Source organism: Acinonyx jubatus, chromosome E2 (assembly GCF_027475565.1).
Source record: "Acinonyx jubatus isolate Ajub_Pintada_27869175 chromosome E2, VMU_Ajub_asm_v1.0, whole genome shotgun sequence".
In the NCBI taxonomy this organism is placed as follows: Eukaryota; Metazoa; Chordata; class Mammalia; order Carnivora; family Felidae; genus Acinonyx; species Acinonyx jubatus.
The window spans coordinates 29,726,138-29,796,632 of NC_069396.1; the positions used below are offsets into that span (position 1 = coordinate 29,726,138).

Below are 70,495 nucleotides of genomic sequence, written 5' to 3' on the forward strand. Positions count from 1 at the left end.
GCTTTTCTGTGCTTCAGGGGTCTAAAGGTCTCTAACGGTGCATTTCTGGGCCCCCGTCTGACTCCAGCCACCTCTGCGGACATCGGTGCCATAGGGGCTTCGGCCAGCCTCTTGAAGATACAAGCACAGAGCCCCCTGCAAGGTCAAGGCTCCGCCAGATTCGTCTGGCTTCTTGTCCTGAGACTCCTCTGATACCCTGGGGCTTCTCAGGGCTCAGCACTCACTGGGCATGTGCACCCCAGAGACACCAGGGGCCATCTTTGACCCACAGGGGTGGAACGTGATGGGAAAAAACTTCTGTTGCCCAGGTAGATAGTACCTATAACTGGCTTCATGATGCACCCCTGCAGGGTGTCGCCACCCCCCCCCCGTTTCACCCACCGACCCCCGCAGCACCCCTGCTCCCTCCTGGGCTCCTGCTCCCCGGGATCTTCCCAAATAAACCACCTGCGCATCAGCCTTTACCTTAGGATCTGTTCCTGGGGGAGTCCGGGCGAAGACAAGGTTTTAATCAGAAATAATCAGAGTTCCCACAGGGCCAGCGGTTTAAACGGGGTTTTTAAGTAGAAAATAGAAATAGCTTGGCAGAGAGGAATGAGACCAGGAACACCGGAAAGACAGGGAGAAAAATTAAGCCAAAAGAGAAAGAGAGGGAGGGGAGACAATAAAAGCCCAATTTGCTGCTTAGCCCACAGCTTAGCTCCCTTTCTGTGTTCCAAATTGCCTTCATTTTTTCAGAATTCCAATCAAGGCTATTCCAGAGGAAGCAATTTCTTCCAGTGCGTGGTCCCCTCACCTCCTGACCCAGGAGAAGCTCTCAAAACTTTGGTTTCACAGAATCCCAGCAGACATTAGCAAATCAACTGGAAAAAGAAAAAAAAAAAATCTCTCCACAAGTCACTGCACAGGGTGCCCCATCTGACTCGAAGGGCTCGCTCACCAGCGGGACCCTAATGAGAACACAGTTGGGACATGGCTGGGAGCTTTGTGACAAAGGAGGAGACAGTCAGGCCTCTGTAGCAGCACACACAAGATTTCTCCTTTTCTCCGACACACTGAAAATAAAATGAGACTTTTCCCTCAGAGTTTGAAATGCATCCATTTGTTAAAGTGTATTTATTTATTTACTTTGAGAGAGACAGAGACAGCGTGAGTGGGGGAGGAGCAGAGGGAGACGGAGAGAGAGAGAGAGAATCCCAAGCAAGGCTCGAACCCACGAAACCGTGAGATCACGACCTGAGCTGAAACCAAAAGTCAGACCCTCAACCGACTGAGCCACCTAGGCGCGCTGAAATGAGTCCATTTTATTTTTTTCTTTTTAAAACATTTTTTTAAACGTTTTATTTATTTTTGAGACAGAGAGAGACAGAGCATGAACGGTGCAGGGGCAGAGAGAGAGGGAGACACAGAAGCGGAAGCAGGCTCCAGGCTCTGAGCCGTCAGCCCAGAGCCCGACGCGGGGCTCAAACTCACGGACCGCGAGATCGTGACCTGAGCTGAAGTCGGACGCTCAACCGACTGAGCCACTCAGGTGCCCCGAAATGAGTCCATTTTAAAGACCTCCTGGTTGACTGGGCCTCTGGCTGGCCCCCTCACACTGCTGGCCCTTCTCGAGGAAGAGCGAGGACAGCTGTTGGCCATGAACCCCTCCCGGTAGGACGTCCACGGCTCAGGGCATCAGCGAGAGATAGAGTCACTAGTGAGGTTAACTACAGCCACCAGGTAAGCAACAAAGGGACTCAAGGGAAACTGAGTCCCATCACCTCTTTCCTGGAGCAGAAGGGGGGGGGGTGCAACTTTTTTTTTCTTTTTTTTTAATTGAAGTAAAATACACACAATGTAAAAATTCCCATCATCACTCTTTAACTGTACAGTTCAGCCCCATTAAGTAGATTCGCATTGCTGGGCAGCCATCACCACCGTCCGTCCCCAGAACTCTTTTCATCTTGAAAAAATAAAAGTCTGTCCCCATTAAACAGTGACTGCCTCCTCCCTCTCCCCTCCTCCAGCAACCTCCATTCTACTTTCTGTCCCCATGAATTTGACTATTCTAAGTACCTCCGAGAAGTAGAGTCATGCGACAGTTGTCTCTTGTGACTGGGTCATTTCCTTAGCATAACGCCCTCACGGTTCATCCGGGTTGTAGCAGGTGTCAGAATTTCCTTCCTTCTTAAGGCTGAATAATATTCCATTCCAAATGTGGCATAGGCCACATTTTGTTTATCCACTCATGGGCATGGGAGTTCCTGCCCCCCTTAGCTATTGTGAAGAACGCTGTTTTGAATGTGAGTCTACAAATATCTCTTCAAGACTCTGCTTTCAATACCTTTGGGCATACCGGGAGGGAACGTTCTTGTCACTACCAATGGCCCCAGAGCAAAACCTAAGGAAGGAGGCAGAAGAGTTGTCACAAAGGTAGATTTCGCTGTCAGAACTGGCTCCAAACCCGGATTCTGCCTTTACCCTCCACATACGACAAAATAACACTTGTTGGGTACCTACCGTAGGAAAATATTCTTCTAAGCTCTTTGTATATGGTATTAGCTGTAATTCTGATAGCAATTCTATAAGGTAGGTATCATTATTAACCCTTTTTCAAGAGCGAGAAGTTGTGTAGAAGTTAAGTCGTTTCCCTGGATCCCCATAAATGGTAGAGGCAAGATCTGAACGCAGACAACCTGGTTCCAGAGCCCCAGAATGGTGACAATAGTGATAATGATGGGAAGGTGGAAAGGGGAAGGAGAAGAGAAATAAGAAGGAGGAAAGAGGGAATGCCTGGGTGGCTCAGTTGGTTAAGCATCTGACTTTTGCTTTTGGCTCAGGTCGTGATCTCACTGTTCATGAGCTCGAGCCCCACGTCGGGCTCTGCGCTAACAGTGTGGAGCCTGCTTGGGATCCTCTCTCTTTCTCTCTCAAAATAAGTGAATAAAATTTTTTAAAAAGGAGGAAAGAAGGAGGGGAAGGAGGGAGGAGGTGTCAAGGAAAACCGAGCCCTCTCCCCTGGAGCAGAAGAGGGTCAGCATTTTTCTTCCTGTCGATGGGGAAAAAAATCTCAGGATGGTGATGGTGATGATTTAGCCCACGCTTATCCGTGCTAACTCCATGTTGGGCACTGGTATAGCATCTAAATGAATTAACTCATTGAATTCTAAACATTCTCTGGGGTAAGTATATCTTACCCTGTTTTGCTCACAAAGACACTGACTTTCTGAACGGTTTCATAACTTGTACAAAGTCACATGGTGAACAAGAAGATCCAGGGGGCGCCTGGGTGGCTCAGTCGGTTGAGCGTCTGACTTCAGCTCAGGTCATGATCTCACACTCCGTGACTTTGAGCCCTGCGTTGGGCTCTGTGCTGCCAGCTCAGAGCCTGGAGCCCGCTTCGGATTCTGTGTCTTCCTCTCTCTCTGCCCCTCCGCTGCTCATGCTCTGTCTCTCTCTCTCAATAATACATAAACATTAAAAAAAAATAAAAAATAATAAAAAAAAGAAGAAGATCCAGGATCCAAACCCAGATCCTTTTGTCAACCAAGTCTTTCTGTTCATTCGATCACTGATGTCTGCGTGAATCCCCTTGAAGAGAATAAGGAAGAGCTTGACGCAAGGAGCTCATGTGTTCTCCAACCCTTCCGGCACGTTCTTTGGCCAGAGCAGAAATTCCAGGGACATCTGGCAAGAGGCAGTGACGTGTGACATGTGGAAAGGAGGAAGAGGAAATGCCATGTAGGCTGGAGATGAGGAACAGATTTGGGGACAGCATTTGGAGAACGACCATCTCCATGGCAGCTGTGGGGGGGTGTGAGGAAGGGAGGAGAGAAAAGCGGATTTTAGGAAGTGGCACTCAGGATCACGAATTGAATCCACATGGAAGTATTTTAAGAGCCACAAGTAAAGATTAGGATCCTTTCAAAACCCTGTGTGGTTTCTGTTGTTGTTGCTTTAATTTCGGACTCTATTCCTCTAAATACAACAGCAAAGTAAGACTGAGCCACATAGGGCCCCAGCTTATATTCGGGTTAAACTGGGTGAATGGTAATATTTTTTAGACCTTGGTAGGTGCCAGGCGCTGGGTTTACTGCCAACCTGAGACAGCGATGTCCCTCCCCGCAGGGCTCTCTCGTCAAATCAGGAAACGGGGCTGGATAGAGATATTTGGCGGGGGGGGGGGGGGGGGTCTGAGATTAATACATTTCTTTCTTTCCTCGGTGGCTCATTCGGTGAAGGATCCAACTCTTGGTTTCAGCTCAGGTCATGGTCTCACAGTTGCGTGAGTTCGAGCCCCACGTCGCGCTCGGCGATGGCAGCGTGGGGTCTGCTTGGGGTCCTCTCTCTCTGTCCCTCTCTCTTTGCCCCTCCCCCTCTCGTGCTGTCTCTGTCTCTCTCAAAATAAATAAATAATAAAAATAAATTTAAAAAAATAAAGTTTCTTTCTATTTCTCCTTTGTAAAAGGAGGGACTATGCAGGTGAGCTGGGGTCCTCCTCTGGTGTGGGTGCCTGTCCTGGCCGCTCCTCTGCCTTCCCCCATGGCTTGTGGCCAGACCCTCTCCTGCTTCTCAAGATCCTTCTCCCCTTCTGCTGTCTTGCTCCAGTCCTGACGGCAAATATGGCACCAGCCCCTTCTCCCTCATGCAGGGTGGCCCCGAACGGAACTTCCCACCCCAGCCCCGGCTTCTGTGGCCTGCCTGAGACCTTTGGGCTCCCAAGTTTCTCCCAAAGAAGACTGGTATTTCTCTCACTGATCCTTGGACCCAGTGTCCCCAAAATGACTGCTGGTTGCCTCTAAATTCCACTCTGTCTGTTCCCCTCTTCCCTTTACCAGTCTTTCAGTCTTTTCATGTTCTTTTTTTTTTTTTTTAATGTTTAGTTTTTTGCAGGGGAGGGGCAGAGAGAAAGAGCGAGATGCAGAATCCGAAGCAGGCTCCAGGTTCTGAGCTGTCAGCACAGAGCCAGATGCGGGGCTCGAACCCACGAACTGTGAGATCATGACCTGAGCTGAAGTCGGACGCTTAACCGACTGAGCCACCCAGGGCCCCCCAACCCTTTCATGTTCTAAACCACTCACTGGCTCACCCTTCATTCAAAAGATCTACATAGTTGTGGTCCAAAAAAAAAAAAAGAGAGAGAGAGAGAGAAAATGAGAAAAAGTCAACGAAAGGCAACATCATCCAATCCCTCTGCTATGGGATTAATCCCACCATCAACTACCATGTTGGTGGGAAAGCCCTGCAAGAGGTTGCCCATTTTACAGGCGAGGAAACCGAGGCCCAGAGAGGCTGAGTGACTTCTCCAATGTCACCCAGGTAGTAAGCGACAGAGTGAGGATCCGGGTCTGTCTGACCCCAAAACCCCTGCTCCAAATCTCCCTACACGCCCCCCCATCTTTTTCCGATGCATCCTGGGCTCCAGCCACTGGGAGCCATGTTCCTTCTCCAGCACCGATGGAGCTAATCTGGGAGGACAGTTTATTAGGACAGCAATTAGACACATGGCCTGTGCCCAGGGGGACAGACACCCACTCTGGGAGGGCAGTTATTAGCGAGGCATGAGATGCCCTCCCTCATGCTCACCCCACAGAGCACATTCCTCTCCCAGGCCTCGTGCCAACGTGAAAGAAAACCCACACCTGATCGTCCAACACGTTCACCTGTCTCAGCCTCAGCCCCCTCCACTCCCTACAGAGAGCAACCGTAGGGGGAAACGTGCAGGCAAGGCCACGGTCAGAGTGGGTTGACCCACTCTGGTGGCGTTCTCCCCATTTCACATCAGAAGCAAATGACTCTGAAGGCACCAGGCGCACGTCCTTCCATGGAAGCAATCTGATGGCCGGAGCGCCATGGTCTTGTTGCTCTGAACACTGCCAGGTAGCCCCCAACCAGCTTTCCAGACTTCTCCCTGGGTGACCCTAACCTTCCCGTGACAATTTACCTCGACGAACTCATTCACAAGAGCCTTGAGGGGAGAGGAGGGCACACACACGCGCACGCCCCACTTCCGTATCTATCGTGTTATTACCGTGATGACTTTTGCTTCATACCCGTTTTCTCCACTCAACTACGAGCTCCATGAAGTATCTGAACTACCCGTAACTTAGCCTCAAGCCTCTAGCGCAGATTCCGCAGAGTAATGTGGGACTGAACACGCAATCAACCTGCCCTGTCTCCAGGCACTCCCTTCCCTTCCTCCAGCTTTCCAGTCCTTTGGTCCCTGGCTCCCCGTATTCGACATTCTGCTCGGCCGCCAGGCAGCACAGATCTCTCAGCCTACTGACCGCAGAACATCTAGCCTGCTTCCTGCCTTTGGGGACCTTACAGTCTGGCTTGAAAAGTAGAACTGAATGAGACCTCAAATATTGTTAACCATCTCACATTTAGTACATATATCTTGGGGGCTTCTCGGTCACAGGAAGCAAAAACCCAATTCGAACCGACTTAAGCAAAGAAGGCCACCGTGTGGATTTCAGGCGTGGTTGGATCCAGGACTTCCAGCCGTGTGTAAGAAACGTCATCAGGCTCATTTTCTCCCTCTCCTTCCCCGGTCCCTCCTGCGTGTCTCCGTTCTGCCTTTCTCTGTGTTCCTTCCATTACCTAATTGAATCTTCCCTTTGTGGTGGCAAGATGACCATCCACATCCCCACGTCTATAACCCATACGTTTGGCTTTCCCTGACAGAAACAGAATCTCTTTTTCTCAATAGTTGCAGGGTGAAAAAGCAACAGCAACAGAATTTAGCATCACGGACGTAACTTGAGTCTTGTATCAATCTTGAACCCATCACTGTGTCTCGTGGCAATAAATACACTTACTAGCAAGGCCAGGCTCACGCTCTTACCCCTGAAGCCAGGACGGGATCTGAGCCACCCCAGAACAAGGCCTGGGGTTGAGAGAGATGTTATTCCTCAAGAGGGTAGGGAGGCTGCCCTCAGAAGTGGGAGGGGATCGTGGACAGGACCGACCGCACGTCTCCACCAGAGCAGGGGTCAGCCACCCAGCTTGGTATACATCCCTCATCTTTATTCGTTTCCTAGGCATTACGGCCTCTGGCGTTTACAGCCATATTGGAAAGGTGGAGACCTGACCATGATTTCACCTGATGGGTGAAAACCCAGACTCCTGACAGGCGGTGATTGGCCTGAGGTCACAGGGTAAGTTGTCAGTATTTCAATATCTGTTTAGAACGGCAAGTTGAGAATCTGAAGTCGAGTTGTGTGGATCTGGGCCTGGCATGGTAGAACCATGTCTTAATTTGAGTTCCCAAAAGCAGACGGCGAGCAAAGGATTCGGGTACAGGAACTCTACGAGGGAGGTGACGCCAGGAAGCTCACTGGGGCGATGGGGAAAATGAAGCAGGAAAGGGAGGAAAGCCATTAAAGAGAGTGTCGATGAACAGGCTCCCACCGGGCCTCAATCCCTTGGGGCCTTCAGAGGAACCAACCACACAGAGGCTGCCTCAGAATCATCCCACGAAGGGACGAGAAGGCTGGTGTATTTATCCACACGCTCCTGGCGCTCGTCGATGAGCTAATTGTAACTATAAACATGAACACGAATGGGAATACAAAAATCTTGGTTAACAGAATCACGACTCATGATATTCGGCCTGTGTGTTACATGCATTCGTTTCTTGGTGCCAGATGCGGTGGCTAGATCATCAGAGCACGACCCGGATGACCCGGGGTCACAGCCCGACAACCTGACCCAGGTCACCAGCAGCCCACTCAGCTCCCCGGAGCTACTCCAGCAGGCCCTACGCTGAAGGGTTAAACTTCCCTCCTGGGGACCTTGAAGTCCAAGGGCTCAGCACTTGGACACCCTCTCTTTTTAAAGTGCTCTTCTCGGGGCGCCTGGGTGGCTTGGTCGGTTAAGCGTCCGACTTCGGCTCAGGTCATGATCTCACGGTCCGTGGGTTCGGGCCCCGCGTCGGGCTCTGTGCCGACAGCTCAGAGCCTGGAGCCCCTTTCAGATTCTGTGTCTCCCTCTCTCTCTGCCCCTCCCCTGTTCATGCTCTGTCTCTCTCTGTCTTAAAAATAAATAAACGTTTAAAAAAAAAAAATTTAAAGTGCTCTTCTTGTGGGTTCCAGCCCCACATCGGCTCTGGGCTGACCGTACGGAGCCTGCTAGAAATTCTCTCTCCCTCTCTCTCTCTGCCCCTCCCCTGCTTGCACACGTGCTCTCGCTCTGTCTCTCAGAGAAATAAACTTAAAAAAATTATTCAGACTTTAAAACAGCCAGAACAGAGCATCAAAACAGGTGCATAGGTCTGCGCTCCCGTGAGGCCTGTCCCACTTGACAGGTATTTCTTTCTAAGCCAGTGACTGATGTCCTCAAACCGGCTCTCCCTGGGCTCTCTCCAAGGCCACCTCCCTCCCCGATGACTTCCTTTCCCACCCTCCTGTTTTGTCCTTCTCGTTCTCTTATCAAGCTCGGAAAATACTTATTTAAATTTGTTCCTGGGGCGCCTGGGTGGCTCCGTCGGTTAAGCCTCTGACTTCGGCTCGGGTCAGGAGCTGGTGGTTTGTGAGTTCAAGTCCCGCGTCGGGCTCTGTGCTGACAGCTCGGAGCCTGGAGCCTGCTTCAGGTTCTGTGTTTCCCTTTCTCTCTCCGCCCCTCCCCTGCTCACGCTCTGTCTCTCTCTCTCTCTCTCTCTCTCTCTCAAGAATAAACATTAAAAATTTGTTTTAATTTGTTTGTGTGTGTCCATGTTTATATCCTCCCAGGAGAATGTAAGCTCGAGAGGGCAGGGGTTGGCCAGCTCGTATGCCACTGTGTCCCCCCCCCCCCCACCCAGTGTCCAGCACGAGGCAGGCCACACATGGAGCACACGCTCAACATTTGCGCCCCCCCCCCCCAGCCCCAGATCACGAATGGTGGGCTCGGAGGGCAAGAAGGGCTCAGGGTCCAGCTCACACCTTCCCTGGGAGCGGCTTCAGCGTCCGCCCACGGCCGCCTTCTTCGCTTTTCAGCGCAACAGCGGCATCGTGAAACCTGCACGGTTTGCCCTTTTCGGCCCACTTTACAGGAAGAGGGCATCCTGCAGAAATTAAGGAAAGCTGGGATGTGCTTCTCGCTAGCTGTGTTACCTCAGGCAAGTTATTTAACCTCTCTGTGCCTCACTTTGCTTCATCCGTACAAGGGGCCAAACCCCGGTCCTGACCTCATAATATCGTTTTGAGGTTTCAGCGGGGGAAGATTTGTAAAGGGCTTAAAACCTCACCTGCCCGTAGTGTCACATGTGTGTCACATTTTATGGAGGGGAATATGATGGCGGAGGTTAATAGTATATCCCTGCATGATAAATGGGAAGAATGCCTTTAAGATCTGTTAAATTCATCATTATACACCTAAGCGCTCCATTATGTGTTCTGAGCACTTTACACGGATTAAGTAATTTATTTTTCCCCACGGCCTTTCACAGATGGGGAAACTGAGGCACCGAGAGGCCAAGAAACTTCCCCAAGATTCCCCGGAGAGCAAAAGGCAGAGCTAGGGATTTGAGCCCATATTTTTTCTTTGTTTGTTTACCAATAATCCATGTAACCTGGTTTGTAATCCACATCCGTGTCTCAGATGCACGTGGGAGACTCACATAAGGGACAATGGGCTGTCACTGGTGGCCAGTGAGCCAATGAAACAGTCCTCCCAACTAGGGGGCAGATTTAATGAGGAAAGACACCAAAGCTCACAGAATCGTGTGCTGGCGAGAAGGAGGTGAGTCCACGGATCTGGGGAGAGGAAAGGAATAGTTACCCAATTAAGATTTTACTTCCAGGAGTAAACTCCCAAATGCAGATGGCACAGGATGGTGCAAACGCTGCAAGAGCCTGGGTTGATTTTTTTTTTTTCCCTTCCTTCTTCCTCAAAGCCGTGAGGAGCCAGAGATCGGGAGGGAGGCGAGAGCCCACACATATCCCAGCATGCCAGCCTGTGCCCTGCCGAGCAACCTGACTTGTCTACTGCTTCTAAACAGCTGGAAAAATGTCAAACTGTCATCAGTGATTAAAGTGGGATTTTCCAAAGGTTTCAAAAATATTTCAGAATTCAAGAGCTTATTCCTCTCGCGGAAGATAAACCCAAGCCCCATTCCCTGAGCGGATGCCTCACGGGAGCCGGTTTCCCGGCTGGTTTTCCTCCCTGGGTTTCCATGGTGGTGGAGGGCAGCCTTCGCCTTTGCTGTGTGGTGCCTTTGCAGCTTCAGGCGGGTCTTCTTGGCTGTTTCCAACCAACCAAGATGCACGGGAGCGCACGCGTTGGCCCAACACTCCCCCAGGATGCGCGTAACTCTGAAATATAATTACGGTGGGTCCATGTGCCCACCTCGCACACCTGCAGGGCTCCTGACGGACGGACGGACTGATACCTCATCCACTTCTGTGTGCAGGACCAGTTATGCAATCTTCAGGGCTCAGTGCAAAATGAGAAGGTGGGTCCCTTGTTTGAAAGTTATCTAAGAATTCCAAGATTGCAATAGCAGAGCATGAAACTAAGTGCAGGACCCTTCTTTTTTTTTTTTCTAATATTTTTTAAATGTTTATTTATTTTTGAGAGAGAGAGAGAGAGACAGACAGAGAGAAATAACAGGGGAGGGGCAGAGAGAGAGGGAGACACAGAATCCGAAGCAGGCTCCAGGCTCCGAGCCATCAGCACAGAGCCCGATGCAAGGACTTGAACTCATGAACTGTGAGATCATGACCTGAGCTGAAGTCAGACACTTAACCGACTGAGCCACCCAGGTACCCCAAGTGCGGGGCACTTCTAAGCACGGGGCATGGTGCACAGGTCACATGCCCATGAAACCAACCCTGTCCACATAGGTACCTCGTCTGTGCTCAGTCAACGCTAACTGAATATATATCTTACCATTGTCATGACCACTCTGAGCCTATTCTTTTGACCCTTGGAGTTTAAACATTTTTTTTTTCCCATTTGCTGAGTGCTCACTGGGTCCAAGGCATCATTCTTAGCATTTTCCGTGTGTCAGTTTGTCTTCGTGAAAATGCCAGGTAGTAGAAACTATTACTGTTCCCAGATGGAGGCAGGGAGAGCTAGGTCAACAGGCCGTAAGAGTGTTTCCATATTCGAACAAACAACAAACCATGCATGTACGGAACAGCTGGATACCTGCCTGCTCTGCTCACCTCCTCAGGATTACAGAGTCCTCCAGCGTGCTCCAAAGAGCGCGCTGCTAATCCCAGTGCCGAAAAGCCGCTTGAAATCTACAGTCAAACATCTGGCGTACCCACAGTGTGCCATGGGCTGGGCAAGTGTCTGAGAGGACGGTAGACAAAGGACTGAATGTGGCGTTCTGGAATATGATCGAGACCAGGCCTGGTGCACAGATGCTCCGTTAATACCTATTAAATTGAGCTAAACTGAAATCAGAAGCCCAAACTCAAAACATTCAAGCCCAGTTAGACCCATTGCTCTAGATGTGTCAGTCCTTATATTACTTATCTATCGCCACGTAAGAATTATTCTAAAACATAGCCGCTTAAAACTGGGATCAGCAAACTTTTCTTTAAAGGGCCAGACAGTAAATATTTTAAAGTTTATTTATTTATTTTGAGAGAGAGAGAGAGAGAGAGAGCACGGGAGGGGCAGAGAGAGAGACAGAGAGACAGAGAGAATCCCAAGCAGGCTCCGCACCACCAGCACAGAGCCTGACACTGGGCTTGAATCCATGAACCATGAGATCATGACCTGAGCCGAATCAAGAGTCAGCCGCTTAACGGACTGAGCCACCCAGGCGCCCCCAGATAGTAAATATTTTAGATTTGTGGGCCATATGGTCTCCACTGCAACTATTCAATGACCCCTGTGGTTGGAGCATGAAAGCAGCCATAGGCAATTCGTACGCTAATGGTCATTTCTCTGTATCAATAAAACTTTATTTGCAAAAACAGATGGCCGGCCCACCTCCCAAGGTCAAACAATAAACACTGATGATTTCACAGTTTTTGTGAGTCAGGAATCTAGATGATGGTGGCCCAGGGTTTCTCACGAGGTTGCGATTGAGTGGTTGGCTAGGACTACAGTCCCCTGAAGACAGAGCCGGGACTCGATAATCTGCTCCCCTGCTCACCCACGTGGTTGCTGGCAGGCCTCCCTTCCTTGCCACGTGGGCCTCCCCATAAGCTCTCTGGGTGACCTCACAACATGGGAGCCAGTCATGGGTGAGAGAGAGACAGAAAGTGCCCAAGACAGAAGCCACAGTCTTTTGGTGACCGAGTCTAACCTCCGAAATGGCATCTCATCACTTGTGCCGTATTTTATTCAGTAAAAGTAAATCGCTAAGTCCAGCCCACGCTCAAGGGGAGGGCTCTCCACAAGGACAGGAGCTGGGGACCACTGGGGGTCACCCTGGAGGCTGGATGACACGGTCATTCATCTGGTCATTCACACAGCAAACATTCTAGACGCACCCGCACCTGCCATACACCATGCACAGGGGAAGCACCGGGAATGCAGTGGCGACAAGGCACGAGCTGCCCCACGCTGCCCCTACCCTCCTGGCCCTGTCAGCACCCGTGTTTCTTAGAACTGGTTGTGTTACAATAAAAGACAAAGAGGGGCACCTGGGTGGCTCAGTCGGTTAAGTGGCCGGCCCTGGATCTCGGCTCAGGTCTTGATCTCAGGGTCACGAGTTCAAGCCCTGCATTGGGTGCCACGCTGGGCATGAAGCCTACTTTAAAAAAACACATAGGGGCGCCTGGGTGGCTCAGTCGGTTGGGCGTCCGACTTCGGCTCAGGTCATGATCTCGAGGTCTGTGAGGTCGAGCCCCGCGTCGGGCTCTGGGCTGACAGCTCAGAGCCTGGAGCCTGTTTCGGATTCTGTGTCTCCCTCTCTCTGACCCTCCGCCGTTCATGCTCTGTCTCTTTGTGTCTCAAAAATAAATAAACGTTAAAAAAATAATAAATAAATAAATAAATACATAAATTAAATAAATAAATAAATAAATAAAATATAACGGGGAAAGAGAAAACTAAGAAAAGACAAAAAAAAAATTGAGGAAGATGCTTCTATAATACAAAAGATTTCCAAGAACTCATAGATGTCTACCTAGCTCAACTAACAGTCCCTATGGGACTAACTAACTAACTCCCCTAACTAACTTCCTGCGGGACCCAGACAGGCAGCATGAAAAAGTGACGGCCGTCCCCCTCAGAGAGCAAATGTGCTCAACAGAGAACTTGGGTCCCCATTGCAAGGGAGGTGCCACCCCCATTCAAGTCCAGCCTGTGGGACGCCGCCAGAATCTGGGTCTGAACTGATTTTCTGAGAAAATCCTAGCGTTGGGATTTTATATGAAGTCTCCTAATAAGTCGCCCTAGTAAATATGGGCAATGGCGAGAGACTGTGTTTCTTTCCCTCCTCCTGTTCTCTGTGTGTCTCAGCCTAGTTCCTCCTGGTATCAGGCCCTGAGGCCAAAGCTTGCATGCAGGTGGCCTATATGGGAAATGATCCCAGGGGGTGGGACCAGGAAGTGAAAGGGGGAGAAAGAAAACCACCGAGAGCAAAGGCGCGCTCTTGGTTGACCGTCCCTACGGGAGCTACACGCTGCTAGGACCTTCCGAGGCACTGAAGGCTTGCGTCTCGGAACCGCCTGCTCCAGAACAGAAGGGGAAGCCTTTATCTGTCTGCTCCCCCGACCGGTCAAGGGCAGCGCCACAGGTGCTAATTCCCCGGCACTTCCAGGCGGCATACAGGTGGGCGCCCACAGGTGCCTCCTGCCGTCCCAGGTCAATACATCAAAGAAGCAAGAGGTCTGGAGTGGGGACTGAACCTGCTTGTCGAAGCCACAATAGGACAGGGTGGAAAGAATTTGACGTGGGCCCAAGAGGTGTCCCGAGGAGCCGCCCTCCCTGCCGGGGGCACATGCAGCCTCTTGCTTTTGAACTCAAGCTCGGCCACGAGACGGCTCGGGCCAACGGAAGGTGAGCCGAAGTAACCCGCCTTCGCTTTCAGGCAGAAGCCTCAAGAGCCAGGCTGTGTGGTTCACTGTGCTCTCCAGATGGAGACCCCTCTGTCACCCCGGGTCCTGGCCTGCAGATGTCATGATCACTTGCATGTAGCCTGGGTGCTTACCAGCCCCCCGGGGACGCGAGGATTGTTTGGACTTTTAAAACTTTGCGAGACGATCAAAGCCTACGGGCGTTATCCTCAGGACACCATGTTGTGACCTCCGCCTTAGAAGAACCAAATTCTAGCGCCATAAGTGGACTAACGTGGGACTTGAGGTTCACTTTGCAAGCTGTGGATTTGGGGAAGGGAGGTCTCTCTCTGCTATATACCATAATATCCTGGCTTGGATACCGTAATACCAAGGGCAGACAAGAAAGCTGATGGAGCTGACCCTGCTCTGCGTCCTTTATGCCGGCACCGTATGCTTTCAGCAGATCTCAGTTTCGACCAGCTGCATTCCAAGTGTTCCATAACCACATGTGGCTAGTGGCTACCATATTGGATAGAGCCGCTTGAAAATACAGTTGCCCTGGACCTTTCTGTCGTAGCCTCGTCTCCGCCACAACATCACCTCCCCACAGATTTGTGATTATGCTTTCCAAAGGACCAGCTCAGGGGCGCCCGGGTGGCTCAGTCGGTTAAGCGTCCGACTTCTGCTCAGGTCACGATCTCGCGGTCCGCGAGTTCGAGCCCCGCGTCGGGCTCTGGGCTGACGGCTCAGAGCCTGGAGCCTGCTTCCGCTTCTGTGTCTCCCTCTCTCTCTGCCCCTGCCCCGTTCATGCTCTGTCTCTCTCTGTCTCAAAAATAAATAAACGTTAAAAAATTAAATAAATAAATAAATAAATAAAGGACCAGCTTTCCTACCCCCATCATAGCACTTCGACTATCCTAGGAATATCACTTACGCTTCTGGGAAAGACTATACTTTCAGGGACCGTTGCTAGAGTTCATTGCATAGGGCTGCTGCACAAAGTTATATGGCTTAGAAACAACAGAAAGGTATTCTCCCATGGTTCTAAAACCTAGATGTCTGAAATGTGGCAGGGCTATTCGCCCTCTCTCTGAAGGCTCTAGGAGAGAATTCCTTCTGGCATCTTTCTAGCATTTGGTGACAGTCAGCACTGTTTGGCATTCCTTGGCTTGCAGATACATCGTTCCAATCTCTGCCTTGGCTGCACGTGGCTTCTCCCTCGGTGTCTATCTCTGTGTCTTTTTCTCTTCTTCTCACAAGGACACTAGTTTTCCTGGAGTAAGAACCCATGCCACTCCAGTGGGAGACAAAACTCCAGGAGGAGTTTCATTTCAACGAATTCTGTTTGCAGTGGCCTTATTTCCAAATAAGGTCCCACTCTGGGGTTCCGGGAAAGAGGCGAATTTGGGGAAGACACTATTCAACCGGGCACACCCGGTATCACTGTGTTGTTTATGGTACTTGATTCTATCTTAACTTGTCCTACTTGCTTTCCTGTTTGCTCTCTGATTGCCCCCCCACTAAAATGGAAGCTCCGTGTGAACAGCTATCTCATCATTCTGCACCTAACACCATTTCTAGCGCACAAAAGGCACTCAAGAAATATTGGCTGCAAAGAGAAATGGAGGGAGGGAGCAAAGAAGAAAGAAACTTTCTGGTTTGACATTTTTAAGATGGTGCCTGGGAATCAAGAAAGGGCTGATGCTAAGGGGGCTTCCTACAAATGGTTGCTTGGGACCAGTCTTTCTATTCTCTTCCCAGAAGCTCTAGAAGAAAGAAGCCCAGCTCGGGCTCCTGGATGGCCTCTCAGAGCTATCCATTCCCATACCTCCGAGGAACCTGCCCTCAGTCTTATCCCACCACAGAAAAGAGGGTGCCTAGCTAGCCAGGAGGGTGGCACAGAAAAAAAGGAAAAAGAAGACACTCACAACTCCTGCCCAGGGCACGCCTTGTGCCACGCTCTTCCCTTTGGAGGAGTGATGTGTACCCGCAAAGGTGTCTCCGCCTTGCAACTGAGAATGCAAAGCAGTAAGGACGCTCAGCTGCCTACTGGCAATTCACAGAAGTGGGCTAGCTGGAGACCGGAGCAAACCGGAATGCTTGGTAAACGGGTAGCAGCCATGAACCCTGGGTGACGGGGCTCACAAAGGAGAGTCTTGTGTTTCCTAGCCTTCGAGTTTTTCAAACGAACTGAGGCCTGGATTTTTTAATAAAATTATCTCACTAGCAAGTGTGGGCAATCAATTCAATTTTTCAAAAGCTCAGCAGAGGCCCACCTCCCCGCCCCTGCCACCACCACCAAAAGGCTGCCTGTGACCAGAGGTAACCCTTGATTCCCACCCTCTGGGCAACGCAGCTCCTCGGAGTGTCTTTAGGAATCGGAAATTTCCAGTGTGGGTGGGAGCAAAATGGAACTCTGGTCTGTAGACTCATACGGGGAAGACTGAACCAAAAAGAGGCAAGGAACAGGTTCAAACACCTACAGTTAGGCCTACACAAAGCAGACACCTTCTCTCCATTCCCAAGTAGGGATAAAGCATCCTTGACCTCAGTCGTAGTTTTGCCCAGGTCCTCTCCAAATATTTACATGAACTGTAAGGATCAAGGTGAAGGGAAAACCCTACAGCCTGGCTGCCCTTTCGCTTCCTTCAAACCGGGGGCTAGTCTTCAAATACCTCCCTCCCAAGCTCCCAGCACCACCTTCCCAAATCATAGTTAAGAATATCAGATGGGGTTCCAGTTGGGACTTGGGCAAGTTCTCTAAGCCTCAGTTTCCCCATCACTAAGATAAGGGCTAGGTCATACCTCAGCCTTGTACAAATTAGAGAAAGGCACTTCTTTTCCAGTGCAGCCCCAAGCCAAGGCACCAGCTTGATGAGCACAGAAAGACTGGAATTCAGGACCCTCTTCGCCCCTCAGCCGGGTGCCTTTGTTCAGTGAGCAACCTGCACGACCATTCAGGGCCACCCTGGATAGTCTCTCCTTTGTAGACTTTACGTGTGATACTGTTTAACACTCATTATTGACACAATTATTGGGTAAATTATAATAAGGCAACACGTTTTTATTCAATCCTAATTTTTTTTTTTTACATACTCTTCAACAGAGAATGATATTAACTAAACCCTACGGCCCTGCGGCCTTTGGGGTCCTCAGTATGATTTCTCTTAGAGGCAGAGAATTAATATTGTTGAGTAATAAGAAGGATCCCCTTTTCAATTCTCCCAACTCTTCTGAAAAAGATCCAGTGTTTAATAATTCCAATACTTGCTAATCAATACACACACACACACACACACGCACGCACCCTCTCGAAGTGATTCCCGAGCAAGCACCGTGGCTCAAATGTTTTAGATCACTTGGTTTCAGTTGTTTTTTTTATCTCTTCCCATTTCCCTTTATGGTGAGTGAGACCCACTTTTCAATTTGCAGTAGCTGTATCAGGTTTTCTTTCCCAAAACATGTATTTAAGTATTTAAAATGAGTCAACTTAAGGAAAAATGTTAAACAATAGCAGAGGTGGTGGCGGAGGGCTTGAAGTTTGGGAAACTCAACACCGCTGACTCCAGACAAGCCCAGATCCTGATGTTTTCTCAGCTTTCCCAGTTTCGAGTTGGGAGGAGGCCGGCGGATGAGGGCAAACTGTCCAACACCCAGAGGTTCCCCGCTCCTCTGCATCTGGAGCTGGGCATCCAGGCCTTTCTGACTGTTCCAGCAGTCGGTTCCCTCTGAGCTCGACTGGGAATTTGCTCCCTGCAAGTCCTGACTTTCATACACCTTCACCTCTTTGAGAGGCAGGCCGGGTCCTGTCTCCTGAGCTCTGGGGACCTTCTCAGAGAGAGACATGCCCCCTCTAGAATGACTGGGTCCTCCAGGTCGGTTCTGTCAGGCTGAGCCCAGGCCGGAGCCCGGCAGGGACAAGCCAGGGGCCTGTGGCAACCTTCCCTGGCCCAGCGAAGCCGCTGCGTCCTTCCAGATTAAGGAGTGAGTGGAGCCGGGGACACAATGAGGCTGTGTTTGATTCCGCGACGTGTCACTCATTTCAAACAATTCATTGCCACTAGACGACGACGTTGTCAGGCGCTAATTTCCTGGTGGCGCTCCATCACAGGCCTCGAAGCACCAGGGGAGGGGGGGGGCAGAGGCCCACGGGTCGGGGGCGCGAGGGGACCTTCGCGAGCGAGGCAGGGGTTCCCGTAACGAGGCTTTAATGAGAGGAGCGCGGCCGGCCTTTGTGGAGAAGCCCGAGGAGGCGGCGGCGGCCGGGCCGAGCTCTCCGAGAGGTCACTTCCTCCCCGGGGCCGAGCACCCGCCATCCCGTTGAGGGCCAGCTGCGGCCACCAGGCCGGGCGCCCGCTGCGGGCTCTCTTGGGCCCGCGCCACACTCGCCGGCCCCGAATTGCGGCCGGAAACGGAGTATTTCCATGCAACAATGCAAACGCGCTCATTACCATCTCCTCAATATGCATGAAGAAAATGCACTAGGCTGGCCGAGCCCCATCACCCGGCTCCGGCCTCGGCATCCAATAAGGCGACATATTCATCTCCCAAGATGGATGAGGAGGGGGCGCCGCAGGGAAGGCAGATCCATGGGGGGGAGGGGACACGACCCGGGGAGGAAGAGGAGAAGACAGAAAATACAAGCGCAGCAGAGCCTGAGACGCAGACCAAGGAATCGGAGAAGGAAATAGATTAGGATGAACGAAAGAAAGAAAGGTAGATGGAGAAATGAGGGTGAGGGCGAGGGGCAGTCACAGAGGCAGACAGGGATAAAAACAGACAAAATAAGGGAAGGGGCAAGGAGCAAAACTGAGAAAAGTAACTGCGAAGTGGTCCAGAGGAGCGGATAAAACAACGAAATGGGGAGCGCGCGGAGGAAAGAATGGAAATGAATGAGTTAGAAATCGAATACCCAGAAAGTGGGACAGACAGACACAGACGGGGAGAGGAAAACAAAGGAGAGGGAGGCAGAGAAACTGCTCAAGTCAGGTGGAAAAAGGATGATCGTGGAGAGGTAAAGAAAAATCAGATCACTTGCGTTGAAGGCCAGGTTTTCGATCCCGGCCATCCTGGGCTCTGCGAGTCGCGGGCAGCTCGGAGACGGGGGGCCCAGGGCCAGGTGGGGGACGCGCGGGGGCGCAGCGGGGTGCCAGGGGCCGCCAGCCGGCCTCGCACCCCTCCTTGGGCTGCCCTGCAGGCTCCGGGGTGCCCAGGCCTGACTTGGGGCCCACTCTGCGCGTCGCGGCCCGCAGCCGCCGCGGCCGGCCGGGCGGCCTCTCCCTCGCCGAGAGCAAAGTTGGCAAAGTTTCTCCCAAAGTTTTCCCGACGCTTCTCGGGACGCAGGGACCGGCTCCGAGGCCCTGGCGGCTGGTGGGGAGCAGCAGCCCGTTCCGGGGCGGCTCTGGAGGCCGCCGGCCCGCGCCTCCTGGGATGCCCGGGGTCCGGATTCTGGCCTGATGCAAATCCCTCCGGGTGAGGACGCCAGGCCACGCACTCCGGGTGTCTGCAGGGCTGCTAATAGCGGAGAGAGAGAATGCGGGGGAAAGAGAGAGAGAAACAGAGAGAGAGAGAGAGAGAGAAGAAAAAAATATTCTCAGCTCAATTTAAGTCTCATGGAAAGGGCTTACAACTGTAATTAAATCATTAAATTCTTGTCTACGCTTCACAGAGCGGAGAGAAATTAACTTCCCACCAACCTCATTTTCTATTTGAACATGAAATAATGATTTTCTGCCCGTCTAATTACAAAGCCAACATCTGATCAAGCCAGCATCCAGAGGGGATTATCACATGCACGAGTATTAGACCTCATTACCAGCTTGAGTGCAAAATTATTACATCTTGTAATTGGATGGTGAGATTTATATACAGATCGGCCCGGTTTCTGTAAGATTGTAATTACAAGCTTCGTTGGTTAGCTACTTATCAGAACTTTGCAGGAAAACAAAACAAATGACTGAGGAAAACGAGCATTTCATTAACCTGTAACCCGAGCGCGGGGGGAGGGAGCGGTGGGAGCGTGCGCCGCGGCGTCTGCAGGAAGCGGAGGGATCGCCGGCCGCGCTGCAGCCCGGGGATTTCGGTGCTGGGAGAGAAGGACTGAAGATGGGCCTCGGCGGGGAGACCTAGGGCGACAGCGGCGCCCCTCGACGGGGACGCGCGCGCACCGTGGGGCTGGGCGAGGAGGGGGCGGGAAGTGGGCCTGGTGGCTAGGTGCTCGCTTTCAGTGCGCGGCGCTGCCCTTGAGCCTGGCGGGCCGCGCGGCCCCTGGGCATACGTCGGGCCGCGCGGCCCCGGGTGCGAGTCCAGCGAACGCTGCTGCGTGCACCAAACGTGTGCTAGGGACACCCTCTCCGTGCACTGCCACACTCTGGGCCGCGTAGAGAGAGCGCCTACAGCAAGACTCCGAAGCGCTTTGTGCGCCGGGAACGTTGGAAGAAGGCGAAAAGACGGAGAAGCTTTTGTGTGCGGCACGTTTGTGCGCGCGTGCCTTTCCCAAATCAGCTTCCCGTGCACCTGCTTTTCCTCCCTGTGCGAGTGTATCACTTTGACCTCATCCCTTGGATTAAAAACCTCTGGAAATGGTTCGGCTGTCCTCGAACCCCAGAGTTCAGTCCGGAGCCGGGTTCCGTTGGCCCCGGCGAGTTGGGGAGCCAGTGCCACGTCGGGGCTCGGCCGCCTACGACGCTGAGTCCCGACGTGAAGCGCAGATCGCCGGGGCCAGGGCGGGGCTGATCTCTGCTGGACACTAGGGTAGCGAAGAGGCCGCTTCCGCCCGGGACCTGGGCGCCTTCTTGAGTACGCGTATGGGTTTGGAGGGCGGTGCCTTCGGGGCTATGAGCGCGCTTAGACCTTCGTGGTTGGGTCACTGAGAACAACCTCGTCCCTTTCCTGGCCTCTTTCCCGCCTGGCTCCACGCTGCCAGGTCAATAGTTGGTTAATGCGGAAGAAGCGTCTCCGGGGCTCATGGTTTTTCTCTTATCCTTCTGGAAGAGCTGAGTTAAATAGCGAGCGTTTCCTCCGGGCATTTACAGCGCAGCCCCAGAGTCCCCCACCTCGGAACCTAGCTCTTGGCTCGCTCCGGTCTGGCGCCACCACTTTGCACAAACTCTAGGGTTCAGGGCCGTCGAGGCTCGAGGTCTGACACCTAGGAAACAGCCCGGGAAATAATGTTACCCTCAATTTTGTCACCCCTGAAATCTTCCGCGAGAAGGTGAGCCCCATGACTCCCTGTGCCATTTGGCTTCGAGGTTTAACTGCAAACGAAATCAGGCTCCGGGGAAACATTTCAAAGCCAGAGCTTCCCCTGATATCTCCCCCTCTGGGGAGACTCCAGCTAAGGCCAACGCCCGGTATCTGGAAGAGAAGCAGGTGGGGAGAGGATGTGGGAAAGAGCTCGACCGGATTTGAGGAATTTGAAAAGGCCACACAAGTCAGTTTCCCCACTTGAACCCCAAACCTGGCCGCCCCCAAACTTTCCCTTGTCTTCCACCCCATTTTTCTCTGGAGCCGCCGCCGGGTGCCAAGCCCCGTGGAAAGAAGGCGGGGGGGGGGGGGTGTAGGAGTGATGGGCGAGGTCAAAACTGGGAGTTCATTCCTCAACTGGAATGCCCAAAGCTGCTTGGACCAAAGATAGCCCGGGCCCCTCACTCTGATGGAATTCGGATTCAATTGCCCTCTCCATCAGCGCGCGGCGGCCAGTTTCCGCCTCGAAGCCCGAACTGGCCACTCCAGGACAGAGTCGCCGCCTCCGTGTTGTCCCCGGAGCGCTACCGCTGCAGGTCTGGCCTGCGCGTCAGTCGCAGCCGCGGCCTAAAGCTTTTAGCCCAGAGCCTCTACGATTCCGGGAATTTCAATCCCGTTGTCGGCTGCACGCCCTAATCCGTGAAGGTGGGCGTTCGGATACTGGGATTTCAGGTTTGATTTAGGAAATCTTCCACTGTGGGACCAAAAGTCTTGCCTCCCATCCCCACCCGAGACGGTGATAGGATCCTTACGGAAAGAAAACGTGTTGGCACGGTGACCGGGGAGCAGGGGAAGGGGTAGTGAAAGGAAGGATGTCTACAGACCGAAAATTCCAATATACAAACTTCTCGGAGCGCTCTGGGAAAGTTCCTGGAGCCTCAGCCACCGGCTCTCTGCTCCTCCACCATCGCACACCCGCTTAGGGCACCGGCAGGCTCCACTTCCCAGTCGTGGCTCCCCAGGATCCCCGGGGCGGGAGGGGGGGGGGCGGGTGTCCACACTTCAGTCCCTGCAAAGGCAGAGCCCGCCATTTCTAATAAGAGATTCGCACCCGGACACAGGAGGCGTTAAAGTGGCCGGGTAGGGGTCTGTTTCGCTCCCCTGGGCAATGAGATGGCCTTTGAAGATTCGACCGGGGCGTACCCCTTCACCCCTCGCGAATTCTTCTAGCTTTTTTCCTACGCCGCGGACAGTGCCTGGGGTCTAGAGGTGCGAGCCGAAAAAGGGTCCGGGCCGAGGAAAGCCCCAGCGCCTGCCCTGGACCAGGATCTGGTCCCGACCCAGGCCCCGCGCTGGGGCGGGGGGAGAGGTACCGAGGGCGGGCGGCGGGGAGGGGCGAGCTGACCCCGTCCTAACCCGCGTCCCCAGCGCCTCCCGCTCCCCCTCCCCGCGCAGGCCGGAGGGGGCGGGCAAGGACTCCCAGCGCCCGGGCTCGCGTCCCCGCCCCGCCCCGCCCCGCCCCGCCCCGCCCAGCGCGCCGTATCCTCCGGGGTGGGCGGCCCCGCCTGGAAGGCGCCCAGGCGATTGGCGACTCGGGAAGGAGACGCGAGGAAAAGTCGAATAAGAGGGCGCTACGTCAGACCCGAGATTTGGGGAAGGGCAAGGGAGGAGGTGAGGGCGGGGACGGACACACAGACTTAGACACAGATCCACGGACTCACACCCCCCGCACAGCACCCTAAGTGTCCCCAACTTTAGGCCGCCTGAGCCCAGGGCGCCGAAGCCAGGGCTGGGGGTGGGGGTGGGGGGGAGTGTCGTGGGAGTAGAGAGAGATAAAAACAGGGGTGAAGAAAGAGTGAAGGGAGCAGAAAAGGGAGAAGAGCAAAAGGAATAGAGAGAACGGGAAAGGAGAGAGAAAAGAGTTTCCGATCGTCCGGGAGAGTGAAGGAGCCCGAAGGAGCGGAAGCGATCCTAGGGGGAAGAGGAGCGCTGAGAGGGAGGGGAGAGGAAGGGCGAGGAGGGGGAGTACAAACTAGAGGAGGGTGAAGGAAGCGAGGCGCGACACTGCTCGGGGAGAGGAGGGCAGTGAGGAGCGAGGCGCGGGCAGAGGCGGCTCGGACTGCCGAGAGGAGGGAGCGCGGCGCAGAGAGGAGGGGCTTGCGGGCCCGTAGAAATGTCAATCAGAGCCCGGAGCCCCGGGAATCTCCGCCAATCTGTTCGGACCTGACCTGGCTCCTCGCCGCCGCCGCCGCCGCCGCCGCCGCCGCGGAGCAGATCAATAGGCGAACGCGGAGCGCTGCGCAGCGCGGGAGGCAGCGCGGCCCCAGCCCGGCCCAGCCCCCGATGCGCGCAGGAGCCCGCGGGCGGCGCTGAGCTGGGCGGCCCAGGGGGCCGGGCCCCCTCTTCGTCCGTGCCCCGCGGGCCACCATGTCCTTCCCCCAGCTCGGATACCAGTACATCCGCCCGCTCTACCCACCCGAGCGCCCGGGGGCCGCCGGCGGCGGCGGCAGCGCTGGAGCCCGGGGCGGCCCAGGAGCCGGAGCCTCGGAGCTGGCCGCCTCGGGGTCCCTGTCCAACGTGCTCTCCTCCGTGTACGGGGCGCCCTATGCCGCGGCGGCAGCGGCTGCCGCCGCCGCCCAAGGCTACGGTGCCTTTCTGCCCTACGCCGCCGAGCTGCCCATCTTCCCGCAGCTGGTAAGCGCCCAGGGAGCCGGAGTGGGGCGGGGGGAGGGTTGGAGCTGGGGCGCGGGACGAGGTGGAGCGCGCGGGAGTAGACTAGCGGGGCCCAGGCCGGGAGGGTGGAGGCGGCGACGGCCAGGGCGGCTAGGGCTCACCCGCGCTCCCTCCGCGCGTGTCCCTTCCTTCTCCATGTGCGTACAGGGCGCGCAGTACGAGCTGAAAGACAGCCCGGGGGTGCAGCATCCGGCCGCGGCCGCCGCGTTTCCGCACCCGCACCCCGCCTTCTACCCGTATGGCCAGTACCAGTTCGGGGACCCGTCCCGTCCCAAGAACGCCACCCGGGAGAGCACCAGCACGCTCAAGGCCTGGCTGAACGAGCACCGCAAGAACCCCTACCCCACCAAGGGCGAGAAGATCATGCTGGCCATCATCACCAAGATGACCCTCACCCAGGTGTCCACCTGGTTCGCCAACGCGCGCCGGCGCCTCAAGAAAGAGAACAAGATGACTTGGGCGCCCCGCAGCCGCACCGACGAGGAGGGCAACGCTTACGGGAGCGAGCGCGAGGAGGAAGACGAGGAGGAGGACGAAGAAGACAGCAAGCGCGAGCTGGAGCTGGAGGAGGAGGAGCTCGTGGGGGAGGAGGAGGACACGGGGGGCGAGGGCCTGGCGGACGACGACGAGGACGAGGAGATCGATTTGGAGAACTTAGACGGTGCGACCGCGGGGCCTGAGCTGGCCTTGTCTGGGGCGGCACACAGGGACGGCGACCTCGGCCTGAGACCCATTTCAGACTCCAAGAATAGCGACTCGGACGACAGCTCGGAGGGCTTGGAGGAGCGTCCACTGCCCGTGTTGAGTCTGGCCCCGGCGCCACCGCCGGTGGCCGCGGTTCTGCCGTCTCCGCCCTCGCCTCCTGCAGGCCTGGACCCCTGCGCTCCCGCACCACCGCCCGCCTCAGCCCTGCAGAAGCCCAAGATCTGGTCCCTGGCCGAGACGGCCACAAGCCCGGACAACCCGCGCCGCTCGCCTCCGGGCGCGGGAGGTTCTCCCCCGGGGGCAGCCGTCGCGCCCCCAGCCCTGCAGCTCTCTCCGGCCGCGGCAGCCGCCGCGGCTCACAGACTCGTCTCGGCGCCGCTGGGCAAGTTCCCCGCTTGGACCAACCGGCCGTTCCCAGGCCCTACGCCGGGCCCACGCCCGCACCCGCTCTCCCTGCTGGGCTCGTCCCCTCCACACCTGCTGGGACTTCCCGGAGCCGCGGGCCACCCGGCCGCCGCCGCTGCCGCCTTCGCTCGGCCGGCGGAGCCCGAGGGCGGAACAGGTGACTACTGAGCGCCGCAGCGGAGGAAGGGGGTGGGTCCTGGGGGTCGCGCCGGGGCGGACGGAGATGGCAGGACCCCGGGGGGCGCGGGGCGCTTTCCACCCCGCGCCCGCCTCCCGCGGCCCTGAGTGCCGGCGTGGAGCTCTCTAAAGGCCCTCCTTTTTCTTCCCCGCTTGCCTTAGATCGCTGTAGTGCCTTGGAAGTGGAGAAAAAGTTACTCAAGACGGCTTTCCAGCCCGTGCCCAGGCGGTAAGAGACCCCGCGGTAGGGGCGGACGGTGGGACAAGCAAGTGGGGGAGGAACGAACGCGGAGCACTGGAGGCTTTTGCCCCCGGGGAATGCAGCCGGGACGTGCTTTAAAAAGGGGACCAGACACACACTCCTCCGTAGCGCCCGCGGGCCCAGAGAGGCCTCGGGCAATCCCAGCCCGGCACCCGGGCCGCGGCCCAGGGTACGGCGCGCGCGGTAGGAACCCGGGCCCCCGCCGGGCCAGCGGCGACTCTGGGAAGCCCACCTGGCGGCCTTCGAGCCGGGACCTCGGGTCCCTACTCCTTCCCAACCTTCTATAGTTAAACCGGAAGCCCAACATCTACAGCTGGACATCATCTGACACTGAGACACCTCCCAGTCCCCCGGCCTCAGTCCCAGGTTGGGTGTCCCAAATCCTAGGCAGCGTCGGTGCCCCGAACTCTCACTTCCTTTGCTACTACTGCTTCTCTCTTCCAGGCCCCAGAACCACCTGGATGCCGCTTTGGTCTTATCGGCTCTCTCCTCCTCCTAGTACTTATTTTTAAAAATTTTCAATCGTTGTAATAATTGTAAAAAAAAAAAAAAACAAAAACACAAAACTCTCTGTATAGTTATGACTTGTAAGCATGTCCGTGTATGAATACCTAAGAAACAAAACTAAGCAAAAAGAAAAAAAGAAAAAAAAAAAGAAATAAACCAAGTTCCCTCAGTCCTCCCCAAGTGGCTTCTGTACCCCACATTAGCTGAGTTTGTGAGGGTTTTTCTGGTTGATGTTGTTCGGTTGATTTTGGGAGGTGGAGTTGCCGTGAGAATAAGAGTGTCTGACTTTTTTTTTTTTTTTGTATATACAGAAAAATGTACATATGTGTGAACCAAATTGTACAAGAAAGTATCTATTTTTGGCTAAATAAATGAGCTGTTGCCACTTTGACTATAACCTGCCTGTTTGCCCGCCCCCCCCCCTCCACGGAGGGATCTATTTGGTTTTTGTTTTGTTTTGTTTTGTTTTATCCGCTGCCCCCCGCTTCCCATGTTTGAAGAGTCGCCGGAATCAGCGGGAAAAGAACGACAGTCAGGACCCAGGACCGTGTGATCACGAGAGTGCAAAAGCCAAGGAGACACAGAGGTGGCGGGGCTGGGGGCACCGCTGGAGGTGAGGCAGTTGGAGAAGTAGGTGGGGTGCCCCAGGGAAAGGGCAGAGGAGACAGCTGGGGGGAAACCGGAGAAGATGCCCTCCGAGGAGCCTGGGGATTTGGGCCCACCCGGTCGGTCCACTGGATCAACCCTGGGGTTTGGGGCCTGCTCGGATGGCATGGCAGAAAGACCCAGAGAAGGGTCTGGATGCAGAAAGGTTAGGTTGGGGGGTTCTCATCAGTCCCACATCCCCATTCTTAGATAGGCACAATTGAGGTTCTCTGAGTCTTATGTCAGGGCATGTGCAAGTTCAGTGCAAGCCCTTTCCAACCTCACTGCACCCCCAGACTCCTCCTTACAGATGCGAGGGTGTGGGGTGGCGGTGAATAGGGGTTGCGTATGGAGGAACAGCGACCCGGGAATGCACAGCATTTCCTCATAGTGACGTGCCCAGCCCGAATTGAGAGTGGGGGGACCTGAGTCCCAGTGGCCTCTGTGCATCTTGGCACCCCAGCGGGTTTTCCCCCCAAGTGCCCTGGAAGGATAGCTTTCTAGGGTGCTGGTGGGGGGTGCGGGGGTGTTGGGGCCTCTGTACCTATCCAGCCAGGATTCGGCTTGGGGCCTGTCAGGGGGTGGGCAGGCCGGGGGTGGGGGGAGGGAGCCGGGAAATTTGGGGCTGGAGCTCCCTCTACAGGACAAAAGGGCCACTCAGCGCCTGCCTCCGCGGCCTCGCCCGCTGGCCGCCCCGTCCTCGCCCTCTTGTTTTCTCTTTCAGTCCGACAGCCTTGCCCAACTTTGATTTGAACAAGTTGTAGGGAGCACTGGACGAGTGCCGCCTTGGGCACGAAGTGGAGGGTACCTTTTTTTTTTTTTTTTTTTTTTTTTTTTTAATTTTCCTCCTCTTTGGTTAGTCAATTTAGTTAGTAAATTTTGTGGTTAGTAAGTTTCGTCCCGTGTGGAGCCTGTGACAGTCTCATGGCTCCCCTGGGAGGTTTGGGCAGGGCTCGAACGCCTGAAGCCACAGAACAAAGCATGGAATTGTATGTATTGTACAGCTCCACGTTCCGCAGGAGCCTGGTCCACATGGGGACTCATCCAGGCTGGGGGGGAGTGGGGACAGCTGCCAGCGGGCACCCCCCCCGGAAACCCCACTGAGGCTGGATAGGCGGGGTATGGTGGGCCCTCCAGGGGCCAGTGGGTCTGTTGGTGGCCAGTGTGTTAGTCCGTGGCCTTTCATAGAGGCCTGGTGAAGCAGAGGCTGACATCTGGGCAAAGACATTCTGAGGCTGGGACTCCCCCTCCGGCCCCTTCCCCAGAGGTGGGAGATGCTTCTCCGGCTCCCTCCTCTCCCAGCTCTTTATTAATGGTGTTTACAGGTCCAGACTCCTTCCCAGGACTTAGATACAGGCTGTGGTTCAGCTCAGGCCCTGGCCCCATGGAACAGGCTTCAACTGCCTGGGTGGGCCTTGAACCTCAGAGGCCAGGGCCTTGGAGGCAGGCAGAGGCCTCCGCTAATCAGCATGAGTGTCTTTAGGGGGACAGCACGCCCGCCCGATAGCCTGTCAGCTATGGCCTCACAAGCTTCTCTGTCGCATAGACCTAGTTCCCCAGTCTACGTCCCATGAATCTCTGAGCAGATAATTAACTTCGCTGTGCTGTATTTCCTCATCTGTGCAATGGGAATAATCATGCCTACCCCACCAGGTGGATGTGCCCACGAGAGACAGAGGCTGTCCAGGCCTGGCATGTGGTAGTGAGGGTAACATAGCTTTGGTATCACTAACGTTCTATTCTAGAATCTCAGTCCCCTCTCTTCGACTCTGGACGGTATTCAGCTCACCCGCTCCCATCAGCCATAACAGTGAGGCGTCTGCCTCCAGGCATCTCAGGACCCAGCTCAACCCAGGGAGAAAGGAAACTCCCCAGGCAGGGGTGATCGGGGAGACGGATGACGGCAGAAGTCCGGCAGCCTTTCCACACGGAACGTCAGCCCAGGGAGGAGAAAATGCATCTGGTCACAAGGAGAGGGGTGTGGAGAGGCCAAGCCGAGCTTGCGGAGGTCGGACCCCCATCCTCGGTGGCTCTGCCGTGAAAACCCCACGGCCTGCTCACCTCTTCAGCCCGGCTCATTCCGGGGATAATGGTCCTTGGATGAGACCAGTCCCGCCCCCCTGAAGGGGCAGTGTGTGGACGTGCTGAGGAGAGCCGGGAAAACCTGGGAGTGGGGAGTGGCCACTCCCGTGTATTTGTAGCCTCTCGGTCGCACGGAACACACAGGCCCTTCAAATGGCCCCAAAGTGACCCCCAAAAGGTAACGCCGTCCAAACAAAGAAACCTAAAAAAGGGGAGAGGAGGCCGCTCCCCTCCACCTTCACCAGGGAGCTGGTTCCGGGTCCTCCTCCCTGAACCGTCCCCTTGTCCCCTCCCTCTCCCCCTTTTCAGGGACCCCAGACACTGCCTCCATCCATCCTTTATTGTGTGGCCCTCAAATTTTAAAAGGGGAAAGGAAGCCGGAAGGGCAGGGCTCCCAGAGAGAGAGAGACACACACACACAGAGAAGGAAGCCAGAGAGAGAAGAGAGCGAGAATACATGGGAATCTTACCCTGGGTCCTGATTAAGCTTCAATTAGAAATAAAATATGTCAATCACTCCGCCTGGAAGGGGTGCCGGCTGTCGTGGCTGGTTATGCAAAGCACGCCAAGGTGTGTGGGGATCATCAATTAGGTCAGAGGAAGGAGTGTATGTCACCACGTCCCTCATTATCTGCATGCAGCCAGAGGTGGGGGTGCATCACCGGGCCAGCGAGCCAGAGGAGAATAAAATTATCTCCCTAAGTGATGGCCCATTCGCGGTTTCCGATTGAATTTATTTTCACCGGAATACAGGGAGGAGGAAGCCGGGTCCAGGCAGAGGGCAATATGGAAAAGTGAGTGCAGCAGAGGCTTCCCAGAGGGGAAAGGGTGCTTCGGCCACTCACCTGTCTGAGGAGAGGGCTGGTGGTCTCCAGGCCACCTGGAGGGTCCCCTGTCTCAGGCCTGAGTTGTGGAAGGTTCAGCAGTAGGGATCAAAGGCTTGGGTAGAAATTGGATGCCAGACGCCTTCCCTGATTTGTTGGGACTTTCCATCAGGAACTCCAGCATGGGGCCTCATTATTTGTATCCTTCGAGAAACGTTCTCTGCGTCCTGTAACTCCCGGTTGCACGTACCCTCTGCCTCTACCAAATGACAAAAGACAATGGCAGGTGTGTACCAATTGTGTCTGTGGCCAGAGATAACTCCGACTCGAGTGGAGGAAAGTGCCATCCCGACTCGGGCCTCCAACTTCACCGTCTGCAACATAGAGGGGATCGGATTAGACGAATTTGTTCCAAGCCAAAGGTCTCTAGTACGAGGCGTAAATGGAGGGGGTCTCCAGCTACCGTCTCCAGATCCTGATTTGCCACTGTCTTCGGATCCGGCCAGCCAACGTGACCACATTGAAAGTCTCCGTGTCTTGCGTGGCCAGCCTAGCTTTAATGCACCTGCTCCCCTCAGAATGGAGGCTCCAGCCCCTCCAAAGACCACCCTGACTGTTTGCATGGGAACCCCCCCCCCGCCCCCGCGGCATCTGTCCCTGATGGCAGAAGGGGTGAGTACCCAGGGCAAGATGGGGAAGAGGTCCTAAGATAGAGCACGGGTTCTCCACTGGGCGGTCCCCACGCTCCCAGGACATAAGGCAACGTGTGGAGACATTTTCCAATTGTCATGCCTGGATACAGGTGCTATTGGCATCTCTTGGGTGGAGACCAGGGATGCCGCTCACACCAAGGATACTGTCCCACAAGGCACAGGCCAGCCCCGCCAACAGAGAGTGAGGGGGCCCAAGATGTCAACAACGCCGCCGTTGAGAAACCTAGAACCCGAGGGAGGGGAGAGGTGTCTGAGGGCAACTACAGCAGGTGTTTTCTCCCAGAAACCACAGCTCTGTGGAGAGACGCGTTAAAGAAGGAGGCTAAGTGGGGCCGCTTGTCTGCTCTGGAAAAACTTTTGGCCCCGGAAGGGGGCAATGGGGATGAGAAAGCATCAACAGGAAACTTTGCCAGCCTGAGAAAAAGAAAAGTGGGTTCCAACTCCCTGAGCCTCTGGAGGTGGGGCCGTCTCAGGACAGAGAGATTGAGAGAGAGAGGGAGAGGGAGAGGGAGAGGGAGACAGAGTCCTCTCCAAAGAGGATGTGTGTCTGGAAAGTTGGGGCCTTTCTCCCTGGATATTTATATCAGGAGCAGGTTACGGGAATGTTCTCACAGATGAAAGCCCAACTCCTGTGGTTTCGCCTCCTAATTATTGCCCCTCCTCTTAACTGCTGCCAGCCTTTCCTGCACTTAAACGCGTCTATTTATTTACTCGCTTATTTTACCCCGGGGTGCCTGTGTGCGTGTGTGTGCCTGTGTGTGCGCCTGTGTGCGTGGGTGTGTGTCCCGTGTCAGGGAGCAGGAAGGAGACAAAGGCAGGGTAAAGTCTTACTCGGGGGGCCGGGGCCCGTCTAGGCCGGGAAGGCTGTGATTTCATGGCTTTTGTGCCCCTGGCGAGCCCCGCAATCTCTCACTGCTCCGGGCCGCTAACAAGTGGGCCCACAGCCCTCCGGGGCCTTTGGAGTTCACTCATCTGAGAGATTGGGCTTTTCTCAGCCGCTCAGATTTATTTTGCTAAAGTTACAGGGCAATTATGGAAATGCGCCCTTTGAAGCTGGGCTGATTTCTCTTTATTTTCTTCTCCCTGACAAAGCACCACTTCCCTGCCTCTTGTGGGCTTTTTTTTTTTTTTTCCTTTTCATGCTCTCCCTCTCTCTCTCTCTTTCCTCTCTCTTTTTTTTTCTGATAATTCTTAGATAGCGGGAGTTTCCAGGGGTAATTTGAAAAACATCTTTTGAACAGTGATAGAAATGTGTGTAGATTAAAATGATGTTTACTATTGATTTTAACGTTATGGGTTGTGTGTGTGCGTGTCTGTGTGTGCGTGTGTGTGTGCGTGTGTGCGTGTATGTGTGTGCGCGTGTGTGTGTGCGCGCGCGCGCGCGCGTGTGTGTGTGTGTGTGTGTGTGTGTTTGTTTTAATGGGATTCTGATGGCCAGGCGGGGAAACATGAATTAATGATAGCAAGAGACAGGTCTCCCATGCCCCGGTTGTGGGCCGGGGACAGTCTCGCCAGCCTGAGGCCCGGAGTGGGGAGGCCCAGGGCAGCCTGGCAGGCCACCTGGTTGGCCAGCAGACTGGCCCAGCCACCTGGGGCTCCCCCCCTCCCCGGGCCCCCGGAATGCATCCCTCCACAAATTTAACAGGATGGACACCCTGATCCCCTTTCCTCACACCTCAGGAGTAAGAGGCCCGGACCCAACAGGGCTGTGTTTTCTGGGCTTTGTACATTATTTATCACTGGAGCGCGGAATCTGGAGGCTCCGTGTGAACCAACCCAACTTATTCCTCTTCTGTCGCCCTGCTTTGCTTGACTTGACGCAAGGGTGTTGAGGAAAAGTGTCTGAGGCCAGATGGTGTCGGCCTCCGTGTTCGTGAGGCCTTCGATGGAGAATGTGGCCTGCTCAGTGTGTGGGAGCCTCGGTTTCTATTTTTTCGAGTGGCTTTGAAATTTTCTTTGTCCATATTTTTCTTTGCTCCTCCCTCCCTCCTCCCGTCTTGTCTTTGGGGGCGAGTGGCTCATTATCTGTATACAAACACCAACGGGAAGTCTCATCACCTTCAAGAGCTGGGCGTCGGCCTCAGCGGCCAGAGTGGGGGCCTTGCCACCTCCTATTTCCTTTACCCTATGTCAAAAAATAATATAAATGGGGCCCCTGGGTGGCTCAGTCAGTTAAGTGTTTGACACGGGCTCCGGTCATGATCTCATAGGTCGTGAGTTCCAGCCCAGGAACTTAAACACGTCAAAAGCACGGAGCCTGCTTGGGATTCTCTCTCTCTCTCTCTCTCTCTCTCTCTCAGAATAAGTAAATAAACTTTAAAAATTAAAAAATAAGTAAAATACAATTAAACAAATGAAATGGAGTCCAGTGCTTACTAATTGATAGGCTTGACCCCTCACTGCCCTAACCACTTTCCATGAATTTTAGTTAATGTTCACAACCCCCCACCTCGGGGGGACCCAGTGAAGAAATTAAGGCTTAAAGAGAAGTTCAGCTTAAGAGACTCTTCTGGTACCAGGCAGAACATTCCATAGGGTATGCTCCTGTCTGAATGTACAAGGGGCTGGTGTGGTTGCCCCAAGGAAAAGACCCGGGCAGCTGGGGGTCAAGGACAGCAGGAATATTTTTCAGTCTCTGTCCCTTTGCTCCCTTTGAACCGTGTGAACGTGTCAGTTCTTCAGAAAGCTTTTTTGGTTTTTAAATAACTGAAATGTGCGAGAGTGAGGGAGTGTGTGAGACACAGACAGACAGACAGACAGAAAACAGCTTCCCTGGATCTTACATCATTCATTCATTCACTGACACCCCCCCCAGATAGTCCTCAAGTACCTGTATGTGGGGGACCGTGCCCCTTCGGGTGGTCCCTGCCATCAAATTGCCTTGGACCCGAGCCTGGCTCCAGTGCTCCCCGGCGGTGACCCCGAGCTTCGGACTGCCCCTCTCTGAGCTTTGCTCCCTCATAAAACAGAAAGAGTAATTATAATTTTACTGCCCTTGCTGGCTGTTGAGAGGATTAAATGAGTTAATCTGCACTTGGGACAATGTGCCATGCATAAGGATTTGCCTCGTGCATGTGAGTTACCTAATAAATTTACAAATATTATTTGTATTCATTATCCCACCAACCTCAGTCAATAGGTATGAAGGTCCTCATTTTCTAGCTAGGTAAACCCCAACTCAGCCGTTCAACAAGGGAGAGCCAGCACTCTGATCAAGATGCTCGTTAGCTCTGGAGTCTGTCCCTCAGCTGTGACACCACTTTGCTCCTGTGCCACGTGCCCCCCTGATTCGCTTGGGCCTGAACCTGTCCTGGGTGGGCCGAGACCCTATGTAGCCCCCGTATGCCCCCCTCTCACGGCGGCCCACCGTTCCTGCCACGGAGCCAGTGAAATGAGAGGGCGTGTGAGTGGCTGTGTCACAGGGAGGACCTTGCAACCTGCTGTCTTTAAGTTAAAAACCCGGGGGGCGCCTGGGTGGCTCAGTCAGTTAAGCGTCCGACTTCAGCTCAGGTCATGACCTCGCGGTTTGCGGGTTCGAGCCCCGCGTCGGGCTCTGCGCCGGCCGCTCGGAGCCCGGAGCCCGCTTCGGATTCTGTGTCTCCCTCTCTCTCTGCCCCTCCCCCGCTCACACTCTGTCTCGGTCTCTGTCAAAAATAAATAAACATGAAAAAAAATTAAAAAGAAATAAATAAAAAGAAACACGCAAGAATTTTAAGTAAGTACAGGACAGGATGAGGATCTCTGTCCACTCGTTCAATTCCTTCTCACCTTCTGTCCTGGTGGAAAGGGGCTTTCTGTAGAGTTCTGAGCCAGCGTTTTCCTGGAAGAGGCCATCCATATTAGCAAAAGAAAGGACAGTCCTCCTTCCAGCACTTTCTACTGAGCACTTTCTACAGTAGCATCCACAGGGGAGCTTGTTAGATGTGCAGACCTTCAGGCCCCTCCCAGAGCCACTGAATCAGAATGTGCATCTTCCGAGGATTCCCTGTGTGATGGGTGTGCATAGTAAGTGTGAGAAGCACCAGTCCATAAGCTCTTTGGTAAAGCATGTGGCCCTTCCAGAATGGAATGTTCTCAAACATTCTCTGGGACTTGGACCTCCGTGGGAGGAGCAGGAGGGAGGATGCGGGAAGGAGACTGGCGGGGGAGGGGGGGGCAAGGAGGAGGATGGGAAGAAATGAGAGAGGTCAAGGCCAGGGGTTGACCTGCAGCTGAAGTTATCAGGAGTGAAGACATATTTTGCCCCTTCTTCTATCTTTAAGCATGGTCCAGGTTGGCTGTGAGTGACACTGGGCTCCTCGCGGCCACAGCCTCTGCCCACAAGCCCTTCCAGATACTTCACAGCATGGGGCTATACGCACCTAGAAAACGTGGGTTTTGTTAATAGCTGGTTTCCTGCAGCGTGCCTCCCCGCTGATCCCCACTAAACTCGGGTGCGTCTCCTGAAGAGAGGGGAGAGTCCACATGAAGGTCTGTGTTCGTCGTCTACTGCCACATAACAAGTCACCCCCAAAACACAGTGGCATGAAACAAGCTTGTTCCGTTGTAAAAACCCGAGGAAGAGCCCTGATTGGCTCAACTCGGTCATGTGTTTGTTGCTGGGCCAATCACAATGGCCAGGGGCGTGGCAGGAACAGGAAGTTGAAAGTGAAGGTGTTCCCTTCATAGAAAGGGCAGACAATCAAGTCACATCTAACATGTCTGCTGTTGAACTCCCAGGTGAGTTTGGTCCCCATGTCGGGTTCTGCACTGACAGTGGGAAGCTGCTTGGGATTCTCTCTCTCTCTCTCTCTCTCTCTCTCAAAAAAAAAAAAATAAAATAAAAGAGAGAGAAAAGAAAGAAACCTGGGGAGTTCCACCATCTTGGGAAGGCAACAAAGGACAGAAGAACGGGGTTGGCCTGGGGGACCTCCTGGGGACCCATGTTTTGCTTAAAGTTGATAGAACTTTAGGGCTTGGCATCCCCCTTTCCCTCCCTTATCCCTCTACCTCTCTTCCCCTCTTATACTTGAACCTGAGCTGGAAGACGCACCTCCGGGCTGGGGATTCTCTTGGCGCTGGGTGCATCCCAGGGCCTCGGATTATTGAGCACTCGGGAAATAGTCACTGACAGCCTTGCTGCTTTGCACTGCTGTGATACCGTTAGGCCTTTCCTCACTTCCCTTCCGGTCGTTAGGGACATCTTGTGCAAATATTTTATAAGATGAGAATCATTAAGCCGTCTACATGCAAATGTGATTTTATAAAAATATTTTAACAATTACAAAATATAACAAGTTTAAACACAGTTAATTATAAAGCACAATCACCACATTTTCGTACCTGTGGTGCCAAAGCAAACACTAAAGTATAATCATTATCAAATATGGTAGGAGGGGGCGCCTGGGTGGCTGAGTCGGTTAAGCGTCGGACTTCAGCTCAGGTCATGATCTCCCAGTTCGTGAGTTCGAGCCCCGCGTCGGGCTCTGTGCTGACAGCTCAGAGCCTGGAGCCTGCTTCGGATTCTGTGTCTCCCTCTCTCTCTGCGCCTCCCCTGCTCACTCTCTGTCACTCTGTCTCTCAAAAATAAACGTTAAAAAAAAAAAAAAAGATGGTAAGAGCTGCCCTTTGTTCAGTTCTGCCACGTGATAGGGACTTGTCCTCAGCTTTTCTATGCAAAGTCAGCAAGAGAATATGGTTTGAAGGCGACAGTCATTCCATTTGTAGTTGTCCTGTGTCCTCTCCCTGCCATACCTGAGCACCCTAGATCTACACCTCCTGAGGGTGCAGTCAGGACTGTTCGTGAGGGAAGACAAGGCTGGGGAGCACTGTCACATGCTCTCGCTGATTTTCCTAATTTCCTTTATTATCCACATACCATCCAGGCCAGGAGGTCTCCACACCGGGGTCTGTCCTCCCGGCAAGGCTCCTGACCTTTTGTGTGCTGGAACACAGCGGAAGAACAAGATGACATGGCCCGGCTGGAAATAGTACTTGGGAAAAGGCCATAGGCTCGACTGCTCGCTCCGCAGCACGCAGAAGGGCCATTGCCAAAAAATCTAATTATCCAGAAATGTGGAACAAAGACACTGCAGGAGAAAGGGGCTGAGCAGAAGGGCGGTGGAAGGCGGGCAGAGACAGAGCCGGTCTGATGGGTGGGCGGCGTCCCTCTCTGTCAGTGGCAACCTGTGACCAAGGAGTAGGAGACACCACAGCTGGGGTAGACTGGTCTGTCAACTAGGAGCTTCTAAGGAAGCCGTCTGACTATATAACCCGTCCAAGAAAGAGGACCCTTCCATCCTGCAAAGTTGTGGATGGTCAATCTCACTCTGCCAAGGGAGAATCACAGAGTCCCTCCTAGAGGAACCCACCCAGATAATCTCCCGGGTCCTCAGATGAGAGACATTTGTGATGGGAGCAAAAGACGGGCTACACGTTTGCCTGTGGAGAAACCACAATGGAATGTTCTTACCTTGCTGCCTCCGAGACCTTTGGCTCACAGGCTTTCAAGCAACTGCTAAGCTGATTCTGGGTCAGGACCTGCTCTTGTTCTGGTCCTCACTGGCGGGATTGTTACAGGACACTGGCATTTCTCTTCACTCCAGCAACATTCCCTGGAGCTACACTACAGGATTATTAACAGCAAGTTATAGGGCCTCCCTGTGTCGATATTAGTATTGCCAGCCCTGAGGACGTGTCATAACACCAACACGTAGGTGTGACATTGAAACTATTTAACACCTGGGACCTCACTGGCATCAGAACTGGCAGGGTCCTGAAGCCTTCTGTTGTGCCAGGCATTGGCAGGTCAGTTTGTGAGTCATGGGAATGTCTGGGAGGTCCCAGAAAAGAGCCGGAGCAAAAGAGGGAAACTCGGGGATCTCAGGGTGGCACTGTTTACCAACTGGCATGGAACTATTTCCATATTTTCAAGACAGAAACAGTTGGATACCCACCTACAAAAGAATAAAGTTGAATCCCTTTCTTATTCCATACACAAAAATTAACTCAAAATGTGTCACAGGGGGTGGCTGGCTGGCTCAGTTGGTGGAGCATGCCACTTTTGACCTTGGGGTTGCAGGTTTGAGCCCCACGTTGGGTGTAGAGATTACTTAAAGATTAAAAAGGCTTTAGAAAATGTATCATAGACTTAACTGTAAAAGCTAAAACTATGAAATTCTTAGAAGAAAGTACAGACATAAATCTTCACGACTTCGGGTATGGTAAAGCCTTCCTAGACGTGACTCCAAAACACAAGTAACAAAAGAAAAAAAATAGATAAATTTGACTCCATCAAAATGTAAAACTGTGCTACAAAGGACCCTGTGAAGAAAGTAGAGAACCAACAGAATGGATGGAATTTAATATTTGCAAATTATATATTTGATAAGGGAATTGTATCTAGAAAATATTTAAAAAACCGATTACAATTCAATAATAAAAGAAAGATAACCCAACTTAAAAATGGGCAAAGTCTCTGAATAGACATTTCTCCAAAGATGATATATAAATGGCTGATAAGCACATGAAAAGATGCTCAACATGATTGATAATCAGAGAAATGGACATCAAATCCACAATGAGATGTCACTTGTGCCCAGGAGGACAGCTGTGATCAAAGAGTCGAAGAATAACAAGTGTTGGTGAGGACATAGAGAAACTGTAACCTTTATACACTGTTGGTGGGAATGTAACAAGGCACAACCCCTTTCAAAAGCAGATTGACAGTTATTCAAAAAGTTAAACATAGTCTTTAAATGACCCCAAATCCCACTCCTAGTTACAGATTCGAGAGAAATGAAAACACATGTCCACACAAAAACTTGTACATGAATCTTCACAAGCAGCATTATTCATAACAGCCAAAAAGTGGAAACAACCCAAATGTCCGTCACTTGATGAATGGGTAAACAGCATGTGGTCTATCCATACAACGGAATCATATTTAGCCATTAAAAGGAATGAAGCACTTATCTGGGCTGCAGTATGGATGAACCTGGAAAATTGTGCTAAGTGATAGAAGGCAGTCGTAAAATATCACATATTGCATGATCCCACTTATGTGAAATATTCAGAATAGGCAAATCTATAGAAATGAACTGATTTCCTAGGATTGTTCCAGCTGGGAAGAAATACAGAGGGACTGCTAATGGGGACAGGGTTCCTTTTTGGAGCGATGAATCGCTTCTGAAATTGATGGTATGATAATTGCCCAACTCTGTGAGTACAACTGAAGACTAGACAGTTTAAATAGGTGAATTACAATTCATGTGAGTTACACCTCAAGAAAGTCATTAGACATGCCCCACTGGCCAACACATAAACATCCTACTTACAGACAGCCCCCGAAATGTTCAGATATGCGTGTGTGCACGTGCACACACACACACACACACACACACACACACGCACACACAAGCAAATACAAGAAGAAGGAGGAAACTGATGTGACATAAAGAGCTGTGAATATATTTTCCTCTAAGGCTGGTAATGGAGAGTGAATTTTTGTTCAAAGTTTTGGCATAAGAAGTCCTGCTGAAAACACATATAATTTTACCTCCCCAAAGTAATAAAAAGCTTTTGTAACTTCAAATATATAATTACGTTCTGGAACCTTTTTTATATGGCAAGCTGCCTGAGTTGTCCCCATATCCTGGGTACAGGGACAGGATTCCATGGGACAGTATTTGAAGGGAGACCCACATGGGGCTTATAAAAGTCTGGTGCTGTCTCCCCCTCAAAAAGCAGACGACTCTCCCCCCACACCAGCAAACTGCTCCTGCCTAACACCAACCGAAGAGAGGCAATGGGAGAAGGTGAGTTCCAGGAATTAGAGTGCAGGGATGTGGTTCTGTGTGCAGGGAAGATGGGGGCTTCTGTGACACACACCAGGACCAGGGCAGGGGAGCCCGGGTTGTACACTGTGGGGAAGCTGGGAAAAGCTGCTTGCCAAGCGGATGAAACCCGTGTCTCTATCAGGAGGGCCCCTCAAGCCATCAAATACACTCACGTGTTAAACGCAACTCCAGGCAACATGTATCCCAGTTGGGGAAAGCCATGTGGCCTTCTCAGTGGCTCGTCCTTTATACCGCTGCACGACATCACGACCACGCACTCTGCTATGGTGACGAGTACTATTTAGCATTTGTTGAGCGCCATGATAAGTATCTACATGCTTATCTCCTTCGATCCTCAAAGCCACTCACTAGGGTCAAAGCTCTCATCATGCCCTCTCTGCAGGCGGAGGACTGAGGTGTAAGGGGCAGAGTGAAGTTCTGAACCCAGTTCTCTGCCTAACGCCCCTGCCAAACTGCTCATCAGTTATGCGTCAAGGGCAGGCGCTCTGACATTCACAAACTCATAATTAGGGGAAGGATGGCAGAGGAGAGAAGAAGCTCATTCTTGTCTTTCCTTGGCCATTGTGAATTACTGTTGCATTCAGAATCCATTGTTGACTTACTGTGGAAACTCTCGAGAAGCAACCTCTCGGCGTACAAGAAGGGTACAAGAGAACTAGCCCAATCCAAGATACAAGGAGAGGGTAGATGGGGGGGAGGGTGTTATATTACACTGAAAAAGTCTCCCTGCACGTGTTTAGGGAAGACAGGAGGAGCAGTGGGTAAGTGAGGAAGACAGCAGAACAGAGGCGCCCTCCAAGGCTGGGCCAGCCCCCTGCCCTTGACCCCACCAGGGCCCAGGTAGACGCCTCCTATCTACTGCTTCAGCATTCTCTCACACAGGGCACGCCCTCCTTCTCTTTTCCTTCTCCCTGTACCCACATCCGAGACCTGTACCACAGATGAATGAAAAGGGGTTTCAGAAACCCATTTGCCCAGCGTCGACCTGAACCACACTAAGAGGTAAGAAGGCTACAGGGCAAGAGAGAACACCAACCGCGGTCAGGCAGACCGGGTTCCCGCCTCACAAGCAACTCTAACAAGCCGTCCACTTTGGTTTCTTACTTTTAACGTTTTTGTTTCGACATACTTCTAAATTTACAGAAAAACTGCAACATTTGTGTAATGGATTCCCATAAACCCTTCACCCAGATGCCCCAGATGTAAACATTTTACCATATTTCTCTCTCTTTCTCATCTTAATATAGACATGCAAGGATAAGATAAATATTTGTATAAATATAAGAGTATATATTTATATAGAGATATTTATAGTATATATTTATAACTATATAGATATATATCTATATGCAAGTAACATAGGTAAATATAAATATCTACATATAAAAATACTTATGTATTCTACAGTACATATATATATATAAGCATATGTATACCTTATATGTGTATTTATTCAAGTACATATGTATTTACTCTCTCTCTCTCTCTATATATATATACTATATATATATACACACACACTATATATATATATATATATATATATATATATATATATATATATAAATTGATATCTTCAATTCCGATCCAGCACTGAAGAGTTCATTAGATACTTCTGCTCTCCATACATGTAACCCCCTTCTCTGTTAGCAAGCGACCTGGCTTCCACTGTGCACAATTTATTTCCTTATTTGCTCAATTCCAGAATACCCAATAAGTATTTTCAGAATGGCTAACCGATACAACTGCAAAAGAGAAGCCAACTTTCAAGAGTTAAAGACTCGCATTGAGCCTTTTGTCTCTCACCCAAATGCCGTGTCCCCAAATCACAGGGGTCAGCCCCTTCCTCTCAGGGTGGTTGCATGTTTCATTTGAAATATAGTTCAGGTCATTTGTTTCCACTTGTATCTCATTTTAAGATTTTCCCCCAACCGTGATGATTTTACCCCTCTTTTTTCTTTTTTTTGAGTTCATGAGATACTATCATGATTCCCCAAGTCAGAACGATACCAAAAAATATATTAGAGAGGCTTTGCTTTCTCCCATTCTGTTTTCAACCCCATTCCCACGCACTTCTTTCTACCCAATCTCATTTTTTCTTTTATCCTTCTAGCAGTTGGTTTTTCCTCTGCACAAATATTTTCTTTCCCCCCTCTCCTTCCCTACACAAAAGGTAGCATCCTGCTTGAGCAATACCCCCAGATAGAACTCCATTGGGTGGATAGCACCAATCTCCTGTATGCGTATATTTAGATTGTTTCCGATATTTTTTTATTTTTTTATTTTTGGAGAGAGAGAGAGAGAAAAAAAAGAACATGAATAGGGGAGGGGCAGAGAGAGAGAGGGAGACAGAGAATCCCAAGCAGGTGCCATGCTCAGTGTGGAGCTGGATGTGGGGGACAAACTGTGAGATCAGAACCTAAGCCGAAATCGAGAGTCGGATGCTCAGCCGACTGAGTCACCCAGGCGCCCCTAGATTGTTTCCAGTATTTTGCGGTTACAAACAATGCAGCAACAAATAACCCTGTGCACCCCTATTTTCACATTATTAGAATGCCATCCACTTTTAAGTGTTATGTATCAGTAAGGATTAGATCCAGCTGCATATACCAGAAAACCCCAAATAACAGAAATATATAATGGGTTATTCCTATATACATGAAAGAAATCCAGAGGGAAACAGTCCAGGGTTGGTATAGTGGCTTCGTGGTCGTTGGGGACCCAGGCTCCTTCTGTCATTGTTTTCTTCCACTCCTAGCATACTGTTTCCATCACCACAGTTACCTCGTGATCTAAAGTGGGTCTCATCTCCTGCCATCACATCTTTGCCCCAGGAAGAAGGAAGGAAAGGGGAAAAAAAGGGCATTCCTCAGGGATCATCCTTTTATGAAGACATTCTGGAAGAATCTCTTAACAACTTCTATCTGCATCTCATTGGCCAGCATTTAGTCGCATACCCACAAGGGACACTGAGGAAAAGAGTCTTACAGCTGGCCACACTACTGTCCTCAGTGATTAGGGTTCTTTTGCTGAGGAAACAGGGGAGAATGGTGATTGGCTGGGCGACTAGCCATCTCTCCCCTGTGTTACTACAATTAACTTTCCAGCCCTTCCACTCTACTATACAACCTGTAAATCTTTTGTTAATAAGAGTGAACAGAAAAAGTCACCTCTCTCCCTAGAGTACTTCGGGACAATTTCAGGAGCGTTTTCATAGCACTGAGCCAGTGCAAGGCCCTCCCCTCTTGCGGACCACAAGTACCCTAGAGAAAGCAGCCACTGGGGACCACCTGTTATCTGAGCCACTAGGAGGGTCAGATATTTGCAGGGGAAGAGGAAATACAGTGATCCTTCATCAAGCATAGGAGATAAGCCCAGAAGCCAGATGTCACTGTCTTTCACCAGAGGGGAACGGAACAATGTACTCAATGTTACCCAGAGAACCAAATGCATCAAGAGACATTTGAAAAGTCCCCCCAGTTTATCCCAGGGGGAGGGGGACTGTCATAGGCTAGCTTGGAACGTGTGGGAAGAACAAAGTGATAGATGAGAGACCCAGCAAGGTGCTGACTATCGCTAATAGCTTCTATCCTATCGTGTCGTAGGTGGGCTCTCGGTCAGTCCCCCACCAGATGCTAATGTCTGGTCACCAAACCCTCTTCCCCTGGGATGGAACATTAGAGCATCAGAAAACACCTTCCTGGGGGAGGCCAGAGTCCCTCATCTCCCTGGGGACACGGTTCAGGGACTCTCCACCTTCCTCATGGTCGAGCCTCGTTACCCCCTGCGAGGTAAGGCCCGAGCAAGATGGCCTCAGGGGCCAACAGAGGCCAATCCACCCCAAGATGCGGGACATTTTTAGGCTTCCTGTTTCCCGCTTCAACACGCTGGTTCTAAAGGAATTGCATCCCCAAGGCGCTGTTCATTAGGAAATCACTTCGCTCATATTCAGGACTCCAGGGATGTCAACCTGGAATTTAGTATTGGCTCCGTGTCCCCTGGACACAGAGCCCTGGACACATCTCGGCCCTTGGAAACATCCCTCCCTTCCCCCTCAGGGTGTTTTGAGAAAGCCAACAAAAGCTCCCAATGATTAAGTATCAGAAAGGGCTCATGCCCAGAAAACAAACATGCTTTTGTGAAAAAAAAAAAAAAAAAGCACATAAATTCTTACTCGTTAGACTCTTGGATAAGCCACACACACACACACACACACACACACACACACACACACAAGCTACCATGGACGGAGCGCCTACACTCCTATACTTTATGTGCATGACCTCGTCTCGTTCTTACAACCACCGCGTGGGTGTGGGAAGCAGCTCACATCACCTTCATTTTCCCAAAGACCAAACAGATTCAGAGAGGTGACGGTGTTTGTCCGAGGTCACAGAGCCGGTAAATGGCAGAGCTGGGATCCAGAGCTAGTGCTCCATCACTCCAAGCCTAGACTCTCAAAAAAGGTCCTTCGGCGAAGGGCCTTTCAGAGGTTCAGAAGTGGGGCCCAGAAGGGAGGGTGCGGGGCGGGCATCGTCTGGTGTGGGTGTCCCCAGCAGCCTTCACTGTCCCGTGCAATGGCAGCCACGGCTTGAAACCCAGACTCCTCCCTTCGCTTCTCGGCCGCAGTAAAAACCGAAGTTTATTTTCATTCCCTCCCCATGTTAAAGGAAAGCAGGGCTTGGGCTCCACATTCCATTCTAAATAAGGGATTGGAGGACTGTTCAAGCTAATTAAGATGATTGGGCAGTTTTGAAAGCAGTACTTCGCACACACATGCACACACACGCACACCCACATGGACACACACACTTGCACACCCCCTCTAGGCAGACCCGGCGGATCGTCCCCAGCCATGCGCTCTGACGCCAACCTGGGGCCACAGAAGCATCTGGCCGCACGCCGCTCCTCCACAGGGTTTGGGGACGGTCAGCGCGTGTTATTTCAGGGGCTGCTCGTGCAGAGGTGGCCCCCGGGGCCCTTCTTCTCCTTCCTATTATGGATTGCCTTTTTGGATTTCCACTGTCCCCTCGTCCTTTCCATGCTCCAGACTGGAAGGCAATTATAACTCATAAGAAACTAGGGTTCTGGCTGCCGTGATGGAATTAGGTGGGGTAGGGGGGACACGTGGGTGGGGGAGACCGCTAATAATGGCACTGATAAAGCTGTAATGGCCCACTCTGGTCTGAATCCCCTTGGGGACTGGCTAACTGAGGCAGGTGGTCCTCTAAGACCTTCCCTCTCAACGTGTGGTCTGTGGACCCCCGTTATCGGCATCACCTGGGAGCTCGTTGGACATGCACACTCCGCATTAACACGGTAAAGGTAGAGAAACTCTGCTCTAAGATACTGAGAACCTGGAGGCTCCGTCACCACCACCCCAGCTCCAGACACCTCAGCCTTCAGGGCTGAGTACCTGGCCAAACAAATAAATATCTAATATCTCTGCAGGAAGATGACTTTGAGAAATATTACTTTCCAAGTTCCTCACCAGAGTACAACCAACATTTCAGCACATTAGAGGCACTGATAAGTCCTGCACAAGGACACATTTACTTTTCCTGTTTAACTGAGTGCCTCCTAAATGTATTTGACCACAAAATATTTTTTTTCAAAGAACACCCAGTGGTGGAATATATTTTGGGAAATAATACCCTTAGAATAAATTTTTTTTTTTCATAGAACACCCAGTGGTGGAATGTATTTTGGGAAATAAGACCCAAAGAGTCAAGCACAATCCCTTATATTATCTTTAGGAAAAGGCAGCTGTGGTGTCCTTGTGACATTACATCTTAACAACCAGTTCTGAGGCCTCAGGATGTCCAAATCAGGAACAAGGGTGACAAGAAGGCTTACATCAATTACTTTTAACTAGGGCCACACCCAAATCTCTCCAGGATTCCAACCTGGATTCCCATGGTCCCTCAAACTCAACATGCCCAACCCAACTGCATTCCAGAACACTTATCTGTAACACCACCAATCTCCTTCCAGGCTCCAGAACTGTCTTCACTCCACCCACCCCTTCCTACCCTTTACTTCTCCCCCACCCCCACTGCCTTGGCCCCTCCACCTAATCAATTGCCAAGTTCACTATACTTTATCTCAGTTACGTCTTTAATCTCTTCACACCCTGCCCCTTCCCATTATGACTAAACAGGGCCTCTTGTCCCTCAGGCACCTCCCTGCCCTGATTCCTCCCTAATGCATCCTGCCCACTGTGACTAGAGGGACGTCTCCACACACAGATGTGCTTCCGTCCTTCGCCTGCTCAAACAATACATCCCCAGCGCCATCACCGTGGCCGACGTTGACCAAGCGCTTGCTTTGTTTTGACGCTGGCCGCCATCTTGAAGATCGGGAAATGGAAGCAGGGAGAAGAGAAGTAACCTGCCTAAAGCCTCTCACGGAGTCGATAGTGGCAAGAGGATTTGAGGTTTGGACAATATGGCACCAGAAGTTTAGTGCTCCCCCCTTGCATGGCGCCACCTCCCTTCACAGACTGCCCAGAGGGCTACCTTGGCCTTCCAGTAGCCCTGTTGGTACCTCCTGCCTCATCCGTGCGGAGCCAGCCACTGTGGTGGAGTGTGGGGACATTCTTCACCATCAGTGTCATCATGAAATCTTTGCTCAACACCTTTCTTCCACTCCCAGCCACACCCCCATCTTCCTTGATTAGCAGAGTCCTCCCTCACCCCTAAGAGATGGCCAATTTTTCGAGGCTGAAGGCCAGGCTTGGCACATCTGTGTCTACCTTCACTGGGCCTGACGCAGGGCTGGTGCTCCTCTGTCCCCTATAGTCCATTCTCCACTCTGGATCCTCTGGCTCCCTCCCTCTCTGCCCCTCCCCTGCTCTTTCTCTCTCTCTCTCCCTCAAAAATAAATAAACATTTTAAAAAGTGAGGGTTGATGGGGGGTGGGAGGGAGGGGAGGGTGGGTGATGGGTATTGAAGAGGGCATCTTTTGGGATGAGCACTGGGTGTTGTATGGAAACCAATTTGGCAATAAATTTCATATATTAAAAAAATAAGTGTAACAACAACAACTAAAAAACAAAAACACTTGAGATTAAAAGACTTTAAATTGTAAAAAAAAAAACCATTTAAAAAAGAGTAAATAAATAAATAAATATGTAAATAAATAAAAGATCTGGAGAGAGCCGTAAAACTTTTCATTATGGAAGTTTTCTAACACACACGACAAGGAAAATAAGATTTTAATTCAGCAAGTATTCACTGAGCACCTACAAGATCCGGACCCTGAAGAGAGACACGTACAGAGTAGAAAGACAAGGTGTTCTTTTATTTAATCCTCATACTATCCTGTGAGGTAACGACTATGATTATTCCCTTCTTTACAGTGAGGTAGACTCAGAGAGGCAGAGACACTTTGTCAAGGTCACATAGCGAGTTAATGACAGAATAGACACTCTACGGTGAGTCCGTTGCTTCACTGGATTTTTTGTAACGTGTCGTTTTTAACGACAAGAGTAATACAAATGTGTTTTTACAAAATCCGAACAGTACTAAAGAGCCTGAGGGCAAAATGCCTCCGTCCCAATTCTGAAATCACTGACACTGTATGTTTCTAGGTATTTTCATGCACTTATAAATGTACGTATATATAAACACGTATATGTGGATAAATACTATATACACTTGTACATCCACCACCTACTCCCACACACATAAGCAGGTGTACCTACACAGGACTGTTCTGTGCACCTGCTTCTGAATATTTGCTCTATGCACTCAGCAGACTCTCACGGGTATTATTCTAGGCTGGCCCGTGAGCTTTGCACCGGGGCCAGGACCAGTGAGAGAAGAGAGGCGCTGTGCACCTTCGTGATGTCATGAGCACCTCCTGAAATTTGGTACCCGAGGCAGCTCCGTGGTCCCACCCCAGTCCCGGCCCTGCTTGCATACATCTTATTTAATCCTCAGAGGGAGTCTGTGTTGCAGGAGAGGATAGTTGACCCTTACACAATGCCACGCTTAGGGGCGCCAACCCCCACTCTATGATCGACAATTCAAGTATGACTTTAACTACTCACAGCCTCCTGTTGACCGGAGCCTTACCGATAACTGTGGACCACGCATGTTCTGTATATTTTATGTAGTCTCTACTGTCTTCTTACAATAAAGGCAGCTAGAGAAACGGAAATGTTGTTAAGAAAATCATAGGGAAGAGAAAATACACTGAGAGCCCTGTACTGTACGTATCAGAAGAAACCCTCGTGTGAGTGCACCTGCACAGCTCAATCAAACCCAAGTCGTTGGAGGGTCAACTGTGTTATGATGACGGTGATGATGGTCTCCTTTCACGAATGGGAAAACGGAGGGGCAGGGAGGTAAAGTGATTGGCCCCAGTTGAGTCGAGACGGAACCCCGGGGGTCGTGCCCAGGGGAAGGAACAGGAAGTCCCAGGGCCCGGAGGTGGGCAAGGGCGGGGGCTGTTCCAGGGCAGCGTGGTCACGTTTGACTAGACGGTCAAGCGCCCAGAAGGGAATTGGGGGGGGGGAGGCCCCGGAGGAAAAGCATGCCAACCCAGGGGTCCCCCGCGGCGGGGTGGGAGGGCCTCCCCTTGTGGTGTTTGCTCACACCTGTGGGCCTCGCACCCCAGCAGGCCCTGTGCCTTTTCTCCCTGGAGAAACAGCGAGAGAAGCAGACAAGCCCCCTCGGGCCGCTCCCATCTTTCTCTGCTTTATTTTGGCACAGAAGCACTCAGCTCTAAAGCGTGACCCCGAAAGTTCTAGTGAGTCGTGAGGCACAGGCAGGGACCCAGGGGTGCACACGGGAGGTGGGATTGCAGGGGCTGGCCTCTGGGTGCCGAGGGAGGTCAAGGCAAGGAGACGGGGTGTGGCCCCCATCTTCCGTGATAGAAGCTGGTCCCTCACCTCACCTCCCTCACCCTCCACCTGAGAACATCTTCACTTCCGCCGTCCTGCAAAGCGTGGGAACTTGAGACCAGAATGGCCAGGTTTTAGGAAAACAGGCTCTTTCTCAATTATTTGCGTCCAGACTGCCCTCTCTGCGGATCGTCTGTGGAAAATCGTTAATCCCTTAATGGGCTCCAGAGCCGCCCAGCTTGTTTCGCGGCTCCCATGGTGCACTTGGGGTGGCCTCCCAGAGCGTCTGTCCGGCCTCTCCTTCGAGATCTCAACCCAGAACAGTGTGTCAGGGCCAGAGAAGAAGCCACCGGATCCACAGCTCAGCCCCACACAAGCAGCCTTCCCCCACCCCCCTCCGACCCTCACCTCTGCTCACAGATGTGCGTCACGGCCTTCCTCACTGCCTGGCCTCTAGGAGGTGCTCGGTAAGCTACTAGAAGAGAAGACTTTTTCTAATGGGGCCTCTGCCGAGTCCCCCAGCACCTGACCTCTCCCTCGGTCAGCTGACAAAGACCTCTCGGGTCAGGCCTCTCATGGGCGTACACGGCCCCTGAGTTTTTCCAGAAACTCCCCCAACGGCTGCTGCTTCTTTATTGTCGAAAAACACGTATAACATAAAAGTTACCATTTCACCCAGTTTAAAGCGCACACTTCAGTGCCTCTAGAATATCCGTGGTGTCAGAGTCGTCATCGCCACCTGGGTTCCGGAATATCTTTGTCACCGCCCTCCCCCCCCCCCAAAAAAAAACCCTACAGCCTTTAAGCTCTCTCCCTAACCCCCGGCCTAGGCAACCACAAATCCACCTTCTGTCTGTATGGGTTTGCCTAATCTGGACATTTTATGTAAACGGAATCCAACAACATACGGCTTTTTTGCGTCTGGCTTCTTTCCCTGAGCATACTGCTTCTAAGGTTCCTCCTTGTCGCCCCGTGTTTCAGCTCGTTGTTCCTTTTTTGTAGCCAAATAATATTCCACCCTATGGACGCGTCACACGTAGCGAATCCATCCATCCCTTGGGGGACATTCGAGTTGTTTCTACCTTGTGGCTACTGGGAACACTCGCTGCTGTGAGTCCGCGTGCGCGAGTTTCTGCTTGAACACTTCTGGTTCCATCGGGCGTCTTTACCCAAGAGCGGGACTGCGGGGGTCCTACGGTGTTCTCCGTCTGATTTATTGGGGAGCCGTCAGACTCCATCACCGCTTTCCCCCGCCCCCAACACACGCACAGTTATCATGAGACATTCAGAAAATGCCTGCGCAGGAACGAAAAGGTGAAAACCACCCACCCGGGGTCCTGGCACTCAAAGCTAAGCACGCTTTTCTGAACGTTTCCCACCAGGATCCTCTAGCCTGGCTTCGTAGATACATGTTAGTGTACTTCCCATCGAAAAGTTCTTTGCAAAGATAGGCACGCCGCTTCATGCTACCTTCCTGGTGACAGGCCTATCTAAAAGTGCAAGGCCGGCACTCCCTTCTTCCCTTCCTTTATTTGGCTCTCTGGCGCTGAATATCCCGTGGCGTGTATCGTAAACCCTGTGAACGCTGGCGTCGCCGTTTTGTTCGCCGCCCTGCACACAGTAGGGATGCGGTAAGTGTGTGTCGAATAAACTCAGATTTGCGAATCAACGAAAATGCGCCAGCCCGTGTTAAGACTGGAGCTGCGTTTTAAATGGGCTTCCGAAAGTGCCGCCGAAAGGGTTGTGCACGACTCCCGTTGGTGACAGGCCATCCTGGAAATCTACAGCTGTCCCGCTTCTTATGAAAAAACAAGGACATCATGCCTTAACCCGGCCATGGAAGTTGCCCCCGGGAAGTCCATCAGCTGGCACCAAGTCCTTGCCCACCCTTGACCATGCTGCGTTCGAGTTTGCAAAGAGGCCCCTCTCATTTCCATCCCAGACTCCTGGAGGGGCCTGCAAACGACCGTCCTGAAAAGTCTCCTAACAGCCCAGAGCCCATTTGGTCCTAATTTCAGGACGGGTTTCTTCCGAACTCCAACCGAAGTCAAGGGTCCCCAAGGGAGACCATGTCTCTGCCTCCACCTTCCTGTCCAGGTCAGAGCAATTCCGCGGGCCACCTTGTCACGAGCCCGCTGTGCTGCCGATATTAGTTACAGATGATGGCAATTAGAGGCCGAATCTCCCTGGCTCCTGGTAGAATATTGAGACAGGGCTACAGCTATTTTAAGATTTTAAGCAGATTTATACTTAGTGCTTCAAAGAAGGCCAGCCAGCAAGGAAAATATGGTAACTGTTGCTTTAAATTATAGCTATCATTACTTCAAAAGGAGATTCAATCAGAAACCACTGAAGACTAAAACTATTTACATCTCCTGACACTTAAAAGCAAGCGAGCAGTTTTAGCCTGTCAGCCTTGGACATGTTGGCTACAAAGAGAAAGGTACCTCACTGGCCTGCGAAGGAAAACATTTTCAAGGGGGCAGGAACTAAGAAGGGATCCTGGGGGTCCTCAGGCTTGGAGCCTGCCTCCCATGTCTCTCCCACGGTCTAGGAGAGCGACAGGGTCTGGGGCACGCAGCTCTCCGTCCAAGTCTGCAGGCAGACGTCTCCAAACTCCTGCAAAACCCGGCTCTCCCCAAGGCAGGAGGGCTGCCCTTTTCTGTCTGGCCTCTGGCCTTCGGTCCCTGCCCAAGGGAAATCCTGTCTCATCCCATTAATGCAAGTCCCGGGACAGGACCGTCCCCTGCTTCTTCCGGGCTAAGCTGCCTGGACTGGACAGGAGGGCTGGGTTATGTATCAGTCAGAATCAGAGCCATGGACAGTGCTCAGAAGCATGGGCACTGGAAACAGACTTCTCTGGGGTAGACTCTGTGCTGTTTAATTGACTAGCTGTGTGACCTCGGACAAGCTACTTAACCTCTCTGAGACTCAGCTTCTTCGCCTGTAAAATTGGGGTATTTCATAGGATTGCCCAAATGCTTAAGGGAGATGGGGTGCATGAGGCATTTTATTAGGATAGCGCTAGATGTATTTATCAACACCCCCTACAATTTCAGCATCGTGACACAGTAAGATTTATTTTTCACTCATGTGACGATCCAAGGAAGGTGTTTGTAGTCTGTACCTGGTTTTTCTCCCCGTGATGATCTGGGGGCTCAGGATCCCTCCATCCCGTGGCTATACCATCTGCTAGGGTTTCAGAGTCCTCCGCCCCCCCGTCTCCGGAAGGGGAAGAGCCCGCGTGCCAGGTGCTGAGGACGCATCTTGGAAGATCAGTGAAGGCAGCAGTCGCCTTGCTCCGTGCGAGTGTCACCCCCTCTGAGAAGCCCTCCTTTACCTCCTAGTCTGAATTAGAGGTCCTCCTACATGCTTCCCCAGCACCTGTGCTCATCCGTATCAGTCACATCCGCTGGAATATAATTTTGTAGGGAGAACGGGAGCCTCTCGTTCGCAGCCAAATTCCAGAGGACCTTAGCACCTGGCACCCGAGAGCGGTTCAATAGATGCTGGGTGGAAGAATTTAAGAGTAAAATCCCGAACCTTGCCACATTCCTGCACACGGCAGGTGCAGATTAGTGAATGGTACCTAACAGGTGATTAGTAAAGGTTGCTAGCTGGTGAATTTAGGATACACTGCCTATACCGTCTATACCAGAGGCTAACTACGGCCCATGGGCCAAATGCACCCGACCGCCTGTTTTTGCAAATAAAGTTTTATTGGAACACTGCCCTCCGGCCCCTTCACGGGGAAGGCTGGGTTGCTGCCTCCCAGGGAGAGCGCCACACAGGAAGAGCTCAAACGTCTGGTAGGCAAGTGGCCGTCGCCTGCCACAAGCACTTAGTAGACTGTGTCTCATTAATATTAATATCGCTTTACCTGTTAGTGTTCTAATGCCATCTTCCAGTTGCACAAATGAGATCCAGGGAGATCTGTGACTCACACAAGGTTAAAGCTGGTAGGAGGCAGAACGAAAATTGGCACAGAACTCTCTTGGCCTCTGACCCGCTCTGGCAACTCGGAGGAAGACTAAGAAGTTTCTAGTGTGGGTTTTTTGTGGTGTGTTGTTTTGGTTTTGCTTTAAACGGGCAGGGATCTTGGCAGTGTCACTCCCCAGGCTTTAGGAAGCCAACGTTTCAGGGCTGCTGGCCATTTTGCAGGATGGAGGAGGGTCAGCTTTACTTTTTTTCCCCCTGGGTTCCAGAATCGGATCTTCCCAAACGGCGCTGCTCAGCTGAAACCCCTAGCCCACCATCACCTCCCCTCTGCACCCCCCCCCAATCCCCCCCCCCCCCCACCTATGCGCTCCAGACTCTTTTTCCAGCAAGAAAGGGTCGCAGCAGGTGCCATGGCCGGGCGGAGGCCCCCGCTCTCCAGGCTAGAGTTGGTGCCGGCCTTTTCCCGGTGAGAAGCTATTAGAAAAAGGCATCTGCCCCTTGCCCTGACCCATGGTTCCCTCTGCCGCCACCCTGTCCCGGACTCAACCCAGCCGCTCCCTTGCCAGGCAGGCCCCAGGTGGTCTGAGTAGGCGTGTGCAGGCTGCGTGGCACGAAGGACGGCAAGGGTGGGGCCGGTGGCAGCACGAGAGTGAGTTGGATGCTCTGTTCCCCGGGCAAACCACTTCCCTCTCCAGGCTCCGGCTTCCCTCCATCCACCGTGGAGACCGTGCCACGTGCTCCACTCGCTGCGTGCGCGGGATGTAGACGGTGGCTAGGGGCACATCTAGAAACATGACAGGGTCCGGCACAGTGGGTATTTGTTGACTTTTCAACCTCCCATAATGAATTCCACCTTCTTTTACTAGCACGACTTGTCTTCCCTCGTGCGCATTACTTCTTCCTCACGGTGCGCGGTGTGGGTGGGACCGTCTGGGGGGATGCCCCGCCCTCCCCCGCCCCCTGGCTGTGCATATGACCCCAGGGCACCCGATCAGAGGCTTCCCTGGGACCTTGCCTCTTGACCAGAGTCACAGAAGATGGGAGGAAAAAGGGGGGCAGCTCGAGCAGTGGGGGCAGCCTCACCCCTCTGCGTGAACGCGCACGCGCCCGCACGCACAGGCGCTGGCGTCTGAACCCCACAGCACTTGCAACCCCTCCTTGAGGGTTTTCCCTAGCTCCTCAAGTAGCTCTTTGGGTTCTTGAGAGCAAAATTGATATCTCAGAATTCTTCTGGACTTTTCTTTCCCCCGGGAGGACCTCCAAAGCCAAGGAGAGGGAGCCCCAGCTTCCGTGTCAGGAAGGGTTGGCTTGCACCGTCCCCTCCAGCCATACCGAGATGTTGCTGGCTTGGGCCGGTGCCTTCAGCTCCCAGAGATTGTTTCCTCGTCACTAACGGATCCATGGAGCTGTTCTGAGTATCCAAAGGGAAAACAGAAGTAAGTTATGCAAAGGCATTCAAAGGGGCTATTGCTATCATCCCAAATATTATTGACACTCAGGCCTGAAGGCAAATAAATGGCTTCAACAAAAAAAATTTTTTTAATGTTTGTTTAGTTTTGAGAGAGAGAGAGAGAGAGACAGAGCGTGACAGGGGAGGGGCAGAGAGAGAGGGAGACACTCAGAATCGGAAGCAGGTTCCAGGCTCTGAGCTGTCAGCACGGAGCCCGACTCGGGGCTCGAACTCACAGACCTCGAGATCATGACCTGAGCCGAAGTTAGATGCTCAACCGGCTAAGCCACCTGGGCGCCCCCCCAGAATGGCTTTTAGTTGCAAAACGGATTCCATTCTTTTCCAAGGGATGGTCGCATCAAGGAAGGTTTTAACCGGAACTCCAAACTCAGATGACCACCCGTTAGGCGTTGCCACGCAGATTCCCCTGAGACCCGTTGGGCACCTACTGCATGCCATGCACCTCCCAGGGGCTTCCCAATAAGCTTTCCGGGAGCCAGAAGATTCTGGCATCAAAGAAGTCCTTTTCAGCTCCAGATTTCTGTTCAAGAAGGAGGGGTGTGGCCAAGAGACCCCGTGTTCTACGTGGATGTGGTTGTTCACCTCTTTTCCTGACTCCTTCATTCTCATGGGGACACCCCCTCAGGCTAGAAGGTGGGCCCTTAACCCCAAGGAAGCCTCCCATTCTGGCTGTTTTCTGGCACAGGAGCATCACTGCAGGGGTCATTAGATGTCCCTGACAGGCAGCCATCAATCCCCAGAAGGAGCCAAGCCGAGGCTGAGACGCCAGGTGGACCAGTGTGCTTTGTTGGCACTGATGCAGCTCAGGGCCCTTGGAGGCAACGGAGGGCAAGGAGCCACTGCAGTCAGGGAAGACGGTTTCCCGAACAACAGGGCTGCAGGCAGAACCTGGCTGTGCCGGGCCCCTGTGTGCCTCGTTCCCCCCTCCCCACCCCTACCCCCCCAGCTGCTTCCCACTCTCCTCTCCCTGCTCCGTGGCCCAGAAGGCTGATTCAAATAGTCAGGATCAAAGAGTTCCCACGCCCTCCCTGCTCATCTCTCCCTCTAAACCCCAGTTTATAGGAGATCCGGGTCAACAGGGGGCCCGGCAGGGGACTAGAGGGAGGGACGCAGGGAGGAAAGGAGGAGAATGAGTTGGAGCATTTATTCCCCAGCTCCCTCCCTGTGGGGCACCTGGGACAGGCTGTGGGCCTCAGCAGATGGCCCACAAAGGCCCTTTCTATAGGATTCTCTCATCTGGATTTTGATAACTGTCCCCCCCCCCCCAACATTGTCCCTTTGGGTTTAGCCTTGGGTTTCTCTGCATCCTGCCCACATCTTTGCAGGTCGGGGCTTTTGAAGGCCTCTTCGAATGATCCTGACTGTTGCCTGCTGCAAAGCCTGACCTGGTATTGACACTGCCAGCCCTCTCCAGACCCCGGTTTCCATCAGCCTCCATGATTGACAATGCCCTCATGATGAGGTTGGAACCTCATCAGACAGATGGCTATGAAAATATGCCCCCGGGGGGAAGGGGAACCTCACCCCGGCCGGGTGGTCAGGAACCCCAGGCATCCAAGGAAAACCCACTCCATAAGTGGCTGATAACCATAGATCTTTCTAGGCAAGATTCCGAAGGTGTTTCTGCCACAGTGAACACGGGTGGGGTGCACTCTGGAGAAGGTCTGAAGGAGACAGCGAGCCCTTACCTAATCTCACTACCTCAGGGAATTCTCTCTATTTCCATGTGATCATAAAATACCCACCTAATTTAGGAGGAAATGGTGACAAAAGACTTTGCTCCACCATGAGCACTTTGCACGAGACAGTCCTCGTGATAAGTCGTGAAGGATTTAAAAGGTTGCTGACATTTTCCGTTATGTATCTTTTCATTAGAGGTAACTATCACTTTAAGCAAATTGTTTCAGGGCCTGGAATGTAGCAATAAGTGATCTAATTAGTGTAGGTTGTAATTTACGAAGGTTCATTATGTCACAGACATTATGACTCCTGGGTATTACTAAAGGACTCATTTGTAGCCCTTGAAATGATTTTCTCATGAACACACATAATGTCACCCATCCAACTAGTGTGGAGCCTTAAGGTGACTGGGCGTATATGAAACTCAGGCTTTTGGGGGAACTAGGTTTCAAGACAGTAGCAATAAACAAGCCAACAGGCAGTTAAAGGAACACCGAGTTTTGACAAGAGCGGCATGGGATCCTTCTGCTACCCAATGTCAAACAAATCACTTAGGACAAATGTGACATTCAACGTGAACAAAGAAGACTCTGGCATCTAAATGTGTTAGATCTCTTGGAGCCAGAAAGTCTGAGAAATGGCTGGCTTTGAGTTTTTGTTATTTTCTTTTGTATTCTCAGGCTCCCCCTCCAAAAAAAAAAAAAAAAAAAAAAAAGCACACCTGTGATATCCGTATTCACAAGAATAAAGCATGTGGTCAACTGAACCACCAACTTGCAGTCGTGTTACTGGGGCGAGGCAGAGACGAGCTGGTTGCTGTCCACCTCACCTCCGCCCCCTCTGCTTTTCCCCTTGGGCGCCCAGGTAGACTACATTTCCCAGCCTCCCTTGCAGTTAGGGTGGCCATGTGACTGAGTTCTGGCCAATGGGAAGTGGGCAGAATTGATGTGCCTCACTGCCAGCCCTGGTGCATCAAACCTTAGCACTATGCTCCCTGTTTTCTCTTGCGTCTGCCTGCTGGCAGAATGCAAATAATGGGGAAGGCGGATTCGGCAGGTGCAGGGGATGGCAGAACCAGCGGATGGAAAGAATCTGGACTCTGAATGACTCGGCGGAGAGAGTCGGCGGGACAGGAACTGGATGAAATCTGCGCTGTGTGTGCCATGTATTTTATAGCACTCGTTGGACTTGACTAATCTATGCCCACGGGGGGTCCCCATTAAATCCCCGCACCTCAGCCCTTCCAGCCAAGATCTCGAGCAGCTCTCTGTGTTATAAAAGCAATGGCATCCCCCTCCCCCTCCCCCCGCCAGCTTCTAAATATATTTTGAAGAGTTACAGAAACTGACCAGCGTCCAAAACTTAAACCTTACAGACGTTCACAGACAGGAACAAGGCAGGGCCCCAGAGGAAAACACAGTCGGAGCTGCTCCCCGGGAACAATAGTTGTTTACGGGTGCAAGCGAGCTGAGCTGCTCTGCTTCTGATTGGACGGGAACCAATGGCGGGGGCTAGAGAGGTGCACTGTTCTGATGGTCCCAGCCCGGGTCACATGACAGGTAGACACTAGAGGGATCCATTACACACACATCCAGAAGAGAAAACTAAGGAAGAACTTCCAGGGGCTTTGGCAAGATCACACAGCGAGGAAGGGCAATAGAAGTAACCATCCCCTCCTATTTCTGCTTTCTCCCCGTCACCCCTGTGGCATCACAGGACGGCATGTCCACGGAGCAGCTGTTTTGTTGTGATGACCCTCAAACTGCCAGCAACTGTGGATAATTATAACCACGGAGGAACCACGTTCCCTAATGCACGGACCATAAACCCATCAGTTGTCTGGAGGCCACAGAGGGATTTATAAAAGGCCATTCATCTAATTAATAATTGGTCTTCTGCCAACTTAAGTGGTTTGGTGCTGTTAACTGTAAGTATATTTTTAATGTAAGGAACTTATTCCCATTAGCTGTCTTCTCCTTTGAAAATATGGCCAAGTGAGAGGCTGAGATTCCACACGCTGAATCACCCGGCATCAGCCGGCCTCTTAAGAGTTTACCTGCTCAGCCAAGTTTAGTTCCAACACCATGCTCCAAAGGACAAAACCGGTCTTTCATGGAGTAAACGTTGAGGGAAACTCCCGTAAACGGCTGGCTCGTCCTTCGGCACTTTCTTTCGGTTCCGGGCCTGCCTGTGTAAACCTTGCCTGGCTCACAGCAAGACCTTCCGCCTGAAAGCGTTACCTGCCTAGACGATTAGGACATTTGCCTCCTTTGTGCTTGTTAATGCAGAAGCGTCTCGAACAGACATCATTTCGGGGGGCATTTGTATCTTGGTTTGTTAAATGTTTTGACGGTCCCAGGGGTAACTTGGTGCCACGGAATAAGCTGTGTCCCCGCCAGGACTCGTCTGTTGAAGCCCTAATTCTCCATGTGACAGTATTTGGAGAGGGGGGCAATTGGGGGGTGATTCGGTCACTGAGGATAGAATGAATCCTCAGGATGGGATTAGTGCCTTTATAAGAAGAGAAACGGAGAAAAGGAGCCGTCTTCTCTGCTGTACAAGAACACCTGCAAGCCAGGAATCGAATCAGCCAGCACCTTGATGTTGAACTTGCCAGCCTCCAGAACTCTGAGAAATAAATTTCTATTGCTTAAGCCACCCAGTGCGTGGTATTTTGTCAGAGCAGCCCAGGCTGACTCAGACACTCGGTTAGGCCTTTTTCTGTCCACCAGTTACCCAGCGGACTGGCCTGTTAGCCATGAAACAAATCCTTCTTTCCTCAAGGAACAATGGCAGTAATTTGCTCTTGGTGATACTTTCAAAACATCCCCAAGAATGTTCTTCCGAGCCAGTTGCAAATCCAAATTCCTCCAGCTGATTGTGATTTAACAATACGAGTTATTGAAATGTCTCATTTGGTCCAAGGCTTGCATCAGCTGCTTGATCTGCTAGATGTGAAACAAAAGAGAAAAAAAATTTTTTTTTGTAAATCCTCTTAGGACTCTTCCAGACTTTCTCTGCTCTTGCCAGCCTGTGATCTAATCCTAGAAACCTCTTCAGGACTGTTTGGGCCTAGTTAGAGTTATTTAAGGCAGGCCGGCTGCACACTTTGGAAGTGGCACTCAACACCTATCAATAATCAGATGCCTCGGCCCTAGGTGCTTATATTTAAATAGCAGCTGTACTTTATGACCTCTGGCTTGTTTAATGCACCTTATAAACATTTGGAAGTTTCAGGAAAGCCTTTGCACAGAGAGAGCAGAGCTGGCTTGGGGAGAAGCAACTCGAACAAATCCTCTCCCTAAATGGGAACCGGCTTTACAAAGACGTTAAGCACATTAGACACTCTCCCTCACATATCCAGCTGTTTCTTCTAACTTCTTCCAGAAAGCCCAGACAGAACCAGAAAGGCTCCAAGAGGGGAAGAGCTGGGCATCACTGAGAAAACAAAAACAACCCCCTCCCCCAGCCCCAACTGGCGGGGCCTCGTGTCTTCTTAGACTCTCTGCACGGGGAGTGGTTTGTGACACCTGCACAGGTGGGCTGTCGGCGGAGGGGGGCGGTGGCTCTTCCCGCAGCCCCATCCCACCCACTTTTGCTCTTTCGGCAGGCAGACCCAGATGCAACACAGATGACCGCTTCTGTATTTTGTTTTTAAGAGAGAAAACAAAAACACGGGGCTCTTCAGCACTCCCCGCAGCGAAGCCAGGCCTGTTCGAGAGAACCCAGGGAAGGACGTAACCCCACAAGCCGGGGCCCAATGGCCTGCTTCAGACGAGGACGGCTCTGCAGGCCTGGAAACATCTGGAGTGTGGAGACGAGGCTCATCTCTCCTGGAGCTGGAAAAACACGCGCAGCTAAGCAGGCTGCCAGGGACCGAGGGGAAGGCTCTAGACTGCCCAGCTCCCCCTAGCCTCTCGAGGTTAATATTCCAAAGGCGAAGACTGCGCTTGAACAGCATGTTCTGTCATTAGCCTTCACTTGGCTGAATAAGCTGCTTGATGCTTTTTAGGCAATTTTGAGGCCAAAGGCAGAGAAAAAGCCTGCAAACAGATGATAGGACAGCCACAGCAGCGATTCTGCTCGTTGTGTGCCATCGTGTGCTCGGACAAGTGCCTCCACACCTGTTCTCTTCTGTGATCCTTTCAATAAAGTTGCCGTGGAGGTGGGACAGGGACTGTGGCATCCCCATTTTATGGATGAGAAAACCGACATCCATGTTTAAGCGGCCCTGGGAAAGACCTTCAGGAAAATCTCCCGCATTGGGCCTGAGGTCCCGGGGACACCTCGATGCCATTGGGCTCAAGCAAAGTCACCCAAGTTATTCTTGCCCGCTCTCCCACTTAAGAGCTGTGTGGTCTTAGCTAAATGCCTTCCTGTCATAGAATTCCATAACGGAGACAAGAATCGTACTTACCCCGGAAGGATAGGTAAATCACATAGTTATATAAAACTCTCAGAACAGTACCTGGCACGTGGTAAGTACTTAGTCAATGTTAGCATTCATGGTGATGGCGATGATGATTTTGAAATATATGCTTGGATAGGTTTCTAGAAAAAACTAGGTATCAACTTGTTCATCAGAAGTCCAGATCAAAGAAGATTATAATTGGATGAAACTGTGGGCTTTTCACTTCTTCCAGTGCCAAATACTTAAAGACGTCAGAGCACGACCTTCTCACCTCCATTTTGGTACAGGGTCCTGGTCATATTGGAAAGGTTCTGGGTTGAGATGTCAGGAAAAACTCCTTCACTCTCCGTTCCCGCATTCACCAGCCCTGATGCCTCGGGCTGTTTGCACAGTTGAAGAATCTCCACCTTTGGCAGCAAAGGTAATACCTAACTTTCTGCCAAGGGCATAAAGGAAATCCGGAAGGATTTGACCCACCTTTTTCTGTTATTATCTAACATTTTGTTGTTTCTTTGTGATCAAAAACCATCTGGAGACCCAATGGCAGATCCCGCTGGCATTCCCAAGTGTCTGTGTTGTCCTCACCTTCCTGGGCACACAGCCACCCCTACAACGGGCTATGGCCATAGGACTGAGTTCTGGCAGATAGCCTATGAGCAGAGGTGATATGCACCACTTCCGGAAGTCACATAGCTAGTCCTGATTTCTCTCTTTCCTCACGTACCGGCAGAATGGAAAGGGCTCCGTGAACTACAGGAGGGCTGAGTTTCAAGATGGAAGGAACCTGGGTCCCTAGGTCACTACATGGAGGAAAGCTGTCCATCAATCAAGAACATCTATTTTGGATCATGCATGAGAAATAAACGTACGTTAAGCCACTGAAATTTGGAAGCAATGGTTCAAAAAGTCAGCCTGCCCCTAACAAGTGTAGCTCCCAACTGTGGCAAACTCTAAAGCAGTGACCTTGGCAAGTTCACATAGCTAATTGAGGATTCAAGCTTCAGTCTCTTGTCCAAGGCTGTCACCATTAAAGGCCTATTAAAATATGCTGTATACTAGTGCCTGACACATAACAGGATCTTCAAAGTTGATGGATAGTTGGATGGATGGATGGATGGATGGATGGATGAGTTGATGGATGGATGGATGAGTGGATGGATGGATGGATGAGTGGCTGAGTGGGTGGGTGGGTGGATGGATGGATGGATGGATGGGCTGGTGGATGGATGGATGGGTTGGTGGATGGAAGGAAGGATGGATGGATGGATGGATGGATGAGTGGATGGATGGATGGATGAGTGGATGAGTGGGTGGGTGGGTGGATGGATGGATGGATGGATGGGCTGGTGGATGGATGGATGGATGGATGGATGAGTGGATGAGTGGATGAGTGGATGGATGGGTGGATGGATGGATGGATGGATAGATGGATGGGTTGTTGGATGGATGGATAGATGGATGGGTTGGTGGATGGATGGATGGATGGGTTGGTGGATGGATGGGTGGATGGGTTAGCTGGATGGAAGGAAGGATGGATGGATGGATGAGTGGGTGAGTGGGTGGGTGGATGGATGGATGGATGGGTGGATGGATGGATGGATGGATAGATGGATGGATGGGTGGATGGATGGATGGATGGATGGGTGGATGGATGGATGGGTGGATGAGTGGGTGGATGGATGGGTGGATGGGTTAGCTGGATGGAAGGAAGGATGGATGGATGAGTGGGTGAGTGGGTGGGTGGGTGGATGGATGGATGGATGGTGGATGGATGGGTTGGTGGATGGATGGATGGATGGATGGATGGGTTGGTGGATGGATGGATGGATGGATGAGTGGATGGGTGGATGAGTGGGTGGATGGATGGGTGGATGGGTTGCTGGATGGAAGGAAGGATGGATAGATGGATGGATGGATGGATGAGTGGGTGAGTGGGTGGATGGGTGGCGGGATGGATGGATAGATGGAAGGATGGGTGGATGAGTGGGTGAATGTATGGAAGGAAGGAAGGAAGGAAGGAAGGAAGGAAGGAAGGAAGGGTGAATGGACAGATGGATGGATGGTTGGATGGACGAATGGATGGACGGGTGGATGGGTGGATGGGAGGGTAAGCAATAACCCTATAGTCATGTGTCTCTTAAATTGTCTTCAGTTCACTGGGGAAGAGCCAGAAAGAGTTTGTTTTTCATGAGGGTGGAGCTTTGTGATCAGCCCAGAGCTCTCAGAGAGATGGGCAGTCCTGTTCAGGGTTGTGAGGCCAGACCAAGGGCAGGTGGATGCACATTGGAATCAGTAGGGAAATTAACCATTCAGACTCACAGGAGTCCTGAATCAGTCTTCCACATGGTAGAACACACTGCCTCGCGAGACAAGACCAAACACATACACGCCCAGAGGACTGCGGCTGGATCTTTGTCCTTACACAGCTAGCTAGAAGAGGGTTGGCCAAAGATGACTACGGTGTTTATCAAGAAATGGAAGGCACATCAGCCAGCTGGGCCAGCCCCACCTCGCTTGCCACCTGCTTATCTCCCCCCGAGTGCCCGTTCACTGCGTTGAGGTGCAGAACACTCTGGCCTCCACTCTGCCCAGGACCCTCTCTCTCTGCAGGGCTGCAGGGGGCCGAGCTCCCCACCTTCAGCTCTCTGCGGGGATGACGGGCTCCCCTCCTCCCGGGGACACGCCAGCCTCTCTGCCTCTGGCAAGCAGGCCCTTTCAGCCTGTCTTTATGTCCTTATCAGTGCTCTGCGGCAGGCCCAGGTGCCAGGCCTCATTCACTCAATTACCGTCTTCGCGGGACACAATGCTCGCTTCTGAAAGCCTACACTGGGCGCAGATAGAGACACTTTCATGGCAAGGATTCAGAGCTAAATCCTCTTTAGATACTGTCAGAAACTCCCTGCCAAGCTGACACTGTATGTTAGAAGGAAAAGAGCTCACCAGCGCAGAAAGCCGAAATTAAATTAAACAGGATATTAATACCTAGTAGTTAAGGAAATGATATTTCCTTTTTTTGATTCTTCTCTCTCTCCCAACGCTGAAGCCAAAAAATGCATCCCAGCTTGGCTGAGCCAGCCAGCCAGGCCTCAGGTTTTCGAAAGCAAAACCCCCACCGTGGTTCCTCTCAAAGCAGATCTTCTATGGGGTTCCTTTCCCACCCCCAGCCAGCCCCCCCAAAGCCCAGGTCCTTCCAGCTTCCCTCTGTCCTACTGAAAGGCAGTCTATTTAATCCCTCTGAACTCAAAGGACACTGAAACTCGGTTAACATGGTGGGATTAGGGGTGGGATTTTTTTCTCCACTGCATCCTAATTTAAAAAATTATGACCCCGTCATCTTTTTTTTGGTAACGGAAACCGTGTTTGTATTTTAAAGAGAGAACTCCCTTTGCCCTTTCTTTTGGTTCACAGTCCTGTGCTATTTCTCTATCAAATGCTTGGCTGCAGATCATCACGGATAATAACAGCTCAATTGTTCCTGAATCTTTATTGAGTGGTGTCCATTTGGCACTTTCTGTGGGCCGGGCCCTGTGCTGAGCACTTGTGAGAATAGTTACATTGAATCCTCAGGACATTTGTGTCAAATAAGTAACCGTTCCCATCCTTATTCTAATGATGTGCACACCCAAGTTTTCCTAGCAGCGTTATTTACAGTAGCCCAAAGGTGGAAACAACCAGATGTCCATCAAGGGAGGAATGGATAAACACAATATAGTAAATACATACAACAGACTACACTTCAGCCTCAAAAAGAGAAATACCGGATGATTCCACTTATATGAAGTAGCCAGAGAAGTCAAGTTCACGGAGACAGAGAGCGGAATGGTGGCTGCCGGGGGAGGGGGCGGGGGAATAGGAAACCCCTGTTTTATGGGGACAGAGTTTCAGTTTGGGGTGATGGAGAAGTTCTGTACAACAACGGGAATGTCCTTAATGCCCAAAGTTCTTGTGTAGCCTACAAGGCCCTACAGATGCTTCTCTGATCGTTTTCTTCTACTTTTCTCCCCCTTACGCCACTCAAGTCCCACTGGCCTCTTCCTGTTCCTTGAATACCAAGTGCCCTTGTGCCTCAGGACCTTTGCACTTACTGATTGCTGTCCCTGAACTAACACTCCCTCAGGTATGCACATGGCTTTCTCACTCCATCCGGATCTCTGTTAAATGTCACCAAATCAGAGGGACCTTTCATGATCCCTTACTTCAAATAGCTCCCTAGGAGCACCTGGGTGGCTCAGTCGGTTAAACATCTAACTTTTGACTCAGGTCATGATCACCAATCGTGAGTTCAAGCCCCGCATCGGGCTCTGTGCTGACCGCTCAGAGCCTGCAGCCTGCCTCAGATTCTGTGTCTCCCTCTCTTTCTGCCCCTCCCCTGCTCACAGTGTGTGTGTGTGTGTGTGTGTGTGTGTGTGTAAAATAAATAAATATTAAAAACATTTTAGAATGGTGAGTCCTTTCTACAGGGCTTTCCATTTATTGAAAATATGCCCCTAATTCCTCTGTCCCTTTAACCTGCTTCATTTTTCTTCCTAGCATGTATCACCTTCTCCTGACCTATTATGTCTTCGTTTACTCTCTCCTGGCCTAGAAATGTAAGCTCAGAGAGACCGGGGACTTTGTATGTGTTCACTGCTATATCCCCAGTGCCTGGGACGCTGCCTGGTCCATACTGGGTATTCATTATAAACGTGTTGAATGAATGAGTGAACTGTTGATTAAGGAAGTAGACAAAACCTAGTCTGCCAGCCTCCACAGCACGGGGTGGATGTCTTCAGTCACCCCATCTTCTTCAAAGTCTTAGGAAAATCATGGATGTTAGCTTCCCCGAGAGGGTTTCCATTTAGGATAGGGGGAAGGTTGCTTTTCTGATGGACCTAACACAGTCCTTGGCATAACTTCCTGGACCCTCACATTACCCTGAACAAAGACCTCTGCATTGAGACCTTGAACTGAGGGGCCCAGACGTTTCCCCAGGCCCATTCCTGTTCTGGTGAAGCTGGAAGAGACCACTGGGTCACGGGGAAGGACTCTGTTCCTGCCAGGGGCTCTGTCCATCCTGGAAAATTCCGGGCTGCACCCTGACTTCCTGCCCACACAGGAGACTGAGAAAGAGCCCAGCAAAGCAGTTAGCTGCTCCTAGGTCAGCCTCGTGAATCACACCCGGGTGTAGACAGACTTACAAAAGACCTCAGTCCAGCAGTTTTTAGAGTGGCTTCCCTGTCCCTTCTGCCAAGGATGGGCTCCGAGGGCAGACAGATCCCAGAAATGCTGAACACGTGAGGACTCTGAAGAAGTTCTGTGTGGGGCTTGGTTTGCCTGCTGATAACTTTTCCTAAATGAATTTGACCCCAGATACCTTCCTCCCTCTTCTTTTGCCCCGCTGAGCTATAAAACATGCAACACTCCTAGGGTCCTGGGGCAAACCTCCAGAAATGCTGTTTCCAGGCAAGCTTTCTTTTCACCAGTGAGAAATCTGTGTGCCCCAGAGGGAAAGGGACCCACTCAAGGTCGGGGACTGGGAGCCAGACTTCCCAGCTCCCCATCCCATCCTTTCATTAGAAACCTTTGTGTTTTGAACTTCACAGATAGCAGACATTGGCTGGAGGCAGAAGACAATGTGCCCCGTTTCCCAGAGTTCAGGCTAAATAGCAGTACAGATAGGGAGACACCTGTGGTTCTCCGTGTAGCACTGTGACCTTCTGGGGGGGGGGGTAGGTCACCAGCATTTATTAAGCACTTACTGTATGCAAGGCACGGTGCCCATGGCTTCACACACATCAACTTTTCTCATGGTAACTAGCTCACGGAAGAAGTCCCATTTCACAGATCAGGAAACTGAGGCTTGGCGAGGTGCAGGGACCGGTCCAGGACCACACAGCCAGAAAGCCCACGAGCCTGGATTCGCATCCGCGGTCTGACTTCGGACGCTGTCTCAGCCTTCAAGGTGCACCGCCTCCGCAGACCAGCTGCCTCCCACCGGCCCCCACCGGAGCCTTGCTGCCTCCTCTAAGGTCAAGAGCTTTATAAATTCCCCTTAGTAAACTCCCTCAGGGTCTGCTAAGGAGCAGAAACTCGGGGAAGCTGCACGTCCTTTATTTCACGTCCTTTGATGTGTTCCAGACCGGGGGGGGGGGGGGGGGGAGGGGGGGGCGGGGTGCAGGGACAAGTCAGGTGGCCTGGGCAGGAGTCCGGGCTCTTCTGGAGAGCTCCTCCGCTCACTTGTGGCCCGTGTGGCTGTTCATGCTGGAAGGTATAGGAGGCTGGGGGGGGGGGGGGGGGGAGGGGTAGGGGGGATGGAGGGGGGGACAACAGCGTTCTCTGGCCTCCACCTCTGCAAGTGCCTGTTTCCCTGTTTGTTTGCTGTCTCCCGGTAAAATGAGCTTCTCTGACAACCTCCTGGCAGGGACCCCGTGGAACGGAGACCGGCAGAAAGATTGATCCCCCATAAATCAGTACAGTTCAGTCTAACAAGCAATTATGTGATGGCAATAAGCGCTGTCAGCGGGGGCAGACCGCGGCCCGACGGGCCGCCGCAGCGTCACGTGACCTGTCGTTGGGGCGCTGGATCTTTTTCAAACAAAAATAAATTCTCAAAATTCATGAGCGCCCCACCTGGATGGAAGTAACAGACAGACAAGAAGGCGCAGCGGCAATACTGCTGACTCCAGAGGAAATGGGGGGGGGGGGAGGGCTGCCCTCGCCGGCCCCCACCCCACAGCCTCTCCCCTGCACCGTCCCCGCCCCTGCCCACGGCCGGCTCACCTCCCTCGCCAACCCCTGCTCTGTCGCGTGCTGTTCTAAACTCTGCTATGTTGTTGATCGTCATGGATTTTTTTTTTTTTTTGGCATTGGTTTTGATTTGTTGTTAACATTGCATTCATGGGGCGCCCGGGGGGTTCCGTCGGTGAAGAGCCCAGCTCCTGGTTTCGACTCAGGTCACGATCTCAGTTTGTGAATTCGAGACCGCACAGGGGTCCGCGCTGACAGCGCGAAGCCTGCTGGAGATTTCTCTCTTCCTCTCTCTCTTCTCCTCCCTGGCTTGCTCTCTCTCTCTAAAAGAAGAAACATTTAAAAAGTTTTTTTTTTTAATATTGCATTAAAATATTATTTATCTTGGGGCGCCTGGGTGGCTCAGTCCGTTGAGCATCCAACTCTTGGCTTCAGCTGAGGTCATGACCTCACGGTCTGTGAGTTTGAGCCCCACATGGGGCTCTGAGCTGACGGCAGGGAACCTGCCTGAGATTCTCTCTCTTCCTTTCTCTCTGCCCCTCGTCCGCTCTCTCTGATTCTCAAAATAAGTAAACTTAAAAAAAAATTTTTTTTTTTGACAACAAAATAAAATATCGTTTATCTGGATCCCTGGGTTTTCCGGTCCCCACGTAAATTTTGCCTCACCTACCTCACCCTTGACTCAGCCCTGGCCAAATGAATTCATTCTTCACGAGATGATCCGTGCAGGGCTGCTGGGCTCAGTGCTCTGAGTGGGATAGGAGGGGACAGGAGGAGAGGCGGATCTGGGTCATCTGAATCTTCTCTCCTCCCCGAATCCCATGAGTTTAGACGATCCCCAGGGAAATGAGCCCCTCCGAGGACTAATTCTCCCTTGGGCAGGAGAGTGACAGGTCGGAGTAAACACCGGAACAACTAACACTTACTAGGCTTTTACCATGTGCTTTGCACATTTCTAGGTGCTATGCATGTTCCTGTTCATTAATTTCACCATGACTTGTGGGTGGGTACTCTGAGCACGAACCATATACAATTGCCACGAAATGGCTGTTTCTGACCCACTCTGATGGCAATTTCGTGTGGTGTGGCCTCGTAGCATTATCCCCATGTCACTGACAAGCAAACTGAGGTGAGATTCTAACCTGGGCAGTCGGGTAAGAGGCCCTGCTCTGAATCACTCTCCTCTCCTGCTGCCCCTGCAGACCTTCTCACCCTCATAGTAGTCCTGTCCCTGATCGGGGTTGGTGGCTTTATTTTGTAAGGGGGGGTGACGGTACCCGCCCCGATGGATCCAAGCAGAGCCGCCCAGGAGCCTGAAGTAACGTAGGGCCGGCAGCCCAAGAAAGGGGTGCCCCGATGTCTCCTCCAGGCAGCCCGAAGGATTTGTAGCCTCAGCTGGCTTCTAGGCTGCAGGAATGTGTCTGGTGAAGCTTTGGGCCCCCCGAGCCGGGAGGTGATGGAGAAAGTGGACCCACCTTCGTTTCATTATTTGTGGTGGCTCCCTCGGGGCACAGGGCCCACAGGGAATACACCACATTTGCTCTTGGAGGACAGTGGTCCTCTGCAAATGCAGCCCCGGCATTTTCGGATGAGGTGCACCAAACAACGTTTCTAACCTGAAACTCCCCCCCGCCCCCCGCCCCAATCCACCAGCGACTGTCCTAACATCCCAGAGGTTTCTCGACGGTGGGTCACTTCAGGCCGCCGAGCCAAGGCCGAGCACCCAAACCACAGCCTCGGCGGCCCTGGGGACCCACTGGGCACACACCCAGAGAGGCACTGGGGGCAGCGCTCTGGTCACTTTCAAATGCCAAGCCAGAGTTGAACGGTGAACCTGGAGAGGCACAGGACCAGAGCCCCGGCCGTGGGTGCAAAGGGTTGAGGGCTGGACGCATGTTTTGGTTATTATTCTTTTCAGCTCTGCCAGCCTAGCGGTGACCATCAGCCGTCAATCCCCGACAGGCCGAGCTCAGCCCCCCGAGAGCACGGGAGACCAGAGCCGCTGCCTTCCCATCTGGGTGCAAGCTGGTAAGCACACACAGTTCAAACATTCCTTCCCTCCCCCCTCTCCCCCCCCCCCCCCAGGGACATCTGGGCCCCGAGAACTCTTATCAGACGCATCAGAGCCTCCCATTCCCACTCACCACCATTACCATTTCTGATTTCACAGTTAACACGGGGCCCCAGCACGCAGCCCCGGCGGCAGAGTCGAAGTGAAACAGGACGGCAGGTCTGCAGTTAACCTCCTCTCTTCATTTTCTCCCCAATTTGGGCAGGCAGGTGATAGGAGCAGGATGGAGGGAGTTAATACTTGAAGCTCCTTCCCTGGTAGCACCAGCTCCCCGCGTCTCTGTCTTTTGTGCAAGTTTAATAAAATAAATTTTGAATATCAATAAAGTACGTCCTATTTTTCTTGGCATGTTCCGGCCCCGCTCCATCCTTCTATTGCAGAAGTCATGCTACAGACAGATCACTTTTCCACAGATCATTGATGTGGTGCCATGAGGGCTGCAGATGATTTGCTAAAATGCTCCAAAGGTATTCAAATTTCTTTAAAGAAGAAATTCAATTTATGTGCATTTATATTACAATGTCTGTCAGGAAGAAAGGTTATAATCACCAGCATATTTTAGATTTACATTTTCTTCTGTACATGAGGTAATGGTATTAGAGGGAAACTTTGAAGCTTCGGGTTGAATTGGACGCATGGTCCTATTTTCATTGCTGCTAAAAGCAGGTTTTTGAAGTTCTTGAGGAAAGCATATGTTAGCATATGTTAGGGAAATATCAAGAACAGGAGGCTGGGTGGCTGGGAGTTTAAAACATTTGTCTTTCCTTCTGGCCTCTCCATGTGGGGCACAGATAGGCTATCCCTCTACGCCTTGACCCCTCCAGAAGCCATTTGGGGGTTTCAGCACCTGACACAGAGTCTGGGCTGAATGAGTTCGTTCTAAGGGCTCCGGGTCTTTGTCAGCCTGGGAATGCCCAGGGAGCCCACTCGAGGCTCCCGTGAGGGCAGGAAAGGGTGAACCACTGACTCACCCAGGAAGAGTCTTCCTTGGTCCTGGGTGTTTTTAAATTACTTCCAGTGCTTTCTTCTGGGAAAACACATCAATCATAGGTGCCCAGAAAACGTCTGTCTTCAATTCTTTCACTGACTGATGGACCACTACATACAAGATGGTGACTGAGCCTACTTCATGTAAACAAAAGTCTGGAGTCTGTCTTGTCTAAGACCCAAAGCTGGTAACAGGCAAAACCAGGATTCCAATCCGGGAACTTGGCTCCATGGGCCGCTGTATTCATCCAGTTGCCCGGGGCCATCCAGATGGAGACCACATTGAGATTCCTTGAGCCGTGCTCCCTAAACAAGGATCTGTGGGAAGCTGCGTGGACAGATGTCCCTTACTGATCCCACCGCATCGTCAACGTCTCTCTCCTCTGCTCCAGAGCAGAGTCTCGGCCGCCTGGCTTCACTGCTCCCAAATCGCGCATTTAAAAAAAAAAAAAAAAAAAAAAAAAAAATTGGGCCAGGGAAGAAGGACAACGTTTTCCCACCTTCTCGTCCATGATTAAAACTACGTATTTTGTTTGATGGGTATTTCCAGCTGCATGTCACTGTCTCTTTTATTGGGTTTCCTCCTAATGCAAAAGTAAAAACCACGGAGTGTAGAATGTTTAATTTTACACTCAGTTATGGAATTATTGGGGGGGGGAAGGAAATTAAAATCAATCTTAATTCTGTCTCCCAGAGGCAACCATTGTTAACATTTTAGTATATATCTTTCTGTACTTTATGCATACGTATGTATGTATATATGCACATATATGTATATATACGTGTATGTATACATACGTATGTGACATATTAATGAAAAATTGGAATAACCTATATGTCCAGCAAAAAGGGATTGTTTAAAGACTTTAAGCTACAACCATAGTGGGGAATGCTATGCAGCCGTTAAAGGTCTGTTATAGAAAACTACCCAGGGTTATAAAAAGATGCTCATAATCTGTTGCGAACCAATATCTCAATAAAACAATTTAGTATGATCTCACTTAAACACATGTTTTCATAAAAGTGAGTTATAACACTGGGTAGTCTTCTATAACAGAATTGTAACAGCTGCATAGCATTCCCCACTATGGTTGTAGCTTAAAACACTTAACCAATCCCTTTTTGCTGCACATACAGGTTATTCCAAGTTTTCATTAATATAATCGATACCGTGGTGGACTTTGGTGCAGCTAAATCTTAGCTCATATCCACAATTATTTACTTAGGACAAATCCATAAAAGCGAAATGTGGGGGGACCTGGGATATGTATTTTTTTGTTGTTCTTTTGGTCAAGATTGCCACACTGTCCCCGGAAAGGTCGTCCCACGTACTTTCTCCTTCAGCAGCGTGTGAGACTC

The 70,495-nt window shown here is 51.9% G+C and overlaps 2 protein-coding genes across 2 annotated transcripts; one reads left to right on the forward strand and one right to left on the reverse strand.

The window, feature by feature from the left end:
- Window positions 1-16,253: 16,253 nt before the first annotated feature.
- On the reverse strand, window positions 16,254-23,542 carry LOC113595240 (collagen alpha-1(I) chain-like). Its single transcript, XM_027044460.2, has 4 exons — window positions 23,342-23,542; window positions 22,317-22,376; window positions 19,911-20,762; window positions 16,254-19,442 (listed from the first exon to the last, which is right to left on the reverse strand). The coding sequence occupies exons 1-4, from the start codon at window positions 23,540-23,542 to the stop codon at window positions 18,954-18,956; spliced, it is 1,602 nt and encodes a 533-aa protein (XP_026900261.1). The 3' UTR covers window positions 16,254-18,953.
- Window positions 22,920-26,293, forward strand: IRX3 (iroquois homeobox 3). The gene is made up of 4 exons (XM_027044434.2): window positions 22,920-23,807; window positions 23,994-25,113; window positions 25,296-25,362; window positions 25,840-26,293. Exons 1-4 carry the CDS (start codon window positions 23,541-23,543, stop codon window positions 25,892-25,894), a joined length of 1,509 nt encoding a protein of 502 aa, XP_026900235.2. The 5' UTR covers window positions 22,920-23,540; the 3' UTR covers window positions 25,895-26,293.
- The last annotated feature ends 44,202 nt before the right edge of the window (window positions 26,294-70,495 follow it).

Coding starts and splice junctions, on each gene's coding strand:
- IRX3 (XM_027044434.2), top strand. CDS start 23,541: ATGTCCTTCCCCCAGCTCGGATACCAGTACATCCGCCCGCTCTACCCA. Junction 23,808..23,993: donor TGCCCATCTTCCCGCAGCTG/GTAAGCGCCCAG, acceptor ATGTGCGTACAG/GGCGCGCAGTACGAGCTGAA. Junction 25,363..25,839: donor TTCCAGCCCGTGCCCAGGCG/GTAAGAGACCCC, acceptor TCTCTCTTCCAG/GCCCCAGAACCACCTGGATG.
- LOC113595240 (XM_027044460.2), bottom strand. CDS start 23,542: ATGGTGGCCCGCGGGGCACGGACGAAGAGGGGGCCCGGCCCCCTGGGC. Junction 22,377..23,341: donor CGGCGGCGGCGAGGAGCCAG/GTCAGGTCCGAA, acceptor TCGCACCTCTAG/ACCCCAGGCACTGTCCGCGG. Junction 19,443..19,910: donor CCCCCGCGCTCGGGTTACAG/GTTAATGAAATG, acceptor CTCCGCTATTAG/CAGCCCTGCAGACACCCGGA.